Source organism: Eublepharis macularius, chromosome 12 (assembly GCF_028583425.1).
Source record: "Eublepharis macularius isolate TG4126 chromosome 12, MPM_Emac_v1.0, whole genome shotgun sequence".
In the NCBI taxonomy this organism is placed as follows: Eukaryota; Metazoa; Chordata; class Lepidosauria; order Squamata; family Eublepharidae; genus Eublepharis; species Eublepharis macularius.
In genome coordinates this window covers 73,803,076-73,869,991 of record NC_072801.1, presented here as the reverse complement: position 1 = coordinate 73,869,991, position 66,916 = coordinate 73,803,076, and the positions used below count along the sequence as shown (strand labels likewise).

Here is a 66,916-nt window from a genome sequence, read left to right as displayed (position 1 = left end):
TAATCATTATTAAGTAGTGATATAGGTCTGTAATTTTTCACGTTAGTCAAATCTTGGCCCTCTTTAGGGGTCAATGATATATTCGCTTCGCTCCAAGTGTCTGGAATTCTTTGATCCCTAAAAACTCCATTCATCACCTCTTTTAGGAATGGTGCCAGTTCATTGGCCATTGTCTTATAAAATTTAGCCGTAAGTCCATCTGGCCCTGGCGCCTTTCCTAGATTTGCAGATTGTATTGCCTTGCTTATTTCCTCATCGGTTACTTCACTGTTCAACTTGTTTCTCCAAGCTTCCGAGATCTCTGGAAATTTAGTTTTCTCCAAATATGATGCTATTGATTCTTTGGTTACTTCTTTTTTGTTATACAGCTTAGCATAAAATTTATAAAAGGCTCTACTAATGGTAGTCTGTTCCAGATACGTTTTGTTTTCTTCACAGATTTTATTTATTATTTTCTTTTCCCTTTTCTTCTTCAATTGCCATGCCAAATATTTCCCAGGTTTATTAGCACCCTCAAAAGCTTTTTGATTCAGTCTTTTAAGGTTCCACTCCAATTCTTTATTACTCATTGCTGTTAACTGTTCTTGGAGAATTTTGATTTCCTGATATATTTTCTTTTTCCCTGGTCTCTTTTTTAACTGTGCTTCTTTGGCCTTTATTTTCTCCTCAATCTCTTGTCTTTTCTCCTCTTTCTTTTTCCTTGCTCTGCCATTTAAGTCCATTAGTATGCCCCTTACAACCGCCTTGTAAGCATCCCAAACTTTATTGGTTGGTACTTCTTTATTCACGTTGTATTGTATAAAAAACTTTGTCTCTCTTCTCAATATTTCCATATTCTCACTTTCCTGTAACAAGTCCTCATTTATTCTCCAGGCTTTCCTTTTCCTCCTTTTTCCAAATTTCCACATAATTGGATTGTGATCTGAGCCTACCATCGGCATTATTTCTACCTCCTTAGTCCATAACGCTAAGTCCTTTGAGGCCCAGATCATATCAATTCTTGATAATGTAAGATGCCTTGCAGAATAAAAAGTAAACTGTTTGGTTTTAGGATATTCTCTCCTCCATACGTCTTCGAGAATCTCTTGTTGAATCAACTCAAAAAAAAGCTTTGGCAATAGTCCTCTTTTCTTTTGTGCTGTTGTAGTCTTTTTGTCTAGTTCCAACTCTGTCACTCCATTGAAATCTCCAGCAAGAATTATCTGGTCATATACAAGATCATCTAAATGCTTCCTTAAATCCTCAAAGAAGCTTTCCTTTGCACCGTTAGGTGCATAAAGTCCGACTACCAACACTCTCTTTAAATTCCAATTACATTCCACTGCTACAAATCTAGCTTCCACATCTCTCATAACAAATTTTGGCTGCAGCTCCTCTTTTATGTACAACACCACTCCTCTTTTTTTCTTGTTAGAGGCCGCTACAAATTCTTTGCCCAATTTTCCAGATTTTAAATATTTTACATCCTGTTTTCTAATATGGGTCTCCTGCAAACAAACAATATCACATTTTTGTTTTAGTAGCCAATGAAAAATATTTTTCCTCTTATTCGGTGAGTTTAGTCCATTTACATTCCAAGATAATACTTTACACTCCATATTCATGGTTTTGTTGGTAAGTCTTTTTCATTGTCCTTGATAAATCTCTCCATCTCCCGCTCAGATCTGATGCGTTTTTTTGCCCCTCCAAACTCAAAGGACACTCCTTCCGGTAACTCCCATCTGTACCTGATATTCATGTCCTTCAAAGTCTGAATTAGCACTCTATATTTTTTCCTGTCCAGTAACACTGATCTGGGCAGTTCCTTCATTATGATAATCGTCTTGCCATCAATCTCCAATGGATCTTGAAATTGTTTTGTCACAATCCTCTCTTTCATGTTTCTAGTTGTAAACTGCACAATCACATCCCTTGGTAGTTTCCTCTGGGTTGCAATTCTCGAGTTCACACGGTACGCCACATCTAGGATAGCCACAATTTCCTCCTCTTCCTTCCCCAGGTAATCAGCCAACACCTCAGTCATCTGTTCTTGCGCTGACTTCCCTTCCACTTCCGGCAGACCACGAAAACGAAGCTGCTTCTCCATGTGTTTAGTTTCTGCAACTGACATCCTCCCCTTCACCAGTCTCATCTCTGTTTGTTGCGTGTCTATTAAATTCTCCATCGCGTCTTCTACTGTTTTAACTCTCTGCTGCGTTCCTTGTAATTCACTACTAATCGTTTCCACGCCTTTTTTCACTTCTGACAGCTCCGACTTTACTGTCTGTGTAACTTCTTTGACCTCTTTAATAAGCTCCAGTTTCGTGTCCTTAAGTTCTTTCATCATGTCTATAAGTTTTTTGTCCAAATTTTCTATCGCCGATTGCCACTCTTTTTTCGACATCGTGGGGCTTGCTTTAGCTCGCTCCCACGAATCTGCTCTCTTCCTTAGCTCCGTGGCGTATATTTAAACGTTTTCCTTTTTTTCAAATGTCCCAATCTTTGCCAAAATTAATTTTTTTGTATCCAAAATGTCGGGCGTCTTTTCTCTATGGTTTCTCTATGTTATTGTAATCCAAGATGGCCTACTTCCTCTTCCGCTGAAGCCGCGACCCTTCCCCTTTCAAAAATGGCGATTCCCTGCTTCCTGTCCGTCGGCAAGGGCCGCTTCCCTCCAGCCACTCTATTGTTGTTACGCACTTCCTGTCTCCCGTCTTCCCACAGCAGGTCTCGCGATGGTGTCTTTTTCCCACAGCTCCGAAACCACAGGTATTCAAAACAATAGTCCAATTTTTGCAATAACTTCTTTAAATTTAGTCTCTTTTAAAATACAACTCCTGCCGAGTCTTCGCCTCCTTTTCACTAGTCTGTTGCAGTTTAAAAATCTACTTTCTTTCTTCTCTGTTTTTATCAATCTGTCCCGTTTCAAGAGATAGCGATCTTTACCTTCTCTTCAGCTTTCTCGGGTTGTAATCGCTGTTTCGATCTTAAATTCTCCTCTCGACTTCCCTCCCCGATCGAAGCTTGGGTATGTAGGTCTTATGCCAGCCGAATTGGCCCCAAAACTGCCGCAGAGATTATAGCCGACCCGTCGCAAGGTGGGACCTCAAGGAGCAGGGGGGAGACTCCTTGTGTAGAGCCCCCCCTCGTCCGAGATCTAACTCACCCTAGGGTCTTGAGCGTTCTTTGCCTGCTCCCCGCCTGAGAGCAGTCGGCCGCGGGTTATTTTCACAGACTTTACATGGCCGTTCACAGACTTTACATGGCCAAAGAAGAATCCTCCTTTCTTTATCAGCAGCAAAAATACTGTCACCCCATTATATACAGCATAAGGTGAAATAATCCTAAACAATGTGAGCGAATAGTTTCTTTCCCCCTGCATCCCATGTTATTCAAACGATATTCAAATGATCTTCCATCAGCATTCTTTTTCACATGTATTCCATCCATGTGCATCAATTCAGGTACAAACCAAGAAATTCTCAAAGAAAAACACCAGTTGTTTATTGGACTTTGAACAAAGTCCAAAGATTTTTTTGTTTAAATGGTTGCTAGCTAAAGCTTTAGCCCCACTGTGGAAAGAAGACGTGGCGAGACTGGCAGATGTAAGGCATTTCCAAAATCCCCCTAATATTTGTCTCATGCTGAGAATTCAAACTTATTTTTTATTATGACATTTTCCCTGTCATGATTCTTTATACAACTCACAGTAAGATCAAGTGCATCATCTGACAACTGAAACGTCTATGGTTTCAGTCAGCACTTAGATGATAGAATTGTATTTAGCAGGTAATTAGACTTGGTGATTCCAGGTTTTTTCCAACTCTCTATCCCCTTAATTTTAAAGCTTCTCAGAAGACCTCTGATTATGCCTCAGTTTCTCCATGAAACCCAGGGAATGGATGTGGTTCACTGTAATCAATAGTTTATTAGCAGCTGTTTTGAAGTCTTTGTTCCTGATTGTGAAGATAAAAGGGCTAATCATGGGCATAACAACTACGATTATGAAGTATACTACTTTGTTAATCCGAGTGTCACTTTGGGTTGAAGGTCTGAGGTACATACCAAATGTTGCCCCATAAATGATGCTGACAACAGTGAGATGTGAAGAGCATGTGGAAAAAGCTTTCGATCGTCCACTGACAGATGGAATCTGAACTATGGTGATTATAATACATCCATAAGAAACCAGAGTGAAGAGAAACGAACTCCACAAAACGATAGCCCCATAAAAGACACCAATAAGCTCCATGGCTGTTGTGTCAGTACAAGCTAATCGCAAAACTGGCCCAGAGTCACAAAAGAAGTGGTCAATAACATTGTGTCCACAGTACGGATAAGTCCAAAAAAAAATTGCCTGAAAAAAATTAAGTGCAAACCCACTGAACCAAGTCAGCAATGAAAGATACAAACAGAGTCTATTTGTCATCTTGGCGTTATATAAAAAAGGTTTGCAAATGGCTATATAACGGTCAAATGACATGACCGTGAGGTTGAAAAACTGTGTGGCTCCCACAGAGAAAGCCAAATAAATTTGTGCCATGCAGCACGTGAAGCAGATTGTGTTTTGGTCCAAGGCAAGGTTGGTCAGCATCTTTGGAACCACCACTGTGGTGCTGCAGAGCTCACCCAAGGAGAAGTTGCTGAGGAAGAAATACATGGGCATGTGGAGCTTGGGTTCCATGAAGACAACCATAATAATCAAACAGTTGCCTGAGACTGAAATGAGGTACATCAGAAGAACAACAGCAAAAAATGCCATCCTTATTCCATGAAGCTCAGGAAATGCAAGAAGAACAAACTCTGTGATAAATGTTCCATTGTCCACCTCCATCTCCCTTCGATCCTTCCTTCCTTCCTTCCTTCCTTCCTTCCTTCCTTCCTTCCTTCCTTCCTTCCTTCCTTCAAAAGAACACAATATTTGATTAGAAGAGCTCATCTCCACAGAAACATAAATATTTTGCTTGATCATCATATATACCTATTAGGGATGTGCGTTTCGGCATTCAGAATGCCGAAAGAATGCCGAAACAAAAGTGTTTCGGCTTCTTTCGGGGAATGCCGAAACGTTTCGGGGAATGCCGAAACGTTTCGGGTAGCCGAAAGAAAAAAGCCGAAACGTTTCGGGATTCTTTCGGCTTTCTTTCGGCTTTTCTATGGGAAAATGCCTCCGTCTTCCAGGACGTCTGGAGGAGGCATTTTCCCACCGAATAAGCCCAAAATTGGTGGGGACCTTCCTCTAACCCTTCTCTAACAACCACCCAAGTTTCAGACAGATTGGACTTTGGGGGGCCATGTTATGGCCCCCCAAAGCAGGTCCCCCCATCCTCCCATAAGAAAGCGAAGGAGCAGCATATTGTTAGCATGCTGCTGCTGATCTTTCTTCATTATTTCCTATGGGGAAAAAATGAAGAGGCAGGCTTCCTTTGCCAGGGGTGGCATTTTGCATGCAAAATGCCCCCCAGCCCTCAGGGGCCCTTCTCCCACCCCTCCTCCCACCCCCCACCAAGGCTCAGCCTGCTCCCACTTGGGGGGGCCATTTCATGGCCTCCCCAAGTAGGTGCTCTAATCTCTACCACTGACAGCTGGGGGAGGCTTGTGTTGCCAGGGGTGGCATTTTGCATGCAAAATGCCCCCCAGCCCTCTGGGGCCCTTCTCCCACCCTTCCTCCCACCCCCCACCAAGGCTCAGACTGCTCCCACTTGGGGGGGCCATTTCATGGCCTCCCCAAGTAGGTCCTCTCAGCCCCTAAAGTCCACCCCTTACAGCCCCACACAAACCCAATTCCCCCCCAGCTGCCACACACAGACCCAAATCCCCACATTAGCCCCTCACAGACCCAAATCCACCCCCACCTGCCCCACACCCATAACCCCAGGAACAGGCTGGCAAAGGCCAGCCCTCTCCCTTTGTTCCCTATGCTGGGAACTTCTAAACTCTCTTTCCCTAGGCAATTCTGCACAGCCCAGGGGTGCCACAATGGTGGGCACACTTCTGAGTGCCAGCTGGTCCCTGTGAAAGAGCACCTGAACCACAGACACCCTCCCTCAAATTCCCCCACCACCTACAGAGATGGCTGGCCAGCCAGCCCCATTGTTCCCTATGATGGGAACCAACTGCACAACAAAGAATAAAACAAGAACAACACAAAATAAAGTTTTAAAAAAATTATATTCTCCCTTCCAAAGTACAAGTAGGCAAAGCATTATGACACATTACACCAGCAGTCCCCCACACAGAAAAATTAAAACAAAACTCACTTAACATCAGAGAATCACAAAGCATGATTCCTGTCAAAAACACTTTATTTCTTGAACAGCTTTAGGTTACACAGCAGGGGGGAACACCAAAGGGCATGGCAGCACTATCTTACACAAAAATAACACAACTCACTTAACATCAGAGAATCACAAAAACACAATTCCTGGCAAAAACACTTTATTGCTTGAACAGCTTTAGGTTACACAGTAGGAGGGCACAACAGGGCATGATAGCAATGTACTGCAAAAAATAATACAACCCACTTCACCGTTTTTGACAGCAATTGTGTTTGTGTGATTCTCTGATGTGAAGTGAGTTGTGTTATTTTTGTGTAGTACACTGCTTTCCTGCTCTGTGGTGCCTTCCTAAAGCAGTTACAGAAATAAAGTGCTTTTGACAGCAATTTTTTGGGGTGATTCTTTAATGTGAAGCGAGTTGTGTTATTTTTGTGTAAGATAGTGCTGCCATGCCCTTTGGTGTTCCCCCCTGCTGTGTAACCTAAAGCTGTTCAAGAAATAAAGTGTTTTTGACAGGAATCATGCTTTGTGATTCTCTGATGTTAAGTGAGTTTTGTTTTAATTTTTCTGTGTGGGGGACTGCTGGTGTAATGTGTCATAATGCTTTGCCTACTTGTACTTTGGAAGGGAGAATATAATTTTTTTAAAACTTTATTTTGTGTTGTTCTTGTTTTATTCTTTGTTGTGCAGTTGGTTCCCATCATAGGGAACAATGGGGCTGGCTGGCCAGCCATCTCTGTAGGTGGTGGGGGAATTTGAGGGAGGGTGTCTGTGGTTCAGGTGCTCTTTCACAGGGACCAGCTGGCACTCAGAAGTGTGCCCACCATTGTGGCACCCCTGGGCTGTGCAGAATTGCCCAGGGAAAGAGAGTTTAGAAGTTCCCAGCATAGGGAACAAAGGGAGAGGGCTGGCCTTTGCCAGCCTGTTCCTGGGGTTATGGGTGTAGGGCAGGTGGGGGTGGATTTGGGTCTGTGAGGGGCTAATGTGGGGATTTGGGTCTGTGTGTGGCAGCTGGGGGGGGGAATTGGGTTTGTGTGGGGCTGTAAGGGGTGGACTTTAGGGGCTGAGAGGACCTACTTGGGGAGGCCATGAAATGCCCCCCCCAAGTGGGAGCAGTCTGAGCCTTGGTGGGGGGTGGGAGGAAGGGTGGGAGAAGGGCCCCAGAGGGCTGGGGGGCATTTTGCATGCAAAATGCCACCCCTGGCAACACAAGCCTCCCCCAGCTGTCAGTGGTAGAGATGAGAGCAGAGCATCTACTTGGGGAGGCCATGAAATGCCCCCCCAAGTGGGAGCAGGCTGAGCCTTGGTGGGGGGTGGGAGGAGGGGTGGGAGAAGGGCCCCAGAGGGTTGGGGGGCATTTTGCATGCAAAATGCCACCCCTGGCAACACAAGCCTCCCCCAGCTGTCAGTGGTAGAGATTAGAGCACCTACTTGGGGAGGCCATGAAATGGCCCCCCAAGTGGGAGCAGGCTGAGCCTTGGTGGGGGGTGGGAGGAGGGGTGGGAGAAGGGCCCCTGAGGGCTGGGGGGGCATTTTGCATGCAAAATGCCACCCCTGGCAAAGGAAGCCTGCCTCTTCATTTTTTCCCCATAGGAAATAATGAAGAAAGATCAGCAGCAGCATGCTAACAATATGCTGCTCCTTCGCTTTCATATGGGAGGATGGGGGGACCTGCTTTGGGGGGCCATAACATGGCCCCCCAAAGTCCAATCTGTCTGAAACTTGGGTGGTTGTTAGAGAAGGGTTAGAGGAAGGTCCCCACCAATTTTGGGCTTATTCGGTGGGAAAATGCCTCCTCCAGGCGTCCTGAAAGACGGAGGCATTTTCCCAAAAAAAAAACCCGAAAGAATGCCGAAAGAATGCCGAAAGAATCCCGAATCCCGAATCCCGAAAGAGATTCTTGTTTCGGCTTTCGGCTTTAACGGTAGAGAATCTTGTTTCGGGTAATCCCGAAACAAGAAAGCCGAAAGTTTTTTCCTTGCACACCCCTAATACCTATTGATGGACAATTATCATTAATTCCATCCTGGGACCCTTCTATATTAAAACCAAGTAATTGAAAAATTAAGTCACTTTTGGTAAAATAAATATAGCTTTATACATCTTTCTCCAATTCAAGTTTTCATGGCTCCAGCCCAGTTAACCTTCTAGTGTTTTTTTGAATTTTTGATACACTCATTTTTAAAAGATTCCCCCACCTTCTTTGTCATCCACTCTTATGTAGGAAGATAAAGTTCATGTAATTGAAACTGTACATTGCAAAGCAAGACATATACTATTATTTAACCTTGGCTACAAACCATAATAATGTATGCCTGGCTAAGTTAACAGCATTGTCAGTTCCCTCTCTGTGTGTTTTGTGTCATCAAGTGGCCTCCGACCTATGGTGATCCTATGAATGAAAGACTGCCAAAACGTCTTATCATTAACAGATTTGCTCAGATCCTGCAAACTGGAGGACGTGGAAGATGTCGGTTCACTAGAGAACTATAATATCCGAAGTTTGGAGGTGATCAGTCCTGCTTTCCATTATTATTAAGAAAGGCTTTATAAACTTCCATCACTAGCCACAATTACTGAAGGGAGCCTTTACATATAAAGGCAGCAAACTTCTGAATACCAGTGCTGCCGGAGACGCAACACTAGAGAAAGGCCTCATCTTCTTTGCTTTGTTTGTTGGATGCAGGACAACTTGGTGGTCACCATCTGAAAAGAATGCTGGACTTGATGCAAAAAGACAAAAGAAAGGGGGAGGGAAAGAAAACGTAACCCAAAAGAATGACTTAAGAACCTAGAAGGTTAAATGAATCCAAATTAAAGGGCCCAATATTAAAATTGCTAAATATAGGACATAATTATATATCAATATACAAAATAACATGTATTTCTTACGAATTAGTTTTAAAACAATTACAGGCCTCAATGTAGGCCATTTCCACATGCTGTTAAAGAGACAGGCTACTTACTGAATGCTGGCGGGTTTTTTTCACAGATTCCCGACACCTCTGATTTCAAAGCGGAAGCAGGCAGTTTGGCTTTTGTTTGTTCAGCATCGTTTACCCAGCACAGGAAAGAGTGGGAAATCCCGTTCTCACAAAAGATGCTGAACAAACTAAAGTGAAACTGCCTGCTTCCACTTTGAAATTGGAGGCGTCTGGAATCTGTGAAAAAAAAGGCCCGCATTCAGTAAGCAGCCCGTCGCTTTAACAGCATGTGGAAACAACCATAGCCTCAATTCAGATTAAAATCATATAGAAATCTCAAACCAAGACCTTATGAGACCCTGACCAAGCATATTTCAGACTTATGGCCTTCTTCAGTGGTCAAGTATAGATATTACACATTCATTCCTCACAATGCCTTTTAAATTTTTAATTACATGAAATTATGTTTCCATCTCCACCCCCGTACATATTTAAGATACTTCACGTTTTCTATTTTATATGTAATATTATATTCAATCATATGTTTAGTATAGAAATGAAATCCAGCCCTCAAGTCAGAGTTAACTTGTGACGATCCCTAACAGAGTGGGGGGGGGGACTAACAGAGGGGACGACTAACAGAAGTGGTTTGTCATTGCCTGCCTCTGCAACCTGGTCTTCGTTGGAGGTCTCCCATCCAATTATTAACCAAGGCCGACTCTGCTTAGCTTCTGAGATCTGACAAGATCAGGCTCTCCTGGCCTATCCAGGTCACGGCATGTTTAGTATGTTAGCGCACAACTTAACTAGTTAGCTTAGCAATTGATGTATTTTAATATTATATTTGATTTTCTTTAGTTTAGAGCTACATATTTAAAAAAAACCCTTTCCTTTTTTCCTGAAATTCTTGGTTTGGTCTGTAATGAATATAAGAAGTTAATTTTGCCATCGACACATATTCATACGGTTTATTTATCCAATCTGTCATGTCTGGACAAGATTCTTCCTTCCATTTTGTTGCCACTGTCACAATATATTTAAAAAATTCACTATGCTCTTTTATTATGTGTTCGGTAAAATATTTATTAACATACTTTTAGGGTCCAGTGCAAAGCGGAACTTCAATATCTTTTGCATCTCCTCATGTATTTTTATCCAGTATCTTCTTGTCATCTTACAGACTCACCACATACGATACAAAGTTGCATCCATACATTAGCATTTCCAACACTTTCCACTATAATCCTTATTAGTTTTTGCAATATCCTTAGCAGTGACATACCATCTTAAACACATTTAATGCTGATTTTCTCGTAACATTTGACAATCTGTAAATTTAATTCCTTTAGTCCATAAATTTTCCCATTGATTCATTGGGATATTAGTCTAATTATTAAATGTGGAAAAATATTTTAATTATTAAATTTGACTATACTTATAATACTGTAATCATGACATGAAAATGTATATATTTGCAAAAAATTATTCAGATTACATTTAATTTTTTATATATATTGATATATAATTATGTCCTTTATTTAGAAATTTTAGTATTGGGACCTTTAATTTGGATTCATTTATCCTGCTGGACTAGATGGACCACTGTTCTCTTCCAGCAGTTTCTACTAAGATTTTTATCAAAAATACATATTGATTATATTTTGAAAGAATATGATTCTGATTTTTTTTGTAATCCCTTCCTAGGAGAATTCATCTAGAGATAAACCTGAAGTAGAACAGAATTTGGAATGCTTATTTGTAAGTCTCTTACAAAGGTACATACCTCACAATGTCAGGAATATGAAATAAAATCTCTGATATTCCATATATCTTCAAGAAACATTATATCAATGATTGAGGGAGGTAGCTCCTTATGCATTCACGAAAATGGAATAACAAATTATGGCATTTAATGATGGCAGTCATTACATTAAACATTACGTTTGTTGCATGAAAAAATATTTTTTCTGCTTTTCTCCTGAAAACTTTTGGCTACTATCTCAAAAGTTTCCTCAAAGGAACTCTTCCAAGGCTACCTATGTCTTTCTCATGGCAATTAAGGAGACTAATTACTATAGCAGATAAATTTATTTTTTTAAAAAAACAGCAAGAGAGCACTTCTCAAAGGAATAAAAAGATGTTATTTGTATTTTTACCAATTAAAAGTTAAGAAGGGTAATTAATATCTAGAGTGTTGTGTATCACAGAATAGTAAAGATTGTTTTAAGGATTCGTTTTTTCAAGGAACAAAGACATTACTAGTTTGAATCCCAAGTTTGAAAAGTATCTAACAGTGCAATCCTGGAGTGGGAGGGGATGAAAATGCCTAGGAAGCTAACTAGAAGTTATGACAGAGTATCCTGGACTTATGTCATCATAAGCCCCGCCCCCTACAATGGCACAGCAGCCCAGCACCACTCCTACTGAGTCCCCTGTTGGTGGGCAGCCACAGCAGCTGAGTGCAGTTGAAACTGGGGTGTAAGTTTTTGTGCCAGTGGGCTGGGGGGCAGGCTGGTGTGTGTGGCACACTTTAGACCACTCCCTAGCCCAGGCATGGGAATGCCCCCAGAAGTGGCACAAACTTATGCCTGGAAAAAAGATGGTGCAGCCCATATGTTCCCATTGTGAAGGAAAATCTGATTCCTCTCCCAGGTGTGACTCTGCCCAAGTGGCCTGGCAGAACATAGGATGCCAACTATCACAGCTACCAATGTGCTTGCACCAGTGAGGCAGTGAGACCCCTTCCTGGCACCCAATCAGCCCCCCCAGCTATCCTACATAATCTCCAGCCAATGCACTCATGGTCCCAGGTAAGTAGGGACGTGGCCAGAAGCTCTGCCCAAGAGCTCCCTGCTATGGGGACTTTGAGTGTAAGGCAAGAGAGAGTGCACAGGGTGGAAGGGGCAAGAGTGCACAGGGGGAACTTTAAAAAGCTCAGGGTGTCCCTCACACTCACACATGACAGGAGACCTAAGTCATGTTTGTTAGACCAACAACCCTGTCTCAAGTTCCGTTGCAGGTAACCCATCCTGGAGAGGGATGAAGGTGCACCAACAAATAAGAAGGAGTTGAGGAGCCAGCCAGCCTGGCTTGTTCACCTGTGCCAGCCCCTCCCCCCTCATCAGCAACAACTTCCAAACACCAGACTCCATGATTAAGGCTTGTGAGGGGGGCCCACATAAGAATGCAGGGGAAAACCCTCCAAGAATTGGGTTGTCCCTTGCCCTCATACATGGAAGGAAAGTTAAGTCCTGAATGTCTGACCAACAACCTCCTCTGATTTCCCTGTACAGGTAACCCATCCTGAGTTGTGATCCAGGAAGGGGTGAGGGTGCATCAAACAGGTAAGAAGGGGCTGAGGAGCTGGCCACCCTGGCCTACCCATTAATGCTTCACTTCCACTGGCACCATTCCCCAGATGCTGGCTCCGTGACTCTGTGGATAAGGCTTGGCAGGAGGGGGTGTGGCACACCAAAGGACAGTCACCCAAGAAGCTGTGCCCAACACTGCCATTTGGAGATGTCTGTAGCCCATTTCATTGCCCCATGCAACCTGCCCACAGCCGTGCCCCAGTCAAATGCAGAAGCAGGACTGTGGCCATGGGTTGAGAGGACTGTGAGCTTGCTCCCACAACCCACCTTGCAAGGGCAATCATGCTGCCCCTCGACTCTCTCCCTTGCAGGGTCAGTTACCCAAGCAGTGATGGTGGTGGCAGAACATCCAGATGCAGATGAGGAACAGTTCCTCGCAGGAGGATTGACTATCACCCGGCTGCTGGCAGCGCTTGCAGACCAGGAGCTGCTGCTGCCTGCCCCCAGGGGGACACAATGGGCCTGTGACATAGTGGCCCCACGACCCAGGCACTGTGAGTGGGTTCTGGCCACACAGCATCCATTCTGAGTAATGCTAGCCTGGGGCAGGGGAAGCACCTCTCTCTCAGGGCTTTCACTTGCTGCTTGGCCTCGCCTCCACATTCATATGTGCAGGCCCTGCATGGCTGTGAAGAGAACCAGAGAGGGAGGCTGCCAGCAACTGCTGAACTGGATCAAGGCTGAGAAGGTGTTCCAGCATTGCCCTCCCCACCACTCGCCGATGGGCCTTTTGGCACATGACGGCATAGTGGGGGTCAGCCCTGGAACATGCCATGTGGCTGGAGATGTCTGCTCTGAAGCACTGGAATGATCCATTAATGCTAGCTAGGAAGCACGTGCGTCCCCTCATGGCCAGAGGTGCACTATACGAATGGGCAGTATAAGAAGGTTTTCCAGGGGCTGATGTGATCATGCACGTGATGATCCCACCTGTTGGGGTGGGCAGCCTTGACAATAAGGACCTAACCAGTGAGTGTGTTACCACGGTGCAGTCAGAGCGAGTTGGGGGCCTGGAGATGAATCTCCACTCCCCTTGCAGGCCGTTAGTGCCCTTCCTTCTCTTGTGCAAGATGCCACTCCTGAGCTGTCAGGTGTCACAGACATGGATGCTGAGGAGAGGTGACCTGGGGACCATCTGAACAGCCCCAGCTCCAGAAGGGCTTAGTCTGGCTGTGGGGCCCTTATCTGGGCTGGTGGGGCACTCTGCTGTGGGAGTTAGAATTTAACAATAGCCCTGCAGAGAAGATTAGCACATCAAGTACCAATCCATATGCAAAAGAACCTCCTCAGGATACAGTGAAGCCTCCCGCCATTAGCATTCCACACCCTGGGAAACTCTTACAGGATGACTCAGCTCAACCCCACCCCTCCTGAGTAGATACAAATTACCTACATCTTTTCCACACTGTGACACTGAGAGATCTCTGTCTTTTGGTGGTACACCTCTGAAGATGCCAGCCACAGCTGCTGGTGAAACGTCAGGAACTACAATGCCAAGACCACGGCAATACAGCCCGGAAAACCCACAACCATCGGAGTTAGAATTGTTGTAAATAAAAGAAAATATTTTCTTTTTTCCCCTATGCATCTCCTGCGTACATTTAGCTGTCCATTAAGCTGAACTCTGTGTGGATCAAAGAACATGTACTCTTTCCTATGGGATAATTTAGTTTTCCAAAGATGTCACAGGCCTCAGAGTCACTTGTATTAAATTGGAGAGTCAAGCAGTTTGTTTACATTTATATTAATTTTAAAGATCTCTCTATTGTACTCTCTCTATTGCACTCTATATTTAACACTTCAGAATATAAGTTGCTAGAAACTTTCGCCATCATATCATTATAATAAATGAAATTAAATGGGCAGCTATAAAAGACATCATCATCACTTACAGCTACCAGAAAAAATTAATGTTGAAACAGACTTAAATGCTTGAAGGGAACCAGGCACCGAGAAACAATGGAGGCAAAAGACTGGGTGACCAAAAGAGTCCTGGTGCCTAGAAGTAGACATGGGCACGAACCAAAAAAATTTAACGACTCCGCGGTTCGTGGTTTGGTGCCGACGATGATCCTGAGGTCACGAACCGCAACTAACATTTACCGTTGCTGAACTGGTTCGAGGTTTGTGGTTCGTGGGCATCCGAATGACCCCCATTAGAATTAGAGAGCCCATATTCCTGGGGAATGTTTAACAAGCTCTCCTCCAGCCATTACCCAAGTTTGATCAAGATTGCAATAGGGATCCAAGCTCCAATTAAACTCTCTCTGTCTCTCTCCCCAAAGGCTAGCAAGTAGCAAGCAACAGCTCTGTCCCACTCCACTGTTCACTGGAAGTGAAACCCAGCATGGGAGCCCACGGCTCTTTATAAGCACAGGTCCCATTGAGCAATGCAGGAGGTCTGTGTTTGGCCATCAGAGCTGCCTATCAGGGGCCGTTTCCACATGGCTTACCTGAAGCCGCGCGCGTGCTGCAACGTTGAGGATCGAGCCAGGGAAAACGCAAAATATCGCGTTTTCTCATGCGAGTTTTGATTGATGTCGCGCAAAACTCGCATGAGAAAATGCGATATTTCGCATTTTAGCCAGCTCGATCCACAACATTGCAGCATGCGCGCGGCTTCAGGTAAGCCATGTGGAAACAGCCAGGGTTTGCAGGGATGAGATTGGAATGCCCATGGCTACAGAACACCCCCTTCCCCCTCCCTCCCCTGGGTGTCTTCTCCCAACTTGTAACTGCTTTGCAGCTCCATGGTTGGAAGGAAGACCTGCTGATCAAGGTAAGCTAGGCTTCCATTCGGGTTTCCAGGGCGACAGAAGGAGCACAGACAGAGTTCAGGCATTCCCCTGGCTATGTTGCTAGGGGAATTGATTACTGGTGCCTGACTGTCTGGCTTCCAAAACCATGGCCAAAAGCACCGAACCAGACTTCTTCCGAATGCTGGTTCGTTGGATGAGGACAATCACGAACCGCCAGATCGCGATTGCGCGATTGCCAATTTCATAGGTTTTTGAAGTTCGTAATGCGGTTCGTGCCCATTTCTACCTAGAAGTCAATAACACAGATGCCAAGTGAGCTTCAAGGGTGAGAACATTCTGCAGGAGTATCACCACCAATGAATAGACTTTGAGATGAGGACCTTAACTGGCAAGGAGGACAATATAGGAGGAGACAGTCCTTCATGTCCCTGGTCTCAGGCTAATCAGAATTTTCATGATAAGGAACAACGTTATGATTTGAGCCCATTAATAGGTGGAACTCCATAACAGTAAACCCACAGAAGTTTCATTGTCATAATCTAACCTGAGTACAATCAGAGCATTAGTCCCTTTAATGGCACTATGCCTTTTATGGAATGATCATCATAGCTGCCTATCACTGCAGACAGATTCCCATGTGCCTTTCTAAGGCATTAACAGCCTAGCTTGATGGGAAATGAATGCCTAGGATTCTATCTGAGATGGCCCATGTGGTAATCTCAGGTCTGGCTTCTCAAGGCAACATGTGAGAGATAAAAGGGAGAAAGTCCTGCTTTCTCCCCTCCGGGGTGTCCACGGCAAAGAAGGTTTCTTATAAGCACTTTCAAGTTTGTTTATTGAGTGTTTTCTGGTGCCTTCTAAAAAGTCACTAGAGCTTCAGAACAGGCAAATAGCTTACAGTGATGTGGATAATTGCTGGGGAAGATAATTACTATACTAAATTTAGACTTTGAGCATCACGATTGATAGAAAATAATTTTTCTCTGTTTCCTGAGATGGAATCTTAAGAATGTTTTCCTTTACACATGTAAGACCCAATATAGGTCACATGTGAAATAAACTTTGAAGTCTTCTGCCTGGGTATACCAGGATCCCAATATGGGGTAACACTCCAAAGAACAAAGGAGAAAAGCGTTCCTAAATATTTTTATTCCCATAACCTGATATGGGATGGAAAAAATAATGGCAAGAATAGCAAAAAGAGGTAGTATAATAAACAAATGCCAAAGCTTTAAATAATCTCACCTACTCTGAGATAGTGGGGGGAGACTTCAGCCACTATATGAATGTATACAACATTGCAGAGGGTGTTAGACCCTCAATTATGGCTTCTGTGGGTTTGGGGATTCTCAGTGCCAAAACTTATTAGGAGTTACATCTTATTAGGAGTTACATCTCCTCTTATTAGGAGTTACATCTCATCTCCTAATAAGTGTCATCCACTAATACATTTTGATTTTCCTTTCTTCTGAAAATTTATATGATTCTATCATTTATTTTCTTTGCTTGGACATATGAATATGTGGGATTGAAGGAACTTTCAAGGGAACCAAAAGATGTCCTCGAGTAGGCTCATGATTCTTGTTCTGACAAAGACATGCACACATGCAGTGAGAGAGAGATTACATATGGATTCTTATGTTCTTCTTATTAGGAGATCCTTCCTGTTGAGTTCAGGCCTCAGCAGAATAATGTAGCACTTGGGGGAAAAGATGCAAGCCAGTAATCCCGCACCAGAGGCCAAGATAGAGAAGATCTCCACAGCCACCATGTATTTCCCTTTAGTGCTCAGGTAGCTTGGGACAAAAGATATCCAAACACTGCAAAAGATCAGCATGCTGAAGGTGATAGATTTGGCTTCATTAAAACTATCTGGCAATTTCCTGGCTAGGAATGCCACAAGCAAGCTGATGAGGGACAGAAGCCCCAAGTAGCCCAGGACAATGGAAAACATAAGGACAGACCCTTCATTACATTCTGCTACTATCTCTTCAGTCAGGGACTGAGTGTCAAAAGCTGGGAAAGGGGGAAAGGTTCCAAGCCAGACTGTACAGGTGCCTACTTGAACGAGGCAGGAAGCGATGGCAGTGGAGCTGGCCAGTTTTTTCCCCACCCATTTGCTCATCCTGGATCCCGGTTTGGTGGCCATGAAAGCTACAACCACAGTGATGGTTTTGGCCAAAACACAAGAAACGGCCACTGTGAAGATGATCCCAAAAGCAGCTTGTCTAAAGAAGCAGGTGAACTTCCCAGGGTGTCGAAGGAACAGCAACGAGCAGAGGAAGCAGAACATGAGAGATATTAGAAGAGTGTAGGTGATATCCCTGTTGTTGGCTCTGACAATCGGGGTGTCTCTGTGTTTAATAAAAGCTCCCAGGACTAAAACTGTGGTCAGAGTCAAAGATAGAGCAAGAGAAACCAGACAAATTCCTAGAGGTTCTTCAAAAGACAAGAAGTTTATCATTTTATGGACACATCCATCCCGGTCCTTGTTTGGATATTGATCTTCCAGACAGGTGAAACAGTCATCCATATCTGAAAAGAAAGAGGAGAGGAGCTGTATGTAAATAAGGTTTTTTTTAAATTATTTCTGCTGATTAATTGGATTTTTAAATACTTGATACTGTGGGTTGAAATGCAAGTCTCTGGTGTGAGAAGGAATGGGGTTGGATGAGTGAGTGGAGTGTGATTGGATATTAGCTGTACCCTGGGGGACAGAGCGAACTGCGCTTTGTAGTCTGATTTGGAGGGAAAGTTTTTTAGTCACTCAAGAGAGAGTCATTCAGCGTGTATCTCGGAAAGAAGTGAATTTGGCTAGGTGACCTGTGTAATTCTGGCCAACTTTCTGTATTTCTGTGAAATTATTTAATCTATTTAAGTCAAGTGAACAGTGTGGAAGGCTGATTGTTCTAAGCTGTTCTATCTAAGCTGTGTGGAAAGGCCTGAGGGAGTCAATCTCTGTGTGGATGAGAGGAATTTTTATTCTGTTAGTGAAAATCTGTGTGGAAATCTAGTCTTTGTGAATGTCTCTGTGAATGTACAAATATGTTTGTCAAATCCCAGCAACCATCTTGCTTATGTTCTTATAAATTGTACTTCTGATTAATAATAAAAGAATTCTCTTTTACCTTATACCCACCCCCAAGTGCTTACAGTTACATCACACTACAACAAGCCTTCCGATATTACAAACAGAAGAGATCTAAGCTGAAAGTCTTTAGTTGCAGTGAAAAGTTGCTGCGAAATATTAACACGAACAGGGCAAAGCACCGAAAGAGGTGTTAGTGGTATTCTTGAGATAAAAGCCTTGTTAAATTAGCAAACAACTGAAGCCGTATGTGTGTTGAAATAAAAGGAGCATTGGTTGTGACCAGGGTCCTCCTGAGATAAAAGTTTAAGGTAATGTATGGATCTGTTAATCTCCAGCACCTGCCAAAATTTTCTCTCCCAATATCTTCCTTAACTGAACTTCCAACGGACTTCCAACTGCCACTAGCCCAGCATTCCACCAGCTCTCATTGACGGTTTTCCAGGAGAGCCAGAACTACAAGCAGTCCTGTCTGTCATACCTGTACATGATGGTAAATTATCATCTTATTAAATTGACTTCTATTTTGATTCTCCATATGTAGGAAATCCAAATCACCTGCCTTTGTGGCTTGAAAATTTCCCTTCTGGGCAAGGAGCACAATCGTAGCAGCAAAATTGTTCGCCTTCCTTTTTTTTCTTCTGATAACCAGGGTAGCAGTAATCGTTGCATACAGAAATGGGCCGCACCTATGCTGTTATACAAAAGATACTAAGAATGGGAGAAACTACACATTATTCAAAAAATATGTATCTGCCGGACTGGAGCAGGCCCAGTTGTGTCATGCTGGCCACATGCTGGCCACATGCTGGTCATGCTGGCCACAAATCCAAGCCCAGTTGCACACTGAGGAACACAGGAAGGGTGCGGTCCCTGAGAATATTTGGCAACCCACACCTGGTTAAAATGCCTGTGCCATACAATCATATCCTCGTGAATGATGAATCCTTCTCCTTCGAGAGGTTCTGCATCCACCCTTCCAACTTTCACTCTTACGAAGGACTTGTTTGGAAACATAACCATGTTCATGATGTCAAATCCAGCTCCCATTTCCTTGTTCTTATTAAAATGCAAGGTTTCTCCAGCTGCATTGTTAAAAGAGATGCCTTGAAGAAGTGAGTGGAGCTGGATGAAGGGAAAAAAGGAACAAAAGTTGCTTCCACACAAGGGTTCTATCCAGTTGCTGAAGCAGCACACAGCTGGGAGAGGAATCTCAGTTGTGGTTGTGCATCACTCTAGAGACCTTATAACTCAACAGAAAAATATGTAAACACCATTTGGTACAGTAGGGCAGTGAAACAGTATGGCATATAGAGCAAGCAAAGTAATGAAATCTACCTTAAATGACATAGATGTTAGCTATGATTCTGTTCACTAGATTTGAACAGTGTCATGAATAGTAAGAAAGGCAGTTCAACAGTATATTGTATAAAACAATAGGACAAGTTCAAGACAAAGATTTCATTGTGCAGACTTACCTCCCAAGGCTGGAGGTCTAGATATCTTTTTCCACCCACTTTTGATCGGTGGCTGGATGTAGGTGAGTACAATGCATGCAAAGCATGTGCCACAACATACACAGCATTATAGATGCTGTAACTGTGGCCAGACATGCGCATTTCAAATAAATGCCCAGGGAGATTCTCCAGTCTTTCCTCCCCAGTACATGTTTCATTGATATATGTTGGTTCCTGGGAATCTGGAAGAGTACAACCAAATGTTTGCTCCCAGAAGATCTTGAGAAAACCATTTCCTTGCATCCAAGAAGGGTTTATGTTCTGAAGAAACTTCTTGAACCCCAGAAGTTCATTAGTGCAAACTGAAAATGAAATAGCACCTTGGAACAGATAGAAAGTCAAGCTTTTTAGAATGTTGGATTGTACGAAATCAGCTTGGGCAGTCATTATCCATACCTTTCTATATAATGGATTTTCTTCATATCCAAAATCTCCTAAAAGTATCAAATTATTCAATGATATGATGACCATACATCCTCCATTGATGATAAAAGTATTGGCTTTGCTCTGTGTCAAAGGTCGATATACCTTTGAGATTAAGTCATTCACATCACTTAAAGTATCCCACCTGGACTGGGTGGGGATTTTTTCTATGAAGTCCAGACAAATTCTGTTGTGGAAAAACAATGGCTCCAGGGCCTGCAGGAAACGTTCTCCACTGTCATCATCTGCAGAAAAGAGTCCAACCCAGGTCCATCCAAAATGGAGAAGCAACTGGGTTATCCCCCTATACTGAGGGGTTTCATTTGGGACCATGCGGTAAAAGGAAGGGACCTCAGTTGCATCTCTGTCATCAGGCGCAAATGAACCATATGTGAGCTAAAAGAGAAAGTTCCGATATTTTAGAAATGACTAACAGGAATGTGGTGCATTTTCATGGAAATGGTAAACTGAAAGAAGTCTCTTAAACGTTTGTTAATGTTTCCCATTCCTTCTATTACCCTTTTCCACTTTGAATCTACTTCAATTTTGGCTTTGTTCTTTAAAAATCACACAATATTTTATTTTTCTCACTCCATCATAATTATTTGTGCTTCTGCACCACACAATAAACATCTAGAAAGGAATGGTTCAATTCTCAAATCATTCACATTTCCATTCAGATACCCTACCTGTGGAATCTTATAAAGTCCTAAGAGGTCTGCCACAAGGAAGGAGGTAGTAGCATCAAGTCCACCAACGACAGAGATTACATTTTTCTGTGGAACGTATTTGTAATTTGGGATAAAACTACGTGATTTGAAGAGCAGGTCCAGGGTTGTCCGGTAACTCATCCTTGCATCATAGTAGCTGTCGGAGATGCGGAACCCAAGGGTGACATTTGGCAGGATCCAGGGATTCTCGTTGATCTCATTGACAGCAAAAGCCAAAGCTAGGGCGTGCTGGTAAAACTTTGTCACCATTCTTCAAAAAAAGTTAAGTTTTACTTTATAACACAATTCTACAACACATTAGATTGTTTTTCGTTAAGTATAGACCATTCTCCCTCTGACTCAGTTCTCTCTGGGCAAGTTCATCCATTTATTAGTTATTCATGTTTCTGAGATAAGAAACATTTTCTTCATGCCAGCTAGCATTTATGATGCAATTCTAATTCATTTAGAACCAAAATTTCTGGTCACCATATTGACGCCCGTATGAATACTCTTGTATCTAATAGCCACTAGTATAGATCCTGTATAAATCAGGATGTCAGATCCAACAATTGTAGAGGAACTCCCATCTCTGGAGAAACATTTGAAATTTAGAAAGGAAGACATCCACTCCTACCTACTTCCAATATGTAAAGTGAAATCTGCTTAGGGGCAGAGGTTGCAAAAAGAAATCTCAGAGTTCTCTTCTGACTGTTATACTACAACAATAATTTGTGGGATTCAATCAGTACGTTGGGTTGCTGAGGCAGCCCCTTAAAATGCCCAGGCCTCCCCTCACCTTGCCATGAACTGGCATTAGGGTGTAGTTCTCTGTTCCAAGCAGTGAATGCCAGATGTGTTGCCTGAATGCTGGGAGATGACCTTGCACCCAATTTCATGTGGAGAAGAGGAGGCAGCTACTTGGGCGGGGGAGCACAATTCAGGGGGGGCAATGGTAGCCAGTGGCATCTTCACCCCCATCCTTGTCTGGATGTTTACATCTCAAAATGTTTGTATGGTATGTGAATTAGACATGGGCACAAACAGAAAAAAAAATGAACATGGTGTTCGTTGTTTGCTGCCAACCATGATCAACGAACAATGAACACTGATGAACATGATCCTGTCACAAACTTATTCATTGTTTGTGGGGGCCAGCAGGCTCTCCTCCAGCCATAAAGATGCCTACTGCTCCACTCTCAGAAATCCTACCTAAGCAGGCAGTAGGAAAGGTACCAGTAATAAATAATAGCTTGGCCCCTGGAACCTGAAGAGGTAAATCCCTATCCCACCATTCACAAAGAAAATTCAAGCTCCATTGCACTCACCCTGTCTCTCTAACAGCAGCTGCCTCTCCTTGAAAGCCAGAGCTGGGAGCCCCCATCCCCCCTGGTCTTTTCCTCTGGTAACAAATTTGGAGCTCTAGTCCACACTTGGAAGGAAGACCTGCCTATCAAGCTAAATTGGGTTTAGATTGGGGTTTCCAGGGCAACAGCAGGAGTTCAGAAAGAGTTCAGACAATCCCTGCCTAAGTTGCCAAGGGACTTGATTGCAGGTGTCAGACTGTCTGTCTTGACAAACAGCAACGAACAGCAACAAATGAGGCTTGCAATGACCACCTCTTTGTTTAGAATGGGGTCTCATGAACAGCTTGTTCGCAAATAGCAGATTGGTTGTTCGTGAGTTTTTTTTAGTTCATATTGCTGTTCATGCCCATCTCTAACGTGAATTTGGTTTGATGTTTCCCAGGTTTCTTTAATGAAAATTTAATGATGGTGATGGGCCAAAATTCCCTTAGGAAATGGTTTTGTAAGGTTATTTTCTATTTTCTAATACATTTCATTCCTATATCCATTAAATATAATCAGGCAGTTACCTGTTAAGACAAATAATATGTAATCCAGTTATAGCAGTCAGGAAAAACATTGCCAGAACTGAACAGAGAAATGTAACCAGATTAAGTGATTATAGTGAAGACAAAGGTTTTGATAAAAAGAAATATAATGAATCCACAGAACAGAAAGACACTTCATAATTTAAAGGATTAAATGAAGTATTCCATGCTTGATACTAAGTTATGCAAATTGATACGATTATCATATCTGAAAATGAATTTATTACAAATGAAAACTGCTGAAGGAAACCATGAGGGATTGCAAAGAATGATAAGAGGGAGAAAGCTAGAGGGTTGTCCAAGAAGAACTTTTATGTTGGTAACTTGCAGGAAAGATACAATGCAAAATGTACCACTGAAAAGAGGGCAATGAAAAAAATCTAGAAATGAACAATACAATTCATAAAAAGTGCACAGTAAGAAAAATTTTGGATTCTCTAAATGCTTTGTGGAAGTCCATATTTAATTTAGTATACCAGGTAAATGCTAAATATCAACATAGGGTTGTGTGTTTGGGGGGGACCTAAGAATGGCTAGAAGCTAGCAAAATATTCATTTAGTTTCAGATTTATGTAAATTTCCAGATTATCTAGAGGAAAAGATAACATATTTGAGTACTTGTTTGCATACCTTGTCACAACTCCATCCATTCTCCATTCCATGGTCCATCCATGCCACCCACTTCTATCATTATTTATCAATGTGTTCGATTTTTTTTTAGATTTGTTTAGAAATCTGATGTTTTATTCATGACTCTAAGGATTGTATCAATCAACCTTGCTTGCTTTCCCAACCCCCAACCTCCCTTGAATAGCTGTATATTTTATACACTCTCATATAGCAGAATTATGAAGATTTATTTGCAATATTTTTTTCAGTATTTTGTTATATCTTTAGAGTACATCAGACGTATAACTGAATATAAGCTTGATATGATGAAAAGTAAAAACAAATCCCTCCCCCAATTTTCAGAAAAGAGAGAAGAAATTCCATATGAACCAAACAGGAAATATTGACAAAATGATTGAAATAGAGAAATGCTTGGATGGACCACACTTACAAAGTCTTTTTCTTTGAACTACCTGAAACTTTTCTGTACAGTTGTTGTTACTGAATTTCATCATACCAAGCTAACACAACGTAGGAACCAAGGATTGTGATTCTTACTCTGGAAGCTCAAATAACTTCTGTGAAGGATGTTCATTGAAAGGAAGCGTGTGAAGTGTGTAAATGACCTGAGAAGAAATCCCACCAATGAGGAGGTCACCTGGCTGATACCACTCGTATGGAACAGGGAGAGGGTCACTCTCAGGACACTTCACACCCGCTATTCTCCAGGCCATGCGAAGCAACAGGAGACACACAGCCTCTAGCTTCAACATCCTGACAAGCTTCTCTGTAGATCCAAAATCTGAGCAATTAAACTGATGGTGCCCTTCTTCCACCTCTGAGTGACACAGGGGCATTTCATAGCCATTTTCTGTTTATTGTCACCTTATGAAAAGTCAGCGGTGCTTAGGCCAGGTGAATAAATTACAGTGATGTGGATAATTGCTGGGGGAGATAATTACTGCTGCAATGGTTGGACAATAAGTGGCACTCTTAGTTCCATTTTTTTTTCTTTGAGTTAACTTTTACTCTCCTTGTTCCTGATGGGACAATAGACAGAATGTTTGATCCAGATCTGAATTATGAACAAAATACCAGCACCAGGCACTTGTAGAGTTAAATTCAGGTTGGTCTGGAGTTCTCCAAACTTATCTCCAGACTACAGAGATCAGTTTCCATGGAGGAAATGAAACACAACAACGGACAGGTTTTATGGATTCATATCTCCACTGACCTCCCTCCCTTCCACAAACACCTTCTCTAGGCACCACCCCAAATTTCCATGATTCTTGAAGTCAGAATTAAAACTTAGGCCCTTGTCAAACAAACTTTGTCAAGTTACATAATGAAGTCATTAACTGCATGGGGAACATAATGCAGCATGTTCAAGATATTAATATCCTGGTTCGTGAAATGGCTTAGTGCAGCTCAAAGCATCTACCATGAAATCAAAATGTATGTCCAGCTCCAGGTTTTTTCTTTCAGGGGGGGGCGTAATAAAGGAGCTTTTAAGAATTCTTTATTGCCATCACCGAGACTCTGAGCACCTGTCTGGCACCCAGCAGAAGTTCCCCTTCACTGTATCTAATCTATAAAGTTCCCACTATGGCAAGAGGCCTCCTGACTGCAAGTCATGTTGCCTGCAAGTGCTCAGACGGTGACCTTACAAACATCTTATACCTTATTTCTGATTACAATCCAAAAGTGGAAAAGATATCTTTAAGAATCTCCATGAAATCTATAGTGTTACCATAAAGATTCCAGTTTTTCCTAAAGATGCCCTTTGTTACTTCCAGGTTGCAGCTGGAAGTGACATAGTGATGTCTGTGGTGTTCTCGATGTCACAATTAGAGATGGGCACAAACAAAAAAAACCCCATGATGTTCGTTGTTCGTTGCCATCCATGAACAGGGACTCACGAACAACCATGAACATGGCCTGGTTCACAAACATGTTTGTAGTTGGCTGTTCATGGGGGCCAGCAGGCTCTCCTCCAGCCATCATCCAAGTTAAGATCCCTACTGCACCACTCCCAGAAACTGACCTGAGCAGGCACCAGGAAGGTACAAATAATAAATAATAGCTTGGCCCCAGAGCCAGGCAGCACCTGGAACTTGAAAGGTTAGATCCCTAGTGCACCACTTCCAGAAATCTTACCTGAGCAGGCAGCAGGAAAGGTACCAATAATAAATAATAGCTTGGTCCAGAGCCTGGCAGCAGCCCTGGAACTTGAAGGGGTAGATCCCTGTCCCACCATACACAAAGAAAATTCAAGCTCCAATGCACTCTCTCTATCAAAATGCCAACAGCAGCTGTCTGTCTCCCTCTCCACTGTCTGCAAACTAAAACAGAGCTGGGAGCCCCCCTCCCCCCTGTTCTTTGCTCCCTTGTAACAAATTTGGAGCTCCACACTTGAAAGGAAGACCTGCCTATCAAGCTAAATTGGGCTTAGATTGTGGTTTCCACGGCAACAGCAGGAGTACAGAAAGAGTTCAGACAATCCCTGCCTAAGTTGCCAAGGGACTGTCTGGCTTGATGAACAGCAACGAACAGCCACGAATGAGGCTTGCAACGAACACCTGTTTGTTTAGAATGGGGCCTCACGAAGAGCTTGTTCACGAACAGCAGATTGGGGTGTTGGGGGGCGGGGATGTTTGTATTGCTGTTCGTGCCCATCTCTAGTCACAATCATGCCTCCTTGTCCCCACCCCAATTCTTTCACTTGTTACCAGGCTTAGACTGGAGTAACCCTTCTCAAGATTTCACTGTTTGTCTGAAACGACCAACCTCTCAATTTTAAGATTTGTAACGATTGAAACTAAGCATTAAGAAGATTATTGTTCCAAATGCTAGTGAAGTATTCTATTCTTTTCTTTCCCCGTCTACCTATATGACAACTCTGTTTAATAAACCTGCTGTTCCCTTTTTGAACTTTACTCGGCCTCTAGTGCCGTTTCATTTGAAGAAGATGTCAGCTCTTGCTTCTCCCCTACCAAATATTTGGGCTGGGATATAAGCCATACATAAGTTGAAAATGTGGGACAAAATGACCTTTAAATTATACCCAGAGAAACACTATCAGGGGCTGCCCAGCCACAACAAGCAATCTTGACTCTTTTGAAGGGAAAATCTGCCTCATAGCATCAGAGGGAGTGGGGCATATGGCATAGCATGTACTGATGGTCCCTACATGTGTAGCCTTCTTGTCCTGGGAGAAACACATGCACTTCTCTATTGTGTGAATTGAGCCTCTGATTCTTTATTTTTATATGATTTTTCTATTCCCCCATTCCAAATCTTTCTCACAAAGCGTATTCTTTTTTCAGTATTATTTAGTTATCAATAAATCATTGGTATTGTGGGTATATTCCAGGTATAAATGCCATGCATTTTAGAGATAATTAGGTTTGCTTTCTGATTGGCTTACCAAGAGTACCCTGCCAGTTTTCATAGGAGAGTGCTGCCATTGCCTGTAGAAAGTGAGAAGTCCAAGAATGACCAACTTTTGAACATTTGGAAATAAATATATTTACAAACGTACACTGAAACTAAACTGGAAGACTTGGCATACATGTATTACTTACTTACTTACTTATATCATATTTATATTCCACAGTCCCCACAAGAGGGCTCAGGGCAGATAACAAACTTAAAATCATTTAAAAATGTTCCATATTAAAACATTAAAACATCATATAAAGATAGCAGCTCTCTGCGTGGTGGCAGCACTACAACTATTAACAAACAATACAGTAGTACAACCAGGGCTTTTTTTCAGGGGGAATGCGGGGGAACGGAGTTCTGGAACCTCTTGAAAATGGTCACATGGCTGGTGGCCACGCCCCCTGATCTTCAGACAGAGGGGAGTTTAGATTGCCCTCTGCGCTGCTGAGCGGCACGGAGGGCAATCTCAACTCCCCTCTGTCTGGAGATCAGGGGGCGGGGCCACCAGCTATGTGACCATTTTCTCCTAGGGCAATCCCACTGAGTTCCACCACCTCTTTTCCCAGAAAAAAAGCCCTGAGTACAACTAGATATAGCAGATATTCCAAACAAAATGTGTGTTGGCGGTGGGGCAGGAATTGGACTCTTATTTTATTTTTTTGAGAACATACTTTACAGTTGTGAATGTGGTCATGAATAGAGGGGAAGATTAGCTGGTCTTGACTAAAAAGATCATAGAAGGTATTTTCTGCTGGCAAGAAACAGAGCTAGCCTAATCTCTCAGCTAAACATGACAAATTGAGAGTCTACAGACCCAGCATACAATAGTCTTGGAGAAGGGTAAGAATCAAAGTAGTAACACAGTAACATGGGCTTTTGCAGATTTGAAACGGTTTAACCCATATCAATAAATAAAACTTGTTGGAGCCTGAGCGCCAAAATGTCTCAGAACAGCAAGAATGTCCAACTTCACTGAACTGAAAATATAGTTCAAAGATGGAGTGTATTGGCTGAAGGTCAACAGGTATTCATTTGAATCAAAAAGACGTGCAATGACTATTTTTATATATATATTGTTTTAATAAAAAGTTGTAAAATAAAATATCAGTTTACAGATCTAGATCTAGATAACTTTGTATGGTATTTAAAGTTATGATAATTAGTTAGCCCAGAATGGACACCCTTATAAATTGAGGGCCAAGCTACACATGACGAATGACACTTGAACGGCAAGTGGATTGAGTGGAGGGCAAGTGAACAGGGAGAAATACACTTGCTGTTCAAGTGTCATTCGTCATGTGTAGCTTGGCCCTCAGACAGCTTGCTATTGTTGGAAGATGATTCTAAAAATCTGCAAATATGGGAATAGATTATGAGCTTCTTCATAGAAAAGGCTCCTTGCTTGTAACCTGCTTATCTTTGGGTTAGACTCATGCAATTGCTCTCCATTAATTACCTGGTGCAATTTTCATTTGAGTTAGGGCCAAGCTACACATGACGAATGACACTTGAACGGCAAGTGGATTGAGTGGAGGGCAAGTGAACAGGGAGAAATACACTTGCCGTTCAAGTGTCATTCGTCATGTGTAGCTTGGCCCTTAGTAACTTTTAAAGATGCAAATAGTTACGTTGCAATAAAAGGATCAAATGAAAGCAAAGCTTCTCAAATAATTGTACTTGTGTACTATACCCATAACAAACCAAAAACATTGTTGAAGTGTACCTCTTGCCAGAATTAAATGATGTGATATAGGAAAACTAACTAGATGCCGAGGGCTTCTGAAGTGCACACCTCTAGCTACATGAGGCCTGACCCGAGTTATCCAAACCTTCAGACGGTGAGAGAAGACTTTCCCAAGGTTACTTACTGAATTGCAAGACAACTGTCGCTTTAATCCTAAATTTCCTTTTTTCGGGTCCAATTGTCTCGTAAAATGTAAGATGTAAGATGAAGAAGCAAAAGTAAGAGGAATAATATGAGAAAAAGTAAAAACATGTGCCTAGGCTTTGTTTTTATTGAAGATGAGAAACAAAACTTTGAGTCAAAGTTACCTCAGAAAATGTAAATTTTGTGAGAAAAGAGAGGTGGCCCCAAATAAGACATCTGAGAGGAAGTGCTGGTTTAGTAAACAGGCAGAGAATCAGGGTATCATTTACAAAAGAAGGAAAGCTTCGGCTAGTTCAGGGATGTATAGAAGAAGGAATAAAGATTACGAACAAAGCTATGCACATATAAGGGGTTGGCTAATCTAGTGCATTTATATGTTGGTGTGATTTTGAATCACAGCATTCTTTTTCACAAGTATTTCATGCTCATGCATATAGGCAGGTACACATTGGGAATTTCTCAAAAGAAAGAGGCTGCAGACTGATGGAGGATGAACAAAGTCCAAAGGTGTTTTTTTTTTTAATTATGGCTAAGTAAAGCATTAGGTTCAATATTGGGGTAGGGGGAGGGATATGGAGAGACCATCAGATGGGATGAGTTTCATAAATGTCCCTAATATTTGTCTTATGTCTCAGATTCAAATTATATGCTCAGATCAGATTATACGCTGACATTTTCCAGTTATCCCTACTATCAGTTTGGACACAATTCACGGAAAGATTTTACTGTGGGCCAAGCTACACATGACAAATGACACTTGAACGGCAAGTGTATTTCTCCCTGTTCACTTGCCCTCCACTCAATCCACTTGCCGTTCAAGTGTCATTCGTCATGTGTAGCTTAGCCCTGAGTGATCAGTCAAGTGAAGCAAAAGCAGAGATGGGCTTGATTAGTGCCTAAATGAGACAACTGCATCCAGCAGAGAGTTTGACTCGGTAACTCCAAGGTCTCTTCCAACTCTCCACCTCCTTCATTTTACAGCTTCTCCGAAGACATCTGATTCTGTCAGATTTTATGAGAACATGGGATACATTTTTTCGTTAGCTCCATGAAATCAAATGAAGGGATGTGGTTCATTATGTTCAATAGTTTATTGGCAGATGCTTTGAACTCTTTGTTCCTGATTGTGAAGATAAAAGGGCTTATCATGGGCAAAACAATGAGTTCCAATGCTCTCAGCGGGACCTCTTAAGAAGAGAGGCGGAATGGATTTTTCGCCTTCAAACCTTACAGCCAAAGGGTCTCAACTCAGATTGGAATTTGAGTTGCTTCCTAGGTTGAATCAGGAGTATAGGTAGTTTCTCTCTCTCATAATATTTGCACCACTTTAATTGGCAACCAGTCGATTGAATATATATAGGGGGCGGGTGTAGCATCTGCGAATTGATCCCTGAAGGTGCGTTGAGAATCACCACGTGAAAGTTCGTTTTTTGAAGGAGAGTTGGGTGAGTTTATGGGATTTTGAGGGAAAGAGAGAGTATGGGAGGTGAGAGCAGATATTTGCCACACTAGTCAGAAAAGAGACGGACACCAAGTTGGATCTAAGGGCCACTTTATTAACTTTATACAGACAAAACAAGCCAAACAGCGGCAAGGACCTAAAGCGGTACAGGTCAAGCCACGGCGTCCCACCTGGACCACCGCCTTGACCTGTCTGGGCGAGCCCCGAAGCCCCAGGTGGGACCCATCCAATGGATGGGGCGGACCCAGCCGGCCAGGCAAATTTGGTCACCCCCCTTTAAGCTCCTGACACCTCAGCCGTCAAGCAGTGAGGGAAAGGCCTCGCAGGCTGGGGTTCCCGAAGGCAGCCTGCCTGTGGGCCTGGCAGCCGTCACAGCAGTACCAGCCCTTTAGGCAGGCCCCTCTTCCCACATAGGGAAGCGCCAAGGGTGCTCACCGTCCCGCACCCTACTCCTACAAACCAGCCAACGCCAGGACCAAGCCTCTGCTTAGGCCCTGGCGCCCCACTGATGGCCTAAGGCCAACTGAAGTCCTTGCCGCAGATCGTCAAGAAAAATCTGGTTGCCTGTCCGAGACAAGCGCACCCCATCACCCCTGTAGAGGTTGGGGAATTCGGCCCTGATCCGAGGGTGAGGCAAATAAATGCCTAACCCGGCCCCCAAACCCTTATGGCTGGCCCTATTGGCCTTCATCCTGGCCCGCTCGATGGCCTGGCGATCTTCAGCCTCCCTCCAAACTCGCCGAGGGATCATGGCCGACCACATGATCAGCACTCCCAGCCAAAGTGTCGCGATTAGGCACCTATCAGATAGCGCCTGAGAAGATAATGCCTTACCCCGCATCAAGCCAAAATCATTTCCACCTAAACAGACAACCAGTATATGGGGTGGCGTATCACACCCAACTCCAAACAGCAGTGGCAACAGGCCCGGCCACCGAAGGCCCCGCCGGCCCCGCCATTCAACAGTAGCCTGGTCACTTAACCAGAGCTGGGACCCAATTGGCGTCCTGCGAGCTTGATGGGCAGCCCAGAAGACAAAAATGTGCCCACATCAAGATGCGTTGACGTCCAACCCGTGACTCAGGACCTAAGAAAAAACAACAATTAGTGACGTTTAAACATGCCTCAATGGACGTACCTAGGAGCGGTAGGCCGCAGACCGCCACCTACCAACCTTTGAATGGCCTGACCTGAATACCCCATGGCAGCAGCTGTCGAAGCCGCTCCAATTCGAAACGAATGAGTACCAAAACTCACGCCTTGCAACCCCAGCGCCACCGGAGCTCGCTTAGTCACCGCCCAGAACTGGTAGCGAGTTAAGGGGAAGCCATCCTGGTGCTGGAAAAGGCAGCCTTGCTCGCTACCACGCACCTGCCAGTACCTCCTCAATGCACGGACAGGGCACAGCTCCGCCTCGAGCCAGAACCCAACCAAACACAAGCCCCCATACGCATCTGGTCCGTCTTGGAGCAGCGGATCGTCAGTGAAACCATGTTACCCTCGAAAGCTAGGTCACTTGCCATAAGGGCATGGCCGGAAGTATCCTTACAGGATGAAACCACCAGCTCCCCGACCCGAAGGGCCCCCAAAAAGGCAGTCAACGCAGCCGCGTGAAAAAGCCGTGCCTCATAACCTGAAGAACATACCCATTTCCAGACTGCACCAAGGCCCCTAAGGACAGACGGAGAAATGGGCTGGCGCGGGTCCTTGTAGACCGTGCACTACCTAGACCATCCATAGAGCATCTTCCACACTCGGAAATCACCCGTGGCCTCAGGAAATCCCCGAGCTCTGCTAACAAAGGCCAGGGCTGCTAGTTGCCCCTTACTGGATTTCACTGCCAGCCCAAGGACCTTCTGGTGGACACAAAAATTGGAGAATGTGCTCGACTGGAATGGCCAGGGGTTACCAATCCCAGCTTCCCGCCTGGACCCCACCAACTGGCCTACCGCTCTCCAATATAGGTGTGATGGCTAGCTGGATGGCGCGGCACGCCTCGACCTCCCAAGCAGCCAAAGCTCTGGGGGCATCACCCGGACGAGGATCCGCCTCCGGGCAAGCTGCCAGAAACGCTCCATCTGTAGGCGAGACAAAGCATCCGCCACACCATTGCACACACCAGGAACGTGCCTGGCCTTAACAATATATTGTGCCGCAGGCACAATAGTGTAAACGCCCTAACCAATCGCATGACCCTGAGGGACTTAGAGGTCAAGGAGTTGACGACGTGAACCACAGCCAAATTGTCACACCAAAAGTGGACAGTGTGGTTCGCCAGCTCCTCACCCCATAGATGGACTGCTACCAGAATGGGAAAAACTCTAAAAAAGTCAAGTCCCTGATGAAGTCTGATGCCAGCCTATCAGCGGGCCACTGTTCAGCACACCAGTGCCTCCGGAAATAAACTCCGAAGCCAGTGGGAGCCGAGGCGTCAAAAGTAACTTGCAACTCCGCCTGCAGCAACAAATCCTCCCGCCAAAAGGCAATACCGTTAAAGTCACTCCAAAATTCTGACAACACCTCTAGGTCGGCGTGCATGCCACCTGTCACTCGCAACCTGTGATGGGGTGCACGCAGGCGAGACATATCGTCGCACAAACTACGCAAAAAAGGCCTCCCAGGCGCAACAGCTTTGCACGCAAAATTAAGGTGCCCCACAAGCTGATGCAGCTCAACCAAGGATGCCTTGTGCTTACCCTTAAAATCCCGCAGACGAGCCCTAAGGTCGTCGACCTTGTCCAAAGGCAATCGGAAGGATTGCTGCACCGTGTCCAATTCAACAGCTCAAAATCCAGCAGATGGACAGGGAGAAGATGAAATGCAGACTTAATACCGCATTTCGCCAGCTCCGCGCCCACTACCTGCACAGCCTGATCAAAAGAGGTGCACCGGACAGAGCACAAATGCCCAGGGATGGCATCATTAACTGGACCACCTTCAGGATACGAAAGGTGGTGGATAAGGTGATACTCGCCCGCCACCTTCTTTGGCACCACCCCCAAAGGAGACCCCGGAAATTGGGGGTTGGAGGGGCCGCAACCGGCCCCAAAACTCTAACTTCTGCGCATTCCTTCTGGATTTAATGCCTAACTATGTCCTCCTTGCCTTGAACAGAACGCAAGTTCTCAGCCATAAATGGGGCCCTAGCCCCCTGAACGGGGATTCTGAAACATCCCTGAAACCTTCCCACCAATAAACTGCATCCTCCTTAAGAGGATAAGAACGTAACAGGCGTTCAAGGACCCTCAGCTTTACCGGGCAGGGGCCCTCTTCCAGGAGGCTGTTGGCTGGTGGAGCCGCCGCCCCCCTGCTTCCTACCTCCCCACCCTTGACGGGCTTTACCACAGGCATTGTATGGATGCTGGCCCGCACAGGATGGGCATTTGTGCTGGACCCGGCAAGGTTTCCTAGGGCAATCTCCCTTATACGCATACTCCCAACAGAGCAGCCGGGGTAAACCTGCTGCCCCGCGCCACCATGGGTATTAGACGACTGGGCATTGTGAGACACTACATGGCCACTGTCCGAACGATCCCCTAAATTAGGCTTGGCAGGGGACATCACCGACCGCCACAGCTGCTGGTGAATGCGGTCCAACGGGAGGCTAGGGTTCATAGCCGCCCTCATACGGAACTCCTCATCGTACTGCATCCATGCAGCCCTGAGAAGCCCGTATAACCTTTCAGAATGATGTCGAGATACTGAAACAGAGATGCAGCCCGATTGGGCTGTGCCCTGGCAATCACCCCGGCGTAAATCAAGAAGCCAGGCAGCCAATTGTTCCAGGTCCTGTCAACTCGCCTCCTTTTCAAACGTTCCTTGTCTCCATCGTCCATCTCGTCTTTGTCCTTCTTCTCTAACTCACGATAGAGAAGGGAAAAGACATCAATATACTCCCCACGGAGAATTTTATCCCCCGTGGCCTGCGCCAGGTGGTCGCCTAAAGGAAGGGCCGTGTCACCAAAAGGCATAGCATGAAAAGGAACCTGGCCATAATTCAGCACCGGATAAGGATAGTAGCCCCAAGGGCCGGCAGGAAAGCCTGTCCAGCCAAAGGATGGACCCCCCCAAACCTGAAGGGGAACCGCTTGCTGCTGCTCAGCACCAGGCGAAATCCCTTGATTAAAAGCAGGCTGCACACTACCCGCAAGGGCAGCTGTAGTATTGGAGGGAGCATCCTGCACACCACTAATCGTCCCACTGGCGGCGCCCTGTGCCCGCGGGCCCCAAGGCCAAAGGTAGGTGCAGTGTGGTGCATGGTCCTTACCAGTCGCCTCCACTGGGTCCACAGCCACTGCACCAGGTGGTAACTCCTCCGGCGAGTCCACCCCTTCCACCACCGATTCCTGGACTTCGGACGTTGTCGCTGCACGGCCACTGCTGCCTCCAGCTGCCGGGGATCCATTAGCACCCTCCAAAGCAGATAAACGACGCAAAATATCACGATTAGTTGCGTTCCTAGCTGCACGCCGCACAGGCCGTACCACACGCACCCCATGCTGCATAGAGGCCATGTCACCTTTTGACTGCACGAGAGCCTCAAGGCGCCTCTAAATCTCCTGCTGGTCCCCCAAGGAATCCTCCTCCTCCAAAGACGAAAGAGCTGGAGGAGGGGGCCGCTCAGGCGGTGCCCTCTTAGCAGGCTGCTTCCCCTTGGAGGTCCCCTTACCTTTTTTGGGAGCCATAGTAAAGGCGTAACCCACACGTTTAGTACACAGCACAAGCAAACAACCCCCAGGGCCTAAGGCCGGGTCCAGCCCACGACCCACCAAACAAGGCCAACCCTGCTTAGCTTCCAAGATCTGATGAGGATGGGGAAGCCGCCTATAAAGGCAACGGGAATCAAAGCCGTTACCCCGCACCTCTCCCCACTAACTACTAGGCAAGGCCGCCCTTGCGTAGCGTAATCCGAGGTAGGACCTCACTGACAAGGTAGGCAGGAATCTCAGCCTCTCCCAAGGGCCCAAGGAGGCCGGTCGGTTCCCCCTGCTAACAAACCTCACCACTAGGCCACACTACCCCTCGTCAAAATTGAGCAGCCAAAATGGCTGACTCCACAGAGGCGCACACAAAATGGCCGCTAGGGTGGTAAAATGGCGGCAACACGCACAGGGCTAGGCCAATAGCTGCCGCCCTCCAAAGCTCCCCCAACAGGGACAACTCCCCGGCTGGGAGCCTATCTAGGGGCTTTCTCCCAAAAACCGCGGCTGGAGCCGCAGAACAAGCGACCGAAGGGGCGCGCCAAAATTTTTCAGCCCTGAATGTGCCGCCCCCAACTCCCGGGCCCCTCACACGCGGACCCCGGCGTGTGCGTTAGGGAGGAGGCCGCACGGCCGCGCGGCGCCTCCGCCGGCCGGCGCAGTCCCCGGGCAGCCGAAATCGACCCTCCAAGGCCTCCCTGCGCCGCTCCAAGGCTGCCCTCCTTGCCTCGCCCCCCAACTCCCGGGCCCCCTCACACGCGGACCCCGGCGTGTGCGTTAGGGAGGAGGCCGCACGGCCGCGCGGCGCCTCTGCCAGCCAGCGCACTCCCAGGGCCGCCGAAAACGACCCTCCAAGGCCTCCCTGCGCCGCTCCGAGGCCGCTCTTCTTGCCTCGCCCCGACCGCCAAAGGAAGGCCCAATCTAAGGCAAGCCTCCAAGCCCTCCGGCCCAGGCGCGCCAATGCCCTGAGCCTCAGTCGCTCGCTGGAGCATCTATCTCCACCGAGCGACTGAACCGCACTGAGCTGGGAGGGCAGAGCTGCGTAGCTATGCTTGCTCAGCCCTCCCAGCACTTCCATATAAGGAAGGAGGGGGTGGTGCCGTCTATCCCTCCAGTGCGGCAATGGACGGCCCCTGGCTGAGCAGCGTTGCTGCTTGCCAGGAAGGGGCCGAATTATTTTAGTGTTTTATGTTATAGAGAGATCGTATTGTGGTGGGAGGTAAATCGCCCCATGAGGAAGTGTATATGAAACAAGTCCAAGATATCCGGAAGCTTGTCGGGCGAAGGAGCCCCCTTCGGGGGTCTCCAGGCAGTTCATCGCATACCCACCTGAGGATGCATCATCTCCTCCCAAAGGTTACATCTTCTTTCCACCTCTCCCCCGAGGGACATCGTATTGGTTTTTGTAACATCAGCGGGAGTCCTCAGCACTGAAATTTGGAATGTACTTACAAGAAAACTCATTGGACTGTGCTCATGCTTAAGGACACTCACGCTAGTCGGTTTTGTATCACTCTGTTGGACTTATGAATATTGTAGTGATTTACTAATTATTGCCTTTGGTATGAATTTACATGAACCTTTTGTAGTGAATTGTTGTTCATTGCCTTTTTGCAAGAATTTTTGGTAATCTTTATAAAGCATTTGGATACTAACAGTTGTACCATTTAGTACATATGTGTTGCTCACCTTTTTGTCACCGGCTAGGTTAGGTGAGCCGTAGGGTTATTGCCTCTCATTTGTTTCACCGTCTGAGCACTTGCAGGCAACACGACTTGCTGTCAGGAGGCCTCCTGCCATAGTGGGAACTTTATAGATTAGATACAGTGAAGGGGAACTTCTGCTGGGTGCCAGACAGGTGCTCAGAGTCTCGGTGATGGCAATAAAGAATTCTTAAAAGCTCCTTTATTACGCCCCCCCCCTGAAAGAAAAAACCTGGAGCTGGACATACATTTTGATTTCATGGTAGATGCTTTGAGCTGCACTAAGCCATTTCACAAACCAGGATATTAATATCTTGAACATGCTGTATTATGTTCCCCATGCAGTTAATGACTTCATTATGTAACTTGACAAAGTTTGTTTGACAAGGGCCTAAGTTTTAATTCTGACTTCAAGAATCATGGAAATTTGGGGTGGTGCCTAGAGAAGGTGTTTGTGGAAGGGAGGGAGGTCAGTGGAGATATGAATCCATAAAACCTGTCCGTTGTTGTGTTTCATTTCCTCCATGGAAACTGATCTCTGTAGTCTGGAGATAAGTTTGGAGAACTCCAGACCAACCTGAATTTAACTCTACAAGTGCCTGGTGCTGGTATTTTGTTCATAATTCAGATCTGGATCAAACATTCTGTCTATTGTCCCATCAGGAACAAGGAGAGTAAAAGTTAACTCAAAGAAAAAAAAAATGGAACTAAGAGTGCCACTTATTGTCCAACCATTGCAGCAGTAATTATCTCCCCCAGCAATTATCCACATCACTGTAATTTATTCACCTGGCCTAAGCACCACTGACTTTTCATAAGGTGATGATGGTAAACAGAAAGTGGCTATGAAATGCTCCTGTGTCACTGAGAGGCGGGAGATGGACACTGTCCGTTTGATCTTTCAGATATTGAATCTAAAGAAGCTTGTCAAGGTGGTGAATCTAGAGGCTGTGTGCTTCCGGTTGGTTTGCATGGCCTGGAGAATAGATGGTGTGAAGTGTCCTGAGAGTGACCCTCTCCCTGTTCCATACGAGTGGTATCAGCCAGGTGACCTCCTCATTGGTGGGATTTCTTCTCAGGTCATTTACACACTTCACACGCTTCCTTTCAATGAACATCCTTCACAGAAGTTATTTGCTCTTCCAGAGTAAGAATCACAATCCTTGGTTCCTACGTTGTGTTAGCTTGGTATGGTGAAATTCAGTAACAACAACTGTATAGAAAAGTTTCAGGTAGTTCAAAGAAAAAGACTTTGTAAGTGTGGTCCATCCAAGCATTTCTCTATTTCAATCATTTTGTCAATATTTCCTGTTTGGTTCATATGGAATTTCTTCTCTCTTTTCTGAAAATTGGGAGAGGGATTTGTTCTTACTTTTCATCATATCAAGCTTATATTCAGTTATACGTCTGATGTACTCTAAAGATATAGCAAAATACTGAAAAAATATTGCAAATAAATCTTCATAATTCTGCTATATGAGAGTGTATAAAATATACAGCTATTCAAGGGAGGTTGGGGGTTGGGAAAGAAAGCAAGGTTGATTAATACAATCCTTAGAGTCATGAATAAAACATCAGATTTCTAAACAAATCTAAAAAAAAATAAAACACATTGATAAATAATGATAGAAGTGGGTGGCATGGATGGACCCTGGAACGGAGAATGGATGGAGTTGTGACAAGGTATGCAAACAAGTACTCAAATATGTTATCTTTTCCTCTAGATAATCTGAGAATTTACATAAATCTGAAACTAAATGAATATTTTGCTAGCTTCTAGCCATTCTTAGGTCCCCCCAAAACACACAACCCTATGTTGATATTTAGCATTTACCTGGTATACTAAATTAAATATGGGACTTCCACAAAGCATTTAGAGAATCCAAAATTTTTCTTACTGTGCACTTTTTATGAATTGTATTGTTCATTTCTAGATTTTTTTCATTGCCCTCTTTTCAGTGGTACATTTTGCATTGTATCTTTCCTGCAAGTTACCAACATAAAAGTTCTTCTTGGACAACCCTCTAGCTTTCTCCCTCTTATCATTCTTTGCAATCCCTCATGGTTTCCTTCAGCAGTTTTCATTTGTAATAAATTCATCTTCAGATATGATCATCGTATCAATTTCCATAACTTAGTATCAAGCATAGAATACTTCATTTAATCCTTTAAATTATGAAATGCCTTTCTGTTCTGTGGATTCATTATATTTCTTTTTAGCAAAAACTTTGTCTTCACAATAATCACTTAATCTGGTTACATTCCTCTATTCAGTTCTGGCAATGTTTTTCCTGACTGCTATAACTGGATTACATATTATTTGTGTTAACAGGCAACTGCCTATGTTTAATGGATACAGGAATTAAATATATTAGAAAATAGAAAATAACCTTACAAAACCATTTCCTAAGGGAATTTTGGCCCATTGCCATCCTTAAATTTTCATTAAAGAAACCTGGGAAACATCAAACCAAATTCACAGAGATTGGCATGAACAGCAATACGAACAAAAAAACCCCACGAACAACCCAATCTGCTGTTTCCGATTGCGAAGAAGCTGTTTGTGAGGCCCCATTCTAAATGAATAGGTCGTCATTGCAAGCCTCATTTGTTGCTGTTCCTTGCTGTTCATCAAGCCAGACAGTCTGAACTCTGTCTGAACTCCTGCTGTTGCCCTGAAAACCTCAATCTAAGCCCAATTTAGCTTGATAGGCAGGTCTTCCTTCCAAGTGTGGACTAGAGCTCCAAATTTGTTACAAGAGGAAAAGACCGGGTGGGAGGGGGCCCCTCAGCTCTGGCTTTCAGGGAGAGACAGCTGCTGTTAGAGAGACAGGGTGAGTGCATTGGAGCTTGAATTTTCTTTGTGTGTGGTGCGATATGGATCTACCTCTTCAGGTTCCAGGGCTGATGCCAGGCTCTGGGACCAAGCTATTATTTATTATTGGTAACCTTCCTGCTCAGGTAAGGTTTCTGGGAGTGGTGCAGTTTGGATCTACCCCTTCAGGTTTCAGGGCTGCTGCCAGGCTTTGGGGGCAAGCGATTATTTATTATTGGTACATTTCCAGCTGCCTGCTCAGGTAGGGTTTCTGGGAGTGGTGCAGTAGGCATCTTGATAGCTGGAGGAGAGCCTGCTGGCCCCCACAAACAATGAACAAGTTTGTGACAGGATCATGTTCATAAGTGTTCGTTGTTCATTGATCGTGGAAGGCAACAAACAATGAACACCATGTTCAGTTTTTTTCTCTTCATGCCCATATCTAATTCACATACCATACAAACATTATGATATGTAAATGACCAGACAAGGATGGGGGTGAAGATGCCACTGGCTCCCATTGCCCCCCCCCCCGAATCCTGCTCCACTACCCCCAACTTGCTGCCTCCTCTTCTCCACATGAAATCGGGTGCAAGGTCATCTCCCAGCATTCAGGAAACACATTCTTTTCTTGGAACAGAGGACTACACCCTAATGCCAGTTCATGGCAAGGGGAGGGAAGGCCTGGGCATTTTAAGGGGCTGCCTCAGAACCTAAAATACTGATTGAATCCCACACATTATTGTTGTAATATAACAGCAGAGAACTCTGAGATTTCTTTTTGCAACATCTGCCCCTAAGCAGATTTCACTTCATATATTGGAGGTGGGTAGGAGAGGATGTCTTCCTTTATAAATTTCAAATGTTTCTCCAGAGATGGGAGTTCCCCTACAATTGTTGGAGCTGATATCCTGATTTATACAGGATCTATACTAGTGGCTATTAGATACAAGAGTATTCATACAGGCGTCAATATGGTGACAAGAAATTTTGGTTCTAAATGAATTAGAATTGCATCATAAATGCTAGCTGGCATGAAGAAGATGTTTCTTATCTTGGAAACATGAATAACTAATAAATGGATGAACTTGCCCAGAGAGAACTGAGTCAGAGGGAGAATGGTCTATACTTAACGAAAAGCAATCTAATATGTTGTAGAATTGTGTTATAAAGTAAAACTTAACTTTTTTTGAAGAATGGTGACAAAGTTTTACCAGCACGCCCTAGCTTTGGCTTTTGCTGTCAATGAGATCAACGAGAATCCCTGGATCCTGCCAAATGTCACCCTCGGGTTCCGCATCTCCGACAGCTACTATGATGCAAGGATGAGTTACCGGACCACCCTGGACCTGCTTTTCAAATCACGTAGTTTTGTCCCAAATTATAAATACATTACACAGAAAAATGTAATATCTGTTGTTGGTGGACTTGTTGCTGCTATCTCTTTCCTTGTGGCAGACCTCTTAGGACTTTATAAGATTCCACAGGTAGGGTATCTGAATGGAAATGTGAATGATTTGAGAATTGAACCATTCTTTTCTAGATGTTTATTGTGTGATGCAGAAGCACAAGTAATTAGGACAGATTGAGAAAAATAAAATCTTGTGTGATGTTTATAGAACAAAGCCAAAACTGAAATAGATTCAAAGTGGAAAAGGGTAATAGAACAATTGGGAAACATTAACAAACGTTTAAGAGACTTCTTTCAGTTTACCATTTCCATGAAAATGCACCACATTCCTGTTAGTCACTTCTAAAATATCTGAACTTTCTCTTTTAGCTCACATACGGTTCATTTGCACCTGCCGACAGAGATGCAACTGAGGTCCCTTCCTTTTACCGCATGGTCCCAAATGAAACCCCTCAGTATAGGGGGATAACCCAGTTGCTTCTCCATTTTGGATGGACCTGGGTTGGGCTCTTTTCTGCAGATGATGACAGTGGAGAACGTTTCCTGCAGGCCCTGGAGCCATTGTTTTTCCACAACAGAATTTGTCTGGACTTCATAGAAAAAATCCCCACCCAGTCCAGGTGGGATACTTTAAGTGATGTGAATGACTTAATCTCAAAGGTATATCGACCTTTGACACAGAGCAAAGCCAATACTTTTATTATCAATGGAGGGTGCATGGTCATCATATCATTGAATACTTTGATGGTTTTAGGAGATCCCGAATATGAAGAAAATCCATTATTTAGAAAGGTATGGATAATGACTGCCCAAACGGATTTTGTACAATCCAGCATTCTAAAGAGCTTGAGTTTCTACTTGTTTCAAGGTGCTTTTTTATTCACAGTTTGCACTAATGAGCTTCTAGGGTTCAAGAAATTTCTTCAGAACATAAACCCTTCTTGGATGCAAGGAAATGGTTTTCTCAAGATCTTCTGGGAGCAAGCATTTGGTTGTACTTTTCCAGATTCCCAGGAACCAATACGTATCAACGAAACATGTACTGGGGAGGAAAGACTGGAGGGTCTTCCTGGGCATTTATTTGAAATGCGCATGTCTGGCCACAGTTACAGCATCTATAATGCTGTGTATGTTGTGGCACATGCTTTGCATGCATTGTACTCACCTACATCCAGCCACCGATCAAAAGTGGGTGGAAAAAGATATCTAGACCTCCAGCCTTGGGAGGTAAGTCTGCACAATGAAATATTTGTCTTGAACTTGTCCTATTGTTTTATACAATATACTGTTGAACTGCCTTTCTTACTGTTCATGACAGTCTTCAAATATAGTGAACAGAATCATAGCTAACATCTATGTCATTTAAGGTAGATTTCATTACTTTGCTTGCTCTATATGCCATACTGTTGCACTGTCCTACTGTACCAAATGGTGTTTACATATTTTTCTGTTGGGTTATAAGGTCTCTAGAGTGATGCACAACCACAACTGAGATTCCTCTTCCAGCTGTGTGCTGTTTCAGCAACTGGATAGAACCCTTGTGTGGAAGCAACTTTTTTTCTTTTTTTCCCCTTCTTCTAGCTCCACTCATTTCTTCAAGGCATCTCCTTTAACAATGCAGCTGGAGAAACCTTGCATTTTAATAAGAACAAGGAAATGGGAGCTGGATTTGACATCATGAACATGGTTATGTTTCCAAACAAGTCCTTCGTAAGAGTGAAAGTTGGAAGGGTGGATGCAGAACCTCTCGAAGGAGAAGGATTCATCATTCACGAGGATATGATTGTATGGCACAGGCATTTTAACCAGGTGTGGGTTGCCAAATATTCTCAGGGATCGCACCCTTCCTGTGTTCCTCAGTGCGCAACTGGGCTTGGATTTGTGGCCAGCATGACACAACTGGGCCTGCTCCAGTCCGGCAGATAGACCCACATAGATTTTTCCCAGGGAGCAGTTGCCAGGGGGAGGAAAGGAGAGGAAGCTGAAAGTTCCAGGAGATCATATAACAGCAGGTTCGGTGGTGGGCGGGAAGGTGAGGAGGCAGGAAAATATGAGGTACTATGATGGCTTTCAGCAATGGGAAAGATAAATTAGTGGGGGAAGCAAAATGAGATGCCCCCCTGCAAATCTTTGGGATATCCATGAATGTGTATTCCTCATATTTTTTTGAGAAAAGGAAAAAAAATGTGAAACAATTTCCTTCCCTCATTAAAATTCATAAGGCATCCATAGCATAGATCTTCAGCCATCACAGCTGGCCCCAGTCTTTGGTCATTCATAATGGAATGTTTTTATCTGCTGCTCAAACTCACCTCATCCAAGCAAAGGGCTTCTCTGCCATGATGATCAGAAAATATAAGCAGACTTGTTGCTTGGATGATGTTTTGTTTTTTTCTGCTTCCAAAATTCACCTTGAATACATATTTTTGGAATAATGTGTAGTTTCTCCCATTCTTAGTATCTTTCATATACTGGCATAGGTGCGGCCCATTTCTGTATGCAACAACTACTGCTCTCCTGGTTATCAGAAGAAGAAAAAAGAAGGGGAACAATTTTGCTGCTATGATTGTGCTCCTTGCCCAGAAGGGAAATTTTCCAGCCACAAAGGCAGGTGATTTGGATTTCCCACATAGGGATAATTAAAACAGAAGTCAATTTAATAAAATGATAATTTACCATCATGTACTGGTATGACAGACAGAACTGCTTTTAGTTCTGCTTCTCCTGGGAAACAGTCAATGAGAGCTGGTGGAATAGGGCTAGTGACCGTTGAAAGTCCATTGGAAGTTCATTTAAGGAAGATACTGGGAGATAAAATTTTGGGAAGCGCTGGCAATTAACAGCTCCATACAATACCTTAAACTTTTATCTTAGGAGAGCCTTATTTATTTATTTATTTGTTTGTTTATTTATTTATTTAATGTCATTTATAGTCCACCTTTCTCACTGAGACTCAAGGAAGATTAGACAGTATGAGATTAGTACAATCCATATCAAGTGCATTTCTATACAGTATCAAGGACATTTCCATAAACAATGCCATAGGGTAAGTAGATACAAATTTAAAAGACACAACATTAGCAAGAATACACTACAAAGTAGAAGAAAATCCTGAACCAGAACATAATCACTTCTAGGATTGGTGATGATGATGATGATGATGATGATGATGATGATGATGATGATGATTTTATTATTGCGTCCTTAGACCAGACGTACAGGGGAAATACATGTTTAAGAAATTTCACAATTAGAATAAAAAGATAACAAACAGTTTAAAATTGATTAACATCTAAATATCATAAAAATTTCTTAACTTGAGTATCGCCATACAAAAATCGGCTACTTGGTAAGCGATCTTTGGATCGTTATCTGCGAAAAGAAATTCAAGTTTAAGTTTTTCAGAGAGATCCAGGATTTTTCTGAGCAACGGGGTGATTAACTCACTGTGTGCCACTTCATAGTGCAAGCATGAAAAAAAATGTGTGTTCCATGGTCTCCCATAACTGGCAGGTACAGAGCATTTCAGTAAAGGAAATGCATCTGGCAGGTACAGAGCATTTCTTATACTTGCCTTCATGTATGGCAGAGGGAAAAGTGGAGCACCTGGCTCAAGTGAATGCCCTTCTAAACCCTTTTACTTCCAAAGATGTTAAATAGTTTGCTGGTTCCACAGAGTACTTAATATTTAGCCACACCTTAATATTTGGTACACTTGAGCAATCGGATTGACATTCAATATCTTTGATTCTCTGTTTAACTAGTTTCTTTGTGTGCTCTATTCCACAAGGAAGAAGCATTTCGGGAGAAAGTCCAATTCTGAATAGCCTTCAGACAGTTTGATTGATAGTTGCCACAAAATATCAAGAGGAATAGACCTTGTGGGTTGAGATGTCCCTTTAACTACACATATATAGATAGAATATGGACCCAGGCTTTGACTTTCAGGCAGCCTGTCTCCAGTCTTGCCCTAGCATTTGACACACACCTAGGAACCTATAAAATGGCTCTTAGGAACTTAGACTGAACTCTTTCCTGTGTTGCAAAACATGAGCTGGGCAGCCCTGTAAACAAGCTGGGCAGCCCCATAAATGACTGACATTAGACAACATAAAACATACATAAAGCACAGGTAGTACATAGGAGTACGTATTTAAAGCAACAGATAATATTTAAGGCAACATAGTGGTGAAGTCTACGGTCCCTAAATTATTAGCGAAGCATCTGAGACCCCATCCCTATAATACAGCCTTCCCATTTGAGTAAAAAGCCTTTTTGAATAATTCAGTTTTGCATCATTTGTGAAAAACCAGGAGAGTGGGGGCTCTCCTGACCTCCTCAGGCAGGTCATACCACAGGGGAGGGGCCACCACAGAAAAAGCCTATGTATGGGCTGCTGTTGATTTCACCCATGTGCAGCCTGGTACCTGCAGGAGACCCTGTTCAGATGAGCAAAGCTGCCATGTTGGAACATAGGGAGGGAGGTGGTCCCGTAGGTATGCTGGGCAAAGGACATGAAGAGCTTTGTATGTGATAACCAAAACCTTGAACTGAGCACAGTAAGTGATAGGTAGCCAATGGAGTGATTGTAGGATGGGAGTGATGCTCCTGCTTGCTCCTGATACCAGTTGAGCTGCAGCAATTGGAGCCTCCTAGTTAACTTAGATGGGAGACTTATGTATAATGCATTACAATAGTCAAGCCTTGATGTAACCATAGCATGGATCCAGGTGGCCAGGTTGGCCATGTCAAGATAAGAAGCCATTTTCCAGGCTATAGTGAGGTTGTAGAAAGCGTTTTTTGCCACTGCCTTAACTCGTTTTTCTAGTAGTAGTGCTGGATCCAGTATAACTATTGGTTATACTGTTGTCACAACCAACATGCCTTGGTCACAACCAACACTCCTTTTATTTCCACACACAGAGAGCTTCAGGGAATCCTTTTTTGATTGATCAGAAGTAAAATGTATAAGAACATAAGAAAAAATATGATGGTATATTCACGGAGACAGTTACAAAGACTAGATTTCCACACAGATCTAACAATCTAACATGAGAAAAACTCTCTTCCACACAGAGATTTATTCCCTCAGGCCTTTCCACACAGTTTTCCTGACCTAGATAGACTGAGACCTTTTCTGGCTTCCACACTGTTCACCTAACTTAGACAGATTAAATACTTTCACAGAGATACTCAGAGACTTGGCTAGAATTAGGTTCTCAGGCTTCCATACAGTTCACCTGACCTAGCCAGAATAACTGATTTCTGAGATACACACAAAATGACTCTCTTGACTAAAAAACTTTCCCTCCAAATCAAACTAAAAAACACAGTTCACACTGCCCCCCACCTGAGTACAGCTAATATCCAATCACACTCCACTTACCCATTTATCCCTTCTCACATCAGAGACTTGCATTTCAACCCGCAGTAACAAATATTTTAAAATCTGCATTAATCAGCAGAAATTAAAAAACAAAAACTTATTTACATACACCTCCACTCTTCTTTCTTTTCAGATATGGATGACTGTTTCACCTGTCTGGAAGATCAATATCCAAACAAGGACCAGGATGGATGCGTCCATAAAATGATAAACTTCTTGTCTTTTGAAGAACCTCTAGGAATTTGTCTGGTTTCTCTTGCTCTATCTTTGACTCTGACCACAGTTTTAGTCCTAGGAACTTTTATTAAACACAGAGACACCCCAATTGTCAGAGCCAACAACAGGGATATCACCTACGCTCTTCTAATATCTCTCATGTTCTGCTTCCTCTGTTCATTGCTGTTCCTTGGACACCCTGGGAAGTTCACCTGCTTCTTTAGACAAGCTGCTTTTGGGATCATCTTCACAGTGGCCGTTTCTTGTGTTTTGGCCAAAACCATTACTGTGGTTGTAGCTTTCATGGCCACCAAACCGGGATCCAGGATGAGCAAGTGGGTGGGGAAAAAACTGGCCAGCTCCACTGCCATCGCTTCCTGCCTCATTCAAGTAGGCACCTGTACAGTCTGGCTTGGAACCTTTCCCCCTTTCCCAGCTTTTGACACCCGGTCCCTGACTGAAGAGATAGTAGCAGAATGCAATGAAGGGTCTGTCCTTATGTTTTACATTGTCCTGGGCTACTTGGGGCTTCTGTCCCTCATCAGCTTGCTTGTGGCATTCCTTGCCAGGAAATTGCCAGATAGTTTTAATGAAGCCAAATCTATCACCTTCAGCATGCTGATCTTTTGCAGTGTTTGGATATCTTTTGTCCCAAGCTACCTTAGCACTAAAGGGAAATACATGGTGGCAGTGGAGATCTTCTCCATCTTGGCCTCTGGTGCGGGATTACTGGCTTGCATCTTTTCCCCCAAGTGCTACATTATTCTGCTGAGGCCTGAACTCAACAGGAGGGGTCTCCTAATAAGAAGAACATAAGAATCCATATGTCATCTCTCTCTCACTGCATGTGTGCATGTCTTTGTCAGAGCAAGAATCGTGAGCCTACTTGAGGACATCTTTTGGTTCCCTTGGAAGTTCCTTCAATCCCACATATTCATATGTCCAAACAACTCTGATATTTGATAGAATCTTGTAAATTTTCAGAAGAAAGGGAAATTAAAATGTATTAATGCTTGATGACATTGTTCCTGTGATGAAGTAATTGCCCTGATCATCAATGGAGAGTTTGAACAAATCTAAGATGTCATATAATCCCACCCACCCACCCCCCGCACAACCAAATACAATTTCCGTACCCTTTTTCCTGAATAATTTGTAATTGAAAGAGAACAAGAAAAAGGGAAGGGAAGAGAAGAATAACTAGAGAATGAGGCAAATAGTGGAAAGGAAGAGAAATAAAACAAACAATGAAGGGACATTGGGAAAATGAGAAACAAAGGAGAAGGATGTGATGTTTTTGAGAACCCTCAAGAATGACTTCCTCCTACATAATAGGCCAATCTTAGAATTCCAAGAAAAATGGAAAGTATTTTTGATTCTGTATCTGAAAATTAAGAATAACTAAGAATAATTATTATTGAGTATATAGATAGATGGAAAGGTATTCAAACAGAACTGAAAAATTAAGAAGATACATAACCAAATTTTATATAGATACATGATTTAATTGATGATAATATGATTAGACATGGGCATGAACAGGAAAACCCCCACAAACATGCTGTTCGTTGTTCGTTGCTGCCAACGAACACAAACAGCCGAACAGCCCCCCAGTGGAAAGACCTGTTTGGCCTCCTCCATAGCCCCCCACAGGTGAATCTGGGAAAGTGGGAGTACTCTCTGCTGCCCCCGAGCCACACCCAGTACTGCTTGCCATGAGGAAACCAGGGGGACTACCTTTGCACTTCCCCCCATGACCACCTGTGGCCACCACAACATGAAGACTCACTGTGCCACCAAACTAGAATTAAGGAGGACAGAAAAGGAGAGAACACTGTGAGCCCTCAGCAGAGGTGCCCACCACAGAGCTTGGCCACAGGGCCGGGCAGCAGCCCTGGAACTTGTGGCTGAGGCTAGAGCCCTAGCCCAGCACACCCAAAATCCTGACGACCACATCAGGCACTGATCATCATCATCATCATCATCATCAATGTGAGCCCTCAACTGAGGTGCCCACAGAGCTTGGCCCCAGAGCCTGGCAGCAGCCCTGGAATCAGAGGCTGGGGCTAGAGCCTTTGCCCAACACACCCAGAAGCCTGACCAGATCAGGCACTGATAATGATAATAATAATATTCAGGGTGAGCCCTCAGCCAAGGCGCCCAGTGATCTTTATGCCAGGGCCTGGAATGAGAGGCTGAGGGTAGAGCCCTAGCCCAGCACTCCCAGAAGCCTGATCAGATCATGCACTGATAATAATGTGAGCCCTCAGCTGAGGTGCCCACTGAGCTTGGTCCCAGGGCCTGGCAGCAGCCCTGGAACCAGAGGAGATAGATCTCTATCCCATCAACCACACACAGGAAAAAGCCCAGCTCCTATGCACTCTCCCACTCTCTCCTCCAAAACGTTATTAACAGCCTTGTCCCACTCCATGGCTTGCTGAAACTGAAACCAGAACTGGGAGCGGAGTACCCTTTTATAAGCTGAGGACTCATAGAGAAACGCAGGAGGCCTGTGGTTGGCAGTCAGAACTGCCTAACAGGGTTTTCAGGGATGAGATTGGAGTTCCCTTGGCCACAGAACACCCCCCCTCCTCCCTCCCTCCCCCCTGGTGTCTGCTCCCATGTTACCAATTGTAACCGATTTGCAGCTCCACAATTGGAAGGAAGACCTGCCCATCAAGCTAAGGTGGGCTTTGATTGGGGTGTCCGGGGCAACAGAGAGAGTGCAGACCGAGTTCAGGCAGTCCCTCCCTCCATTGCCGAGGCAATTGATTGAAGGCACCAGAGTGTCTGGCTTCTGGTACAGTGGATGAACCCAATGAACGAGGCTTGCGACGACCACCTGTTCGTCTGGAATGGCGCCTCACAAATCACCTGTCCGTGAACAGACGAATGGGTTATCCATGTGTTTTTTCCATTCATAATGCTGTTCGTGCCCATGTCTAAATATGATTCTAATTTATTCATTGTATTTTTATAGGATCTAGATGTTATGTTTAGATTCATATATGACCTAGATGATTAATGATGACTGAAGTAGTAGATGATTGTAGAGATACGATTTATATGATTGTATGATGTAGTTCATGTTTTATGTGTTTATGTTTGGGTTTATTATTTGAAATAAATGGGAAAAAATGACTGCCCATCTCAAGGCCTGTATGGGATGTGCCTCAGTGAGTTCTTGTTCATGATGTTCATTGCAGTCTACCAGGATGTATGTACATGTTAACGTTCTCCATTTGTAAGTCTTCTCTAACTATTGGAAAGCAGTAAAAAGAACTATTGTCTAAGTTACCAGCTGTCTCCTTGTTGCTGGGTACCAAGATGGCAACCCTCATCTCAGAGAAAACTTCAGAAAGGAAACAACAAAAACAGAGACATCTGCAGGGAATACTCCCCTCAAAAATTAGGGGGTGAGATTTTCTCCTAATATGTTTTGACACTGAAAGTCCTCCAAACCACAAAAATCATAACTGAGGCTCTGTCCCTCTTTGCAAGAGTTGTTTACCTTCCTATAGTGGCTTTTGTCAAGCTATTCCACTCAGTTTGAAGTATGAAGTCTCCCCTCACTTAAACTCAAAGGCAGGTGAGCTTGTTTAAAGCTTTTTCATTTGTCTATTATACTACCTCTTTTTGCTATTCTTGTCATTGTTTTTCCATTACATGTCATGCTAGGGGGATAGTGGTATACTAGTTAAGAGTGACAGGGCTGTAATCTGGAGAACCGGTTTGATTCCCCATCCCCACTCCAGCTGGGTGATCTTGGCTCAATCAGAGCTTCACAGAGCTCTCTCAGCCCCACCCACCTCACAAGGTAATTGTTGTGAGGATAATAATAACACACTTTGTAAACCGTTTTGAGTTGTCCTGAAGAGTGGTATATAAATTTAATGTTGTTGTTTTTATTTATTAAGATATTTAAGAGCTCTTTTCTCCCTTAAACTTTGGGGTGCTACCCCAAATTGGGATCCTGGTATACCCAGGCTGAAGTCCCCAAAGTTCACTTTACAAGTGACACATGTGGGGTCAAGGAAATAATTCTTAAGATTACCTCAATAGTGCCACTCAAAGTCTAAACCTGGCGTGGTAATTATCTTCCCCAGCAATTATCCACATCATTGTAATCCATTCATCTCATCTAAAGCTCTCAAGACTTTCCAGAAGGCACCAGAAAACACTCAATAAACAAGCCCAGAAGAGCTTATAAGAAACCTTCTTTGCCATGGACACCCAGGAGAGGAGAAAGCAGGACTCTGTCCCTTTGATCTCTCACATGTTACCTTGAGAAGCCAGAGCTGAGATTTTAGCATGGGCCACCTCTGGTAGAATCCTTGACATTCACTTCTCATCAAGCTAGCCTGTTAGGTCTTAGATAGGCACACGGGAATCTGTCTCCAAAGATTTTTTTTTTCAAGGATGTTAAGGCTGGGGGGTCTGCTTGCTCTGTTCGCTCCCATGGTGTATGAAGTGGATACTCTGAAGTGCCTTGGAAATGATCCCCTCTTTGTCCCACATCAGTGGTACCAGCCAGGGGACTTCCTCATTGGTGAGATTACTTCTCAGTTCTGTTTCCAGCTTCACAGGGTTGATTTGAACGAGAAGCCTTCACGGGACTTATCTAATGCTCCAGAGTAAGGATATGTATATATATTTGCAACTGAGCCCTTTGAGGTTTTATAGATACCAAATCATACCAATTTTTTTATAGAAGTAATAGGAGGCTTAAAGAAGGAATTTATAGACTTGGGCCACCCTAGATTTTCTCCATTGCAATGGTTTATGTATTGTACTGTCTGTGAAGTGCATATGGGCTTCTTCTCTGATAAGAATCTCTTCCTGAGAAGCTAAGAGATTCTTAATTATTGTGGTTTTAATTGCACCAAGTTGCCACGTAATTAGATGGAAAGAAATCTAAAAAATAATAAGGAAAACAAACCTTTGGAATTTGAACTTACCAATGACTGTGCTATATCGAGACATAGGGAGAATCTTTCATAGATTCTCATAGAGCAGAACTACAAGTGACAAAAGGCAAAGATTGGACACTTGTCAGCTTCTCTCAAGTTTTGATGGGAAATGTAGGCAGCTTGGCGGAATGTTGGACAAGTGACAGTTGAAAAGTCCATTGGACAGCAGTCAGAGAGCGAAGCTGCGAGACCAGGATGCCTACATTTCCCATCAAAACTTGAGCGAAGCTGACTAGTGTCCAATCTGTGCCTTTTGTCACTTGTAGTTCTGCTCATAGATAGCTGTAAAAGAGGGCTGCAGAAAAAGAAATCTAACAGAGATACAAATTTGCAGTTTCAAACAAAATAAATAAAAACATCAAAAGTACTGATAAACACTCCAGATGGTGTCAGAATGTGGAAGGAGGATGTAAGTGAAAATGGGTTGGTTCCAGTCTAAACTGGCAATTTCCACTGATTTCCCATTTCTACTGCACATTCTCCCTATTCCTCAGGAAAAGTATTTGAAATATCATTTGGCTGCTGCAGGAGAAGGAAGCAGTAAATTTCCATTCTGCTGCTAGAAAAACAACGCTAGATTCAAACCAATTAACACAACCCTAGGCAGAGTTACTCCGGTCTAAGCCTATTGAAAGTAACCGATGTAACTCTGTTTAGAATTTCACTGATAGTGTCTAAATGGCCAGTGTGTTAAAGGTGTTATAGAACAGGCAATAGCTCCCTTGCAGAGCACTGGTCATATTTTTTTCAGGCTCCTGGAAAATGAAATAAGTTGAAGACAAGAGCCTATGTTTCTTGTACACTCTACAAATTGCTGTCATACAAATGTGACAGTATTAGGCATATATTTAGTCCACTGCATTCATGATGGTGCCTCCACAGAACATTTCAATTGTCCACAATTTCACTTGCTGCAGTTTTTATGTGAAATCTGTGCCCTCTTCCAGATTTCCTCCGTTCCCTTTGTTCAAAGGTCCTTTTTCACTTATCCTTGAGTTTCAGACGACTCTCTATTTCTCCCTAGCAGAATCTATTTGAGAATGAGAGGCCAGCCAGTCCAGTAAGGGTTGCACAAACATGAAAGAGCAGGACAGGAAGCAAACCTTAGCAGATTTACTTGGGTTTGCTCAGAAGTAAATCCCATCTTATTCTGTGGGATTTAATCCCAGGAAACAGGGAATGCAGCCGTAGTCACCCAGGCATGTTTCTAGACTTTGGCCTTCCTGGAACCTGAAGAAAGTAGGACCCTTTAATAGCTTTGGCTGATGTGGCAGCTATGATGGTCATTCCTTAAAAGGCATAGTGCAGTTAGAGGGATTCATGCTCTGGTCATGCCCCAATGAAACTTCTGTGGGTATACTGCTATGGCAGCCCACCCATTTCTGGACACAATTCATAATGTTGCTTCTTAACATAGCATCATAGAATTTTAGAATAATAGATTCATAGGGTTGGAAGGGATCTCTTGGGCCATCTAGTCCAACCCCCTACACAATGTAGGAAATTCACAACTACTTCCCCTCCCCACATCCTCAGTGACCCCTGCTCCATGCCAAGAAGATGACAAATCATGAAGCTTTTAACTAGCTTGAACCCAGGGCCTTGGACTGCCTCCTCCCAGATTGTTCTATTTGCCAGTTAAGTTCCCCATTTCAAAGTCTATTGCTGGTGTTTCTGCCCATGGAAGTGGGATAGGCGGCCGCTAAAGATGGGACATTCTCATTGCTGGTTCTCTGTTTACTGAATGCTCTCTCACCCTTGAAGCTCATTAGCCACCAGCATTATTGACTTCTAGGCAGCAGGACTCTTTTGGTCACCCAGTCTTTTGCCTCAGTTGTTTCTTGGTGCCTGGTTCCTTTCCTGCATTTAAGTATGCTTCTACATTAATTTTTCTGGTGGCAATAAATGATGATGATGTCTTTTATAGCTGCCGATTTAATTCCATTTATTATAATGATTTGATATGACGGTGGAAGTTTCAAGCAACATGGTCAGATTCTGAAGAGTACAATAGAGACAATGCAATCTGATGAGGAATTTTAAACCGACACACTTAGCTAATTGTAGATTTCCCCTCTTCACTACTTATCTGAGGGCCAAGCTACAAGTGATGAATGACACTTGAACAGCAAGTGTATTTCTCCTTGTTCACTTACCCACCACTCAATCCACTTGCCGTTCAAGTGTCATTCGTCACTTGTAGCTTGGCCCTGAGTAACCAACTCAAGACATAAATTTAGGAATCACGAGAAAAAAAGTTTATTCGCAATCAGGGTTTGGTATCTGAATGCATACAGAGAAGCAATGTCACCTGCATTTTATACCTTTCAGTCGCCATAGAAAAGTTTGTATGCCGTTCATAAGATCTTATATAGTTCTGTAAACAAACAAGACAGTACATGATCTTCTGGACAGTGGAGATGGATAGGTCACAGTTAGCAATTAAAAGAACATACAAAGAATAATATTTCTGGCTGTTGCCATTAATTTCAAAGCATTACCGGGAAAGAATCCTCAAGGCTGGGACTGAATATCTCCAGATAGAAACAAGTTTTAACTTTCAGCATATAGTGCTTGTGCCCTTTTCATGGCCACCATAGCAGAATGTCATGATAATTACTGCACAAACAGAAAATACAAAACATAGGGTATGAAGAAGAAACTTCTCACAGACTTGGAGCAGCCCTGATCAATGAGTTTAAATTGCATCAAGGAACTATCCCAAAATTCTCTAACACAATCCTAAGTAGAGCTACTCCAGTCTAAGTCTGTTGATTTAAACAGGCTTAGGCTGAAGTAACTTCTTAGGATTGCACTGAGAGACCTTTAAAATGAATGAATGTGAACAAACAGCTTGCCTTCCCAGTTTCATAGAACTGATCCTGAGCTCTGTGTTTTCTTTGGAAAACTAAATAATCCCATGGGCACGAGTTCCTGTCCTTTGATCCATGCAGAGGTCAGCTTAGTGGGCAGTTAGATGTACACAGAGGGTGCATAGTCTGTCAAAGTCGGTATAACTCTGCTGAGGATGGTGCTATGAATTACTTTGAATATTGGAGCAAGCATTGCAGATACAGTCACAAATGCTGTCAGTAGCTGGACCCGCATATGCATTACTTGCGTTAGTTACCTAGAGTGCATCTGCATCAAAAAGTGGTAACAAAGAAACAATACGAATTTCAGTTTAGAAAATTCTGGAATCCATTGCTTTGTTCATTATATGTTCCAGCCAATCATCGTATTGGCTTATACTTATATTGGCTTATTCAATCTGCCTTGAATTTCAGTGAGAAAGGTGGACTAGAAATAATAATAAATTAATTAATTAATCAGTAAACTAATAAAATAAATAAGAAATAGAATATTGTTTTCTTGTATTTACAATAATCCTAACTCAAAAACAGAATGGATAAGTACTGTAACTTGGGCGCTCTGCAGAATTCCCATATAATATTTATCTCTTTCTAAAGAATGGTGACCAAGTTCTATCAGCATGCCCTGGCCTTGGCATTTGCTGTAAAAGAGATCAATGAAAATCCCCTCCTTTTGCCCAATGCTACGCTCGGATTCCACATCTACGACAGCTACCAAAATGCAAAGATGACGTATCACAACACCATGGACCTGCTCTTCAAATCACATGTATCTATCCCTAATTACAAATGTGATACCCAGAAAAGCCTCATATCTGTCATCGGTGGGTTTAATGGAGATACCTCTTTCCATATGGCAGACATCTTAACTGTCTACAAGATTCCACAGGTAAGACCCATGCATGATAGGGTGTGCGATACAATATATTGGACTATTGTATGGTTCAAACAGAGGGTGAATATGGATTGTTACCTGATAACAAATCTTCAAAGCCTGAAAGAAAGCTGCCCCAGAAGCAGAATATAAAATAGCAGAGTATAATGCCATAGGTCAGAGGCTACTTGATGGCGCATATCACACACACATTTAGCAGATCCATTCCAGTGACCTTCTCTGAGACAGAGAGAGAGAGAATCCAGGATTCTTTTCTTTAAATGTCTCAAAGTCAGCAACTGTCCTCAGCAAATACTATTTGCTTAAACAGACACATAAATAATCTCTAAATTATTCCCTATCTTTTCTTTTAGCTCACATATGGCACATTTGCCCCTGAGGAGAGGGATGAAACAGAGTTCCCTTCCTTTTTCCGCGTGTCCCCAAATGAAGGCCATCAGTATACGGGGCTCATCCGATTGCTTCTCCATTTCCAATGGATATGGGTTGGGCTCCTTGCCATGGATAATGACAGTGGAGATCTTTTCTTGAAGACCCTGGAGCCTTTGCTTTCCAAGCATGGAATCTGTTTGGCGTCCACAGGAAGAATCCAAAACCAATCGAAATGGGATTATTTACCTGACCTTTTTGATTTAACCACGAGTATATATAAACCTTTGACAGACAGCCATGTCAATACTATTATTCTCTATGGTGAAGCCATGACCCTGGTAACAATGAACACTTTGATGTTTCTAGGACTTGCGGAACATAAAGAAGATGTATCATTGAGAAAAGTGTGGATTATGACGGGCCAGATTGATTTCACGTTATCAGGCTTCCAAAGTTTTATGAATTGTGATTTGTTTCAAGGTGCCCTTTCCTTCACAATTCACTCTCAGGAGGTTCTTGGGTTCCAGAAATTTCTCCACATTATTAAACCTCACTGGACAAAGGGAGATGGTTTTCTCAAGGATTTCTGGGGGCAAGCATTCAATTGTTTATTTCCAAATTTCCAGGAGCCAATCGAAGCCAATGGGACATGCACAGGGGATGAGAGATTGGAGAGTCTTCCTGGATCATTTTTTGAAATGTGCATGACCGGCCACAGTTACAGTATCTACAATGCTGCTTATGCTGTGGCACATGCTTTGCATGCCATGTATTTAACTAGAGGCAGAGCAATTGTGGGTGGAAGAAGGATAAGATTTCATGATCTCCAACCTTGGCAGGTAACATCTCCTTTGTTGCCATGGACATGTTGGTACAGGGTGAGAAAATCTCCCGTTACGTTCTCCACCCATAACTGGGGAAAGTCTCATTAAAAAAAATGTTCTTCATTGAAACTCTTTACAGTTTCACATGTGTTTCCTGTTCTTGGATCCTGGAGGTTAGGTAAATTGTCTTGGAATTGGTTTCTTTGCATGACTCAAGATCTGGTGCAAGAGATAGACTTTGTTGTACTAGATGGGAACAGTGACCACAGTGGTATGAAATTCAGCATTCAGGTCAACAGAAAGTTGCCCCAAAGCAGTTGTGCCTTTGTATGACAAAGGAATGAAAGGGGAAGGAGGCAGAATAACAGTTTGCTATACTGGGAGAGGAAGTTAAAAGTTCTCTCTCTCTCTCTCTCTCTCTCTCTCTCTCTCCAGTCTCTCCACTTCATACATAATTTTATAAACTTCTATTATGTCCCTACTGAAGTGCCTCCCCCCACCTCACCTGCATCCTTCCAATATCTTTAGCCTTTGATCCTAGGCTAGATGTTCAGATTCCTACTTAGATTTGAATTCAGACCTTCAGGACTTTCATACAGAAACTGTTGCTCTGACTCGCTCCACTCATTCTTTTTTTTAACTAGCTCCACCCATTTCTTCAAGGCATTTCCTTTAACAATGCAGCTGGAGAAACAGTTTCTTTTAATAAGAATAAGGAAATGGGAGCTGGATTTGATATAACACACCTGATCACATTCCCAAACAAGTCTTTCCAAAAAGTGAAAGTTGGAAGGGTCGATCCCAATGCTCTTGAAGGAAAACAATTTGTCATCCAGGAGGATATGATTGACTGGCAAAGAACTTTCAACCAGGTATGGAAACAGATCAAGATGGGTAGCCATGTTAGTCTGTCTGTAGTGGCAGAAAAAAAGCAAGAGTCCAGTAGCACCTATAAGACTAACAAAATTTGTAGGAGGATGAGTTTTCCTCACCTCTCACTTCATGAGTCACAGTTCACAGCAGGAGTATGAATCTGAGATGGCATGGCTAATATTATTGTATCCATTGATGATGTTAATAGGATTTATATGATCTATAGGAGTGCAAAACAAGATGCCAACTTTACCCTGCTCATCCTCTAATGTGATTTATGCCATCACGTGCCAGCAATGCCCTTCCACCCTCTATCTTGGATAAACTAGCCAGTCGTGTCAAGAATTAATGGCCATAAGTCAGAAACCACAACAATCAAAACCCAGTGGGGGAACATTTTAACCTTCCAGGACATTCAGCTGCTGACCTAAAAGTAGCAGTTATCCTGTGGAGGAATTTCAAAGGGAGGTTAGAGAGACTGCTGAATTACAACTGATAAGGATGCTCAAGACAATGCAACCACCTGGCCTGAATCGAGATCTAAGCTTCCTGTCTCATTACCAATACTGATTTCTCCACACACACATCCTCTGCATACCCCACCCTATCCAATCATGCCTGTTATTATCATTCATTGGCTTTTGTCATATACCTTCTATTGTCATTCTCCATCTAAAATCTCTCCACTCACCAAGATATAAGGACAGATGGACTTACATTCTAGCTGTATCTGAAGAAAAGAGCTGAGACTCACAAAAGCTCATAACCTACCACAATTTTTGTTAATCTTATAGGTGCTACTGGACACTCTTTTCTACAGGTATGGCAAGTTATTCTTTATGGTAACTCAAATTTTCTGAATAGGTTGGGTATTGGAATGTTCCTACCAGGGCTCTGTAATCATATCTTATCCACCAACTGAACCCAACTGAATTAAAATAACAACAATAAAAATAATAAAAATAAAAAGATAAAACATATTGCACACGCAGTACTTGAAAATGATTTCCCATATATGAGGAACACTGCCATGAGACATTTCTATAATACCCACATTTTCCTCACTCAAGCATGAGTGGGCAATAATACTTCTCCATTCCAATTGCCCAATGATTTGCAGTATTTGAACAATAAAACGATGCTTAATTTTTCCAATTCTAAAATCTTTTCATTTTTTAAATAGGTATTGCCCTTGTCATTGTGCAACGATCCTTGCCTCCCAGGTTATCACAAGGAGAGGAAGGAAGGACAACAGTTTTGTTGCTATAATTGCATTCTCTGCCCAGAAGGAAAATTTTCAAACATTAAGGGTAGGTGAAATAGTACATCAAATTTCCCAGCATTCAATATGAACACAGGTAATAATTTCCTGAAGAAGAACTTGAAGATAACCACTTTCTAATGGAATGGATATTGCTGTCCTGCCAAAAGTTAAAGTTTTAACCCACTGTTTGACACTGCTGTCAGTTGACATATTCAGCAGTGGAGCGTAAGTACTGACAAATCTTGATACACTTACAGGGGTGTTCTGAATTTTATTTAATGAACCACAACAATGATTCAAAAGGGGCGCAATTGTCTAGTCCAGGCAGAGAATCACAATGACATTCTTAGTTTCAGGTGGGAAGCCAGGTTGGTCTGTAGTAGAACTGGAAGAATCAGGTCCAGTAGTACCTTAAAGACCAATTAGATTTCCAGGGTATGAGCTATTGAGAGTTAAAGATACCTTTATCAGATATCTAATGAAGGAGCGTAGAATCTTGAAATATCATACTTGGGAGGATGTACCTAATTTGCTTAAAGGTTCCAACCAATTCTAAATTGGCTTTGATGCCATAGAATTCTAGGTGCAACTGTCAGGGATAAAATGGTTCAATGAAGCCCAGTTAGGAATGGCATGAAGGCCTCTCTGTGTATGCTCACTGTACAGGTCTATGATTTGATGCTTGTATTTGCCATTGATTATTTGTTTAACAAAATTTATATCCCACTTTTCAGCCCTCACAAGGGCCATCAAGGCAACAAATAAATGAAAACGTACACAATAAAAATCACATTTTAGAACCATTCAAAGCACCCAAGGAAACTCATCATTAAACAATTAAAACCAGAGCTAAAATTCATGCAGAACAAAATAACAATTTTCAGTATGAAGTGTAAATACTTGAAAACTTGCATAGATGTACCTTATGGTTTGGTAAAACAAGCTAAGCATACCGAAAATTTCTCAAACACTACAAACTATAGAAGATTAATACATGACGAGAAGACGCAGTTAGAGACTCTTTTCAGACTGCCATCTACGGACAAATAACTAGCAGTATGAATAACTTCGCCAACGTTAAAAAGAGTCATGAAATGTCAGTTATTACTCCTTCCCTTTTTCCCCTCAGATATGGTTGACTGCATCAGGTGTCCAGAAGATCAATATCCAAGCAAGGACCGAGATCAGTGCATGGACAAAATCATAACTTTCCTATCTTTTGAAGAACCATTGGGGATCACTTCAGCATTTCTAGCTGTGTCTTTGTCCCTGACTACAGCTTTGATGTTAGGAACTTTCATTAAGCAGAGAGACACCCCCATAGTCAAAGCCAACAACCGGGATATCACTTACACTCTCCTCGTCTCCCTCCTTCTCTGCTTCCTCTGTCCTTTGTTATTTCTTGGAAAACCAAAGAAGGTGACCTGCTTCTTCCGCCAAGCTGCTTTCGGCACCATCTTCACAGTTGCGATTTCTTCCATCTTGGCCAAAACCATCACTGTGGTTGTAGCTTTCATGGCCACTAACCCGGGGTCCAGTGTGAGAAAATGGGTGGGGAAAGGACTGACCAACTCTGTCCTTCTTTTTTGTTCCTTCATTCAAGCAAGTCTATGTATGGCATGGCTAGGAACCTCACCCCCTTTCCCAGATTTTGATCGAAAGTCACTGACTACAGAGATTGTGGCACAATGTAATGAAGGGTCTGTGATTATGTTTTATATTGCCTTGTGCTATTTGGGACTTCTGTCTTTTATCACCTTGATTGTGGCTTTCCTAGCTAGGAAATTGCCAGATAGTTTCAATGAAGCCAAGTTCATCACCTTCAGCATGCTGATCTTCTGCAGTGTGTGGGTGTCTTTTGTTCCAACCTACTTGAGCACCAAAGGGAAATCCATGGTAGCTGTGGAGATCTTTTCTATCTTGGCATCCAGTGCTGGCTTACTGGGTTGCATCTTTATTCCCAAATGTTATATTATTCTGCTAAGACCAGAGCTGAATAAGAAGGAACTGCTAATCAATAGAAGGAATTAAAGAGTCTGAACTGCCATATGTGTGTTGGTTTTAATGGATGGTCTTTTGTGGCATCTATAAAAATGAGACCAAATGCCCTTTGTATTGTGGTTACCTTGGCTACCATATTCATCGGGGATTCTTACTTTGATGTTATAAAGATGAAAATGTACTAGATATAGGTCTGAGTGAAAACGAAAAAATGTGACAGATTTGTATGAATGAAGAATAGGGGCTAAAACCTAATTTAGAGTATGCTAGGGCTGTCCCTAAAGTTTGTCAAATACAAGTTATCCTGTAGGTTCTCACTTAAAACACAGAGATCAGCTGGGTGGCCAAGCCAGAAAAAAATTCCAAGCATCTCTTCCTAACTCCACCAAAAGGATCTCTGGCTGAGTACACCTTGCAGGAGATCATTGACTAACATGGCAAATACCATACTGAATATATTCCATATAGCAGGCACTGGGTGTCAGGCCAGAGATTTGCCCCTGAAAAGGCTGAGGACTGAACTCTTGATTTCAAGGACCACAGCAGGCTTAGGGTTTCCACTTCCCAGGGGGTGCAAGCAGAGGATGGTGGGGTCATACTGGTGCATTCATGTATCATGCATCTGGTTGTTTGCAATTTGCTTTAGTAGTGCATCATAAAGCAGTGCCTTCCAATAGAATGTTCCCTTTGTTTTAATAATGCTTTGGTGTCTATGACTTCCTCCTGACAGTTTTGTACCCACTGGAGTAATAAGGACCCATTGAACTGGAGGCCTCTTGCTTAAAAGAACTGAATTAACAAGGGTAAAACTTAAGCAATTAATATAGTAATACTTTGAGTTATGCACTTTGAGTGGGCCTGAAATTTACTACATATTGGTGTGCTTGAGGAAAGAAAAGCAATTTCTATATTGTTATAAACCCGGCTCTCCAGATTAGAGTCCTGCTGCTCTTAACCACGACACCAAACTGGCTCTCCCCAAAACATTTGGGACTTTACTTGCACTTGGGTATGCATGGGGAATAGACAAGACTTTCTTTTTTTTATTTTTGCCAGAGTAGATATATTGCAATACACTTTCAAATGCTTTACTTCAGACAAATGTCTTTCTAAAGAGAATGGTGCTGAAAGATGAACAGCATCATGTAGCAAAGAGAGAAGAAGTCAACGGGAGTAAGGAGAAGTGCACAGAAATACATGCATGAGTAATGCGTGGTTTTCTGGACAGACAGTTTTTGATCTGCCCCAGAAAGAGTTTGTTTCAGTGTGCATCCTGCACAGTAATACATGCCGGTGTCTTCAGGCTTCAAGTTACTCAGCTGCAGGAAAACTTGTCTTTTGGAGGTGTCTCTTGTGATCCTTAGTTGACTTTGGAGCGTGCTGTTATAAACAGTGCCTCCACCTCTCCAGAAAACTCCAATCCATTCCATTACATTTTGTGGTGTCTGATGGAGCCAATGCATGTCGTAACTTGTTAAAGACAATCCAGACACTGTACAGGTCAGTTGCAGAGTTTCTCCAGGCTTTCTCATCCCACCACCCGTCTCAACAAGGGTCTGGGAAGAAGCACCTGAAGGGCAGTAAAAGAATGTAAAGATATTATTAAAAGATGCACTGGAAAGATCACTGTTGAATCCAGGGTGCCATCTACATAAGGGAAACTTACGTGCTGGGAAGAGCAAGCGGAAACTTACGTGCTGGGAAGAGCAAGAGGAAACTTATCCAGAACCCCAATTCCATTGCTTTGGTGTCTGGCGAGAATTTGGAGGACCTGAAGGGGAATACAACCGAAGAAATTCAGTTCTGTATTTTTTACCTGAAATTTCTTTTTTAAAGAAGGCTGCACAAGCAAGTCATTTGCATAACATCAAAGCAGCTCCTATTACAAGCCAGAGGAGTTTGCCGTGTTAGTCTGTAGTAGCAAAATAGAAAAGAGTCCAGTAGCACCTTTAAGACTAACCAACTTTACTGTAGCATAAGCTTTCGAGATCCACAGTTCTCTTCGTCAGATGCAGTTCTCTTCGTCAGGTTTGGGCCGCTGCCTGTTAAAGTCTGATCCAAGCCATTGGGGCCTGTTTTGGACAAATTTGGGCTCAAAATGGCCCAGCTTCAGACACTACTGGGTGGAGGAGTGCTCCCCCGCAATGGAGCGGCATGTTCTGGGCTGGTTTAGGCCTGATTGGGGCCAAATGTAGCCTTCTTCAGGCTGAATCTTACCCCCCTCATGGAGCACAGGAGCGCTCCTGGGGTGGCCATGGCCTGTGTGATGACATCACTTCCCAGAAGTGACGTCATTGTGCTGTCCTGTGAGTGTACATGCACATCTAGTGAGCAGCATGCCACCTTCTCCTGGGAGTTGTCCCAAGTGAGAGGTCCCCCACCTCTTTCCCCAGAAAGAAAGCCCTGCTACTTTCGCTCCTAATTGTGGTTTGTATTAGTAACATATTTTGCCCTGTTGTCAGTAGAGGAGCACCACCTCCAGGAAATTATTTCCTGAACTTTCACAGAAGTAATAGATGCACGAGTCTTCAGGTTTCAAGCACAGAGACCTGGACATGTCTCTTGTGATACTTATTCAATTTTGGAGGGCATTGTTATAAGCAGTATTTATATTGTTCCTTACAACTCCAATGCACTCCCAGTGGTTGACATGGCTGGGAAACTTGGCACTGCTGTTCTTTAAGAAGCCTAATGAAAGATACTGGAGACACACTAAGCATATGATAAGAGCAATCCTCAGAGGAGGGAAGGATGCCTTGTCTCCATCATAAGCAATGATAAAGATAAGGCATGCACTGAGATTGGCGTTTGGCCGTGTTCTTTTGTGTTTAAGACAGAGCCAAGCCACAAGTGACGCCTGACACAGGTCAGCTTCCCTCAAGTTTTGATGGGAAATGTAGGCATCCTGGTCTTGCAGCTGTAATGGAGAGCCAAGCTGTAAAACCAGGATGCCTACATTTCCCATCAAAACTTGAGCTAAGCTGACAAGTGTCCAACCTGTGTCAGGCGTCACTTGTGGCTTGGCTCACAGTTTGAAGCACTATCAGTCACTTACTTTTAACAGGTATTCCCAAGTGGAGCTGCTTCCAGACAAATTGTGTGTGTACAAATTTGTAGTCCTGCTATGGCAGCAGCATCAATCCATGCAGGAACAGGCAAGAACAGCATCCACTTTCCCCTCTCCCCATTCTCTAGGTAAGTCCCACCGTCCCAGGAATATACTTTCCTAGGGTCAGGAATGATTCCTGGGGAGGAAGCAAAGCTAGGAAGAGCAGCGAGGCCACTCCTGGTGGGCTAATGGCCTCTCTACAACCTGGACCAAGCCAGACCATTGACAAGAAGGCTGTACCCAACTCACCTGGGTGCACACTGCATGGATGGAGGTGCTTGGATAGCTTGGAAGGCAGGCTGTTTCTCCTTTCCTCCATCCTTTCTGTGCATGGGGCTAGGACAAGCAAAGGGACCAGGCAGGTATTTAGCGTGAGCAGTATTACCCACTCTCAGAGGAAACTTCCAGTTGTGTCTCTACATAATCTAGTGTTCTGGAAATGGCATGCTTCCCATTGTCATTAAGAAATGTAGGATATCTTGTTTCACACACAGGAGACACTGGACCAGATAGATCACCTTCTTTGCTGGGAACAAAACAACAAACTCCTTGGATTTCAGGCGGAGAGGTGATTGTTTCCCTTTACAGAGACAAATAGGTAGATTATACACGACCATTTGTCCACCTGCCGGGAAGAATTAAGAGAGTTAAACTGTTCAATATCTTGAACTAGAGCCTGAGTTAGGACCACACAAATTGAGGATGTACGCCTTGTTATTAAAATTCGACTGGTACAAACTACTTCATGCAAGAGGAGGGAGGTGGGCAAGTGACCACACATGCAGAAGAGGGGAAGTTTTACCTCCTACTCCTCCAATCATCATGACTCACAACTGAACAAACAGACTGAAGTTCGGCCAAGTGGGAATGGTTTGCTCCAGTACATATGCTGGTGTGATGGTGTCAGATTTTCAAAGCCAATCCCATTTTTTAAAAAAATGCTTGGGACTCTAGTTGTACTTGGGTGCATGTGGGGAATAAACAAGACTGTTTTATTTTGGAAATCAGCTACAAATTAAGACATGGAAATAAATTAGCAATTCCTGGTGGCCCAGTCACCAGGGGCAGAGTGGGCATTATGGTTACTGGGACTTCTCCTGGTAAGCCAATGGCTTCTCTACAACTGTGACCAGCCGGGCCATTGGCAGGAGAGCTGCACCCAAACCACTGAGTGCACACTGCATGGATGGAGGTGCCTAGATAGCACAGAAGGCAGTCTGTTTCTCTTTTCCTCCCTCCTTTGTATTCCTGGAGCTAGAGCAGGAAAAGGGTCTAGTCAAGTATTTTGTGCAATCCTCTTTCCTTGTTTGGGAGGCCAGGGATGGAGGCAGAGCCATTTTCAAGGGCAATTTTATGGGATTGCCAACCTCCACGTGGGAACTGCAGATCTCCTGGATTTTCAACCGATCTCCATATAAAAGAGATCAGCTCCCTTGAAAAAAATAGCTATATTTGAGGGTGGACTCTATAGCATTATAACCTGCTGAGCTCCAGCTCCTCTCCAAACTTCACCCTCCCCGCACTGCACCCCCAAAATCTCCCCTCTCCAACTCAGAGTGTGCAATCCTACAATTTGCATTTTCCTTTGCCCCCAGTATGGTTCACAATGAAATAAGAGATCAACATTCTGCCAAGTTGGAATGGTTCTATCCACTTTATATGCTACTGTGATGGTGTTGGAGCTTCAAAGCTTGATCCCATTTTTTAAAAAAAATGTTTAGGACTTTAGTTACACTTGAGTGAATGTGGGGAGTAGACAAGAATTTTTTTTCTTTTGCCAAAGCGCATATATTGAAATATATTTTCAGACGTTTTACTTAAGAGGAATTTTTTAAAATATATATATAATTTTATAAACAAGAAAAGGGATACAAAACAAGAAAGGAACAAGAATACAAATTACAATAAAGACAAAGATTGTCTAGAGTACAATAACCATATATCATTTAAATATTCATCTGCGGGTTTATTACAACCATTCTCAGAAACATTTCCTCTCTCTCTCTTTTACTATATCAGATATAATATCACTATATAAGATATAATATTGTATTTTAAAGTATTTAACAATATTCATTGTTATACTTTTCTTACCTCCAAATTAATTATATGACATATTATAATCTAATTTTAATATTAACTATATTATATTATATCAAATTATGCTAATTATCAGTCAGATTAACTAATAGAGGTTTCTATTTCAGAAAATTTGAAACTGGGGAATGTTTTTCTAAGGGGAATTGTGCTGAAAGATGAATGGCATCATGTAGCACTGATTGAAGAAATCAACAGGAAGAAGAAGTGAACGCAAATACATGCATGAGCAATGCCTGGTTTTCTGGGAGGCCAGTTTTTGTGCTGCCTCTGGAAGGCTTTGTCTCAGTGTGTCTCTTGCACAGTAATACAAGCCAGTGTCTTCAGGCTTCAGGTTATTCAGCTGCAGGAAAACTTGGCTTTTGGAGGTGTCTCTTGTGATGCTGAGTCGACTTTGAAGAACGCTGTTATAGTAAAGGCTTCCACCACTCGAAATAACTCCAACCCATTCCAATCCCTTTCCTGGTGGCTGACGAACCCAGTTCATCCAATAGCTACTTATAGAAAATCCAGACACTGTGCAGGTCAGTTGTAGAGCCTCTCCTGGCCTTTTCACTCCACCACCAGTCTCAACAAGGGTCTGAGAAGAAACACCTACAGGGCAGTAAAGAAGATTTCAGAAATTATTAAAAGATGCAAAGAAATGGTCACCATAGAAAGCAGAATTCCATGTATATAAGGGAATAATGGAAGGTTGTCTTACATGCAGGAAAGATGAAAAGGAAACTTATCAAGAACCCTAATTCCATTTCTCTGATGTCTGACAAGATTTCTGAGGAACTGAAGGAAAATATAATACAAGACCTTCGGTTCAATATCTTTTACCTGAGATGTCTTTTTAAAAGAAGGCTGCACCACCAAGTCATTTGCATGACACCAAAGGAGCTCCTATTAAAAGAGACCAAGGCAATCTCAAAACCTAAAGGTCAGGAGGAATGTGTCATCATCACAGGGGGCAGCAAATCTCACCTCTCTTCTTCACTGCATCTGATTCATGGAAGCAGACATGTGAAGTCCCTTCCTCACACTTAGTTTTTCTCTGGCAATTCAATTGTTTGGAG

The 66,916-nt window shown here is 43.4% G+C and overlaps 3 protein-coding genes across 3 annotated transcripts; 2 read left to right on the top strand and 1 right to left on the bottom strand.

Annotated features, from left to right (window-relative positions):
- Positions 1 to 16,947: 16,947 nt before the first annotated feature.
- LOC129339907 (vomeronasal type-2 receptor 26-like) lies at positions 16,948 to 20,672 on the bottom strand. The gene is made up of 4 exons (XM_054994477.1): positions 19,878 to 20,672; positions 19,297 to 19,524; positions 18,962 to 19,088; positions 16,948 to 17,846 (listed from the first exon to the last, which is right to left on the bottom strand). Exons 1-4 carry the CDS (start codon positions 20,670 to 20,672, stop codon positions 16,948 to 16,950), a joined length of 2,049 nt encoding a protein of 682 aa, XP_054850452.1.
- Positions 20,673 to 37,627: 16,955 nt separating this feature from the next.
- On the top strand, positions 37,628 to 47,393 carry LOC129339906 (vomeronasal type-2 receptor 26-like). Its single transcript, XM_054994476.1, has 6 exons — positions 37,628 to 37,896; positions 40,760 to 41,051; positions 41,345 to 42,202; positions 42,557 to 42,784; positions 43,456 to 43,582; positions 46,495 to 47,393. The coding sequence occupies exons 1-6, from the start codon at positions 37,628 to 37,630 to the stop codon at positions 47,391 to 47,393; spliced, it is 2,673 nt and encodes an 890-aa protein (XP_054850451.1).
- A 3,642-nt stretch (positions 47,394 to 51,035) lies between these two features.
- On the top strand, positions 51,036 to 60,679 carry LOC129339904 (vomeronasal type-2 receptor 26-like). The gene is made up of 6 exons (XM_054994475.1): positions 51,036 to 51,211; positions 55,018 to 55,309; positions 55,669 to 56,526; positions 57,156 to 57,383; positions 58,568 to 58,694; positions 59,778 to 60,679. The coding sequence occupies exons 1-6, from the start codon at positions 51,036 to 51,038 to the stop codon at positions 60,677 to 60,679; spliced, it is 2,583 nt and encodes an 860-aa protein (XP_054850450.1).
- Positions 60,680 to 66,916: the final 6,237 nt, after the last annotated feature.

Excerpts from the sequence above, each read along its gene's own strand:
- LOC129339907 (XM_054994477.1), bottom strand. The coding sequence starts at position 20,672 with ATGGTCCCAAATGAAACCCCTCAGTATAGGGGGATAACCCAGTTGCTT. Across the intron at positions 19,525-19,877 it reads TAGACCTCCAGCCTTGGGAG|CTCCACTCACTTCTTCAAGG; the intron begins GTAAGTCTGCAC and ends CCCTTCATCCAG. Across the intron at positions 17,847-18,961 it reads GAAATTTTCAAGCCACAAAG|ATATGGATGACTGTTTCACC; the intron begins GCAGGTGATTTG and ends CTTTCTTTTCAG.
- LOC129339906 (XM_054994476.1), top strand. The coding sequence starts at position 37,628 with ATGGACACTGTCCGTTTGATCTTTCAGATATTGAATCTAAAGAAGCTT. Across the intron at positions 42,203-42,556 it reads TAGACCTCCAGCCTTGGGAG|CTCCACTCATTTCTTCAAGG; the intron begins GTAAGTCTGCAC and ends CCCTTCTTCTAG. Across the intron at positions 43,583-46,494 it reads GAAATTTTCCAGCCACAAAG|ATATGGATGACTGTTTCACC; the intron begins GCAGGTGATTTG and ends CTTTCTTTTCAG.
- LOC129339904 (XM_054994475.1), top strand. The coding sequence starts at position 51,036 with ATGGTGTATGAAGTGGATACTCTGAAGTGCCTTGGAAATGATCCCCTC. Across the intron at positions 56,527-57,155 it reads ATGATCTCCAACCTTGGCAG|CTCCACCCATTTCTTCAAGG; the intron begins GTAACATCTCCT and ends TTTTTTAACTAG. Across the intron at positions 58,695-59,777 it reads AAAATTTTCAAACATTAAGG|ATATGGTTGACTGCATCAGG; the intron begins GTAGGTGAAATA and ends TTTTCCCCTCAG.